The sequence below is a fragment of the Pantherophis guttatus genome, chromosome 4, assembly GCF_059756535.1.
Source record: "Pantherophis guttatus breed Tessera chromosome 4, ASM5975653v1, whole genome shotgun sequence".
Classification (NCBI taxonomy): domain Eukaryota; kingdom Metazoa; phylum Chordata; class Lepidosauria; order Squamata; family Colubridae; genus Pantherophis; species Pantherophis guttatus.
In genome coordinates, this window is record NC_142066.1 from 33,601,271 (window position 1) to 33,673,359 (window position 72,089).

Consider the following 72,089-nt stretch of genomic DNA (forward strand, 5'->3'; position numbering starts at 1 on the left):
TACTGTAAAATACATCTCTTCTGATGTATTTCAGAAGGTGACAGATTCTCTTGGAACCTGTGGAAGTCCTGTGGGATCCCAGATTTTTCTGATTTCAGCCAGCTAGTCAGTGTTTCTTTAGGTGTAATCAGAGGTGGTAGTCAGCAGGTTCTGACCAGTTCTGGAGAACCAATAGCAGAAATTTTGAGTAGTTTGGAGAACCAGTAAATACCACCTCTGACTGGCCCCTCCCCGTCTATTCTCTGCCTCCCGAGACCCATCTGATTGGGAGGAAATGGATTTTGCAGCAGAGGTGAAATCTAAAATTTTTTGCTACCGGTTCTGTGAGCGTGGCTTAATTAGTGGGCTGGGCTTGGTGGTAAGGTGACTGGGTAGGCGTGGCCAAGTCAATGTCACTTCTTTGCCCTTTTTTAACCTAAAAAACACAACACAACACAATTGGCTCACCCACAATGTAAAAGCAGCTGTGCTAGACCCAAAATGGCCCCTGCAACAAGCAGGAACCTCACACAGCCACAAGAAGCCCAAAAAACAACTTCCACACTTTACACACACAAAATTCCACATACAGCTTTGTGAGATTTTGTGTGTTTGTGTAGTTAGAGTGAAACACTACATAAACACACTAAATCTCAGAAAGCTGCACAAATATGCACAAATATCATTTTATTTTTATTTATTTTTATTTTTATATAAAAGCAGCTAAATTTAAAACTTCCTAAACTTTAAATGGCTAGGTCTAAAAAAAGAACAACTAAAAAAAACCCCAATTAACTATTTTTTTAAAGCTCCCAAAGGGGGAAAAACTTACCCAATAGAACAAGGGTCTCCAACCTTGGCAACTTTAAGACTTGTGGACTTCAATTCCCAGAATTCCTCAGCCAGCTTTGCTGGGAGTTGAAGTCCACAAGTCTTAAAGTTGCCAAGGTTGGAGACCCCTGCAATAGAAGGTACAAGGCAGGCAGGAAGGCGGGCAGGCAGATAGAGCTGCTCACCGATGAGCTTGATTGCAGGTAGGGAGATTCAGTTGCTTGCTGATGCAATGGATTGCAGGTATTACAGCAAGTGAAGCAAGGCAGGCGTTGCGACCAGCAGCTAAGGTAAGCAAGCTGGAGGCTGGGGGGGGGGGATTTTTGCTATCGGTTAGCAGGCAACTCCGCTGGGATCGTCAGAGCCATTTAAAAGCAAAAACTTTTTTTCTTTTAAATGGGACTGACAATCCAAGCTGAGTTGCCTGATTAGCAGGCAACTCAGCTGGGATCATCAGAGCTTGGCTTGTCAGAGCCATTTAAAAGAAAAAAAAAGGCTCTGATGATCGCGCGGCTCAGCTGGGCATGGGGGGTGGGGGCAGGGATTTTTGCTACTAGTTCTCTGAACTGCCCGCCGCCATCGCTACCTACTCGCCCGAGCTGGTCCAAACCGGGAGCATTTCACCCCTGATTTTGCAGTAACCTTCCCCTGGAGTGGGGAGGGAATTGATATTTTACAGTATCCTTCCCCTGCCATGCCCACCAAGCCGTGTCACACTCACCAAGTCATGCCCACAGAACCAGTAGTAAAAAAATTTGAATCCCACTACTGGGTGTAATGATTGTAAAGAAAAACCAGTGAGATTAGGTTCTGACATATACCTGAAAGGGGCTTTTAGAAAAGAACTGGGGGAAAAAACCAATGTAAATTTATTGCACATTATGGAGTTCAGGAACTCATGGTAACATTATGTATGTACAGGTAATCCTTGACTCAAAGCGGCTTATTTAGTGACCATTCAAAGTTACAACAATACTGGAAAATATGACTTATGACCATTTTTCAGCTTATGACCATTGCAGGATCCTCGTGGTCACATGATCAAAATTCATATGCTTGGTAACTGACTCATATTTATGATGTTTGCAGTATCCTGGAGTCATGTGATTACTTTTTATGACCTTCTGAGAAGCAAAGTCAATGGGGAAGCCAAATTCACTTAATAACCATGTTACTAATTTAACCACTGCAGTAATTCACTTAATAACTGCGTCAAGAAAGGTTGTAAAATGGGGTACTTAACAAATCTCACTTAGCAACAGAAATTTGGGGCTCAACTGTGGTCATAAGTGGAAGACTACCTGTATACATACACACACAAACACACAAAGCAGCAAGTAACAAGAACAGCATGACTGCAACCTTATGCAGTTCACTGGGAATAAACTCTAATGAATATATTGAATGGATTTGATTTGCAAAATACATTGTGCTTCAACAATTAAAATACACTTTGGGATTTTAATGTGAAGAAGAGGACTATTGTCTTATTCTCTGGAGATGTCAACTAGGTCCATAGTCCAGGAGAACAAAGTATCCAACTCTTGTTTGATTACCGGTAGTTTCTTCATTATTTGCTCTCTTAATCTGATACCCACATTAAAATCCTTGTTATGATTTAACTTGGAATGAGTAAATAATCCATCCAAAGGACTTGTGATGCTCCCCCAGTGCCAAGGAGTACATCCTCCAAATTTGGTATTATAATGGGTAAGTTTTGTCATTATTATTATTTTTATTCTTAATTTAAGAGGTAGGAATTGAAATGCATGTCCTTTGAGAAACAAAATACTCCCCTTCCCAATTTTAATAGAACATAATAGTGATTCCTGCTGGTATTTTTCTTCTTCTGGGGATTCTATGAAAACTATGTGTTTCCTCTCATATATGGGTACAAAGAAGCCCCGGTGCCTCTTTTAAGTCATCAGTTAATTGTACCAGCATTAGTATCTTTATTTGTATCTTTATCATGATTGACTTTAGAGTACGCAAAAGCACCATGCACTACCATTCTCTTAGGGGTATGCTTGGATGAGTTTTATAGGTGGGGACAGTCTGGATTATGTTATGCTAGTTTGTGATCACATTAGGCTCTTTCCTTCCAATCTCATGGCAATGTTTTCCAAGGCCCCGCTTTTCTGTCTCAATCTCAACCCCACCCTGCTACATGGCTGATATTTCCAGACAAACTCTGGGTTGGAGATCTGAATGAGTTTTGAGAGTTAATAACCTGCAGTACTGAAGCAAGAGAGAGTGAGAGTGAGAATGAGAGACAGTGAGAGAGAAGGGGGGAGGAAAGAAGAGGTGATTGCTTCCTCACAGTATAACAAGTTTAGTGATTTTCTGACATTAATTGATAACCAATGGTATTGATGTGAGTTTCTGGTGCCTCTCTTCTAGAGGAATGCTATACCAAGTCTTGTGACTTTTTTCTTGTGGAAATCCAGTGCAGTTTTTGACAAATAACTAAAGTTACTGCTATAGACATCTGTTAAAATCCTTCACTCGTCTCAGCCTACATAGAGAGAGTGATTTTCTACATAGAGAGGGTGTTTTTCTACTAATAATAACATTTGCTGAAAGCTGAAGAAATCAAAATCCGGTGAATCCATTGGACTCTGAAAATAAGGAAGCAACATTTGCTATCATTGTATATCTGTGAGATTGTGAATCACCAGTGGGAGCAACACATTTTATGCTGATATAGTTTTCTACTAGCTCTATTTAATGTGTCTGTGGGCAAGAACCCCAGGTTTTGAGCCATTACTAGGTCACACCCTTCTTCCACAGTAGACAGGAATTCTAATTTCAAGGCCATCATTTTTTATTTCACTGGAAGTCCCTCTTTGGGACTTCACAGAATACACTCAAATGTTCTGGCTCTGAATAATATTTTCTCCCATCTACAGTTAAAATTTAGCACATTTCCCAATATGATCCCACAAACACAGAGGCAGAGAAAGATGTGGAGGGAGCCTTCTTGCACATACGTGAGAATGGCATATAACAGCATTATGTTCATGCCAAGAGTCCTGGAAAACATCTAGCTCTTGGCTTGTTCTGTGTTTCCCCTCTTCTCTCCAATTTTTCATTTCCTGCCTTGCTTTTCTATAACACATTCTTGCCCCCCCTTCCCCTCCCAACCCTGTGACTTCTCTTTGGGCTATAAATCCAGGATTTACACATCATGTCTGTTCCTTGGCTTGGGGTATGTTAGTGGGCAGGCAGCAGTGTGGGTGGGAGGTGTATAGCTAAAGGCCTGCAAAGGAGACTGGAAGAAGCAGCTTCAAAAGAAAACAGAAAGTCCTATACAGAGAGCAACAGGAGTGATAGCTCAGGAACCACAGAACAACATGAAGGTACAGTAAGACAATGAAGAATCTGAAGGTTTGGAGCAACAGATATTTTTGGAGGGGAGGTGAATTAGGCTGTGAAATAAGGTTTGATTTTTTTTTTCAAGTTGGAACTTTGTATTCTCTCCTCACTCTCAATCAAATTAATGTTTGTAATGTTCTATTTCAATGTCATATGTGATGAATGGAATTTGCAGTTATAAGAAATGGTGAAAGCCAGCTTTTAGGTATGATGGCTGAATGTGGTAAACTGAGACCCAGCAAAGTGGAGTGGTTATGGTGTTTGACTAAGATTAAGACTTGAGAGATTCATGTCTATCTTCAGCCATCAAATCTCACTGGGTAACTTTTGGCCAGTCTCTTTCTCTTGGGCCAGTCTACCACACCAAGTTATAGCTTTGTGGATTAAATGGAGGAAGATCCTTCTGTGAGGTGCCCTGTATTGCTGGAAGGATATAAAATTAACACATCAATAAAGATATCCTCCCAAAACAATGTATGGTAGATGCGACAAAGATTTCGCTAAAAGATTCTTGAATAATTCTGTTCGGCCATTGTAGGGAAGTAAAATGCTAAATGAAATAGACTTTTCTTTTGATATGTCCTTGTCTTCTTAAATCCTGGCATTTGTTTTCCCTATCATGAAGTTGATTTTTTAAACAAAGGGATGTTTACTTTCTCTATCTGTAATACTATTAAGGGATTGCTTTCCAACAAAGACACCTTGAACCATGGACTGCTTAGCTATTTATATTTGTTCTGTAACAAAGGAGAGAAATGGTTTCCATTTCATATCCAAGATAGTGGAATTACAAGGGCTAATTGAGCAGGGTAAACCTTATCAATATTTAATGAGTACTTAATAGGATTCTATGAAGTGAACCATTTCATACAAAATGCTTTGCAAAATTATTGGGAGAGGAGGAGAGGAAAACTGCCCTGATTCCCTACATGTGAAAAGAGATAAGGGAATATTAATTTTCACAGAAAAAAATGATCAACAAGAAATGGGCAGAATGAGAAAGTGCAGGTTATTTTAAAAAATGAAGATGAGCCAAGATGATTGTATGAATTACAGTATGGATATCTCTATCATCTCTATCTCTATCTTTCTATCTCTATATTATTATAACTATATGTAGTCCCTTTAGATCCAACATCTATATTACATCTCTCTCTCTCTCATCTATCTATCTATGTATCTATGTATCTATCTATCTGAAGGTACATGAACAGAGACATACTAGAGATCAGCAAGGAGCACATCTGACTTAATTAGATCAATTAACCCTTGTAATTCCACTATCTTGGATATGAAGGAAAACAATTTGTTACAATACAGAAATCAAGCAGCTTTTATACACACACACACACACACACACACACACACAAAATGTTTTCCCGAAAATACAATCTACCCTGAAAACAAGCCGTAGCCTGATTTTCACACACCTAATATAAACCCTACCCCAAAAATAAGCCCTAGTTAAGCCCCACCCACCATATGGTTGTATGAGGTGGGGCGAGGTGCAGATGTAAAAATCAAGCCAGGGTGGGGATAGGTGGGATGGAGCTACCCCATGTGCCCAGCACCTGCTTACCTTAGGACCGCTGCAGCCAGGCCTCCCATGCCCAGACACTTGCTCGACTTCTGCAGCTGCTTGCAGCGGATGCTAGCTCGTGCTGACGCTCATGGCACAACATTACAAGACTCGTCGCACTAGTGCCACCACTCATGGCAGAATGCCACAATGCTTGTTGCGCTGGTGCCACCACTCACACATGCAATGCCACAACACATCATGTAGCCTCCTTCTACTCACGGAGGCACTGGCATGATAAGTGTCAAGGCACAGGAGGCGTGGCTGCAATGGTCCTAAGGTAAGTGGGTAAGACATCCCCTGAAAATAAAACCTGGTGCTTATTTTGGGGCCAAAATGGAAATAAGACCAGGTCTTTTGCTGGCCCATATTTTGCATGAGCCTCTGCATATTTTCATCAGGAATGGAGACTATCATCCCAGTTTCAAGTAGGATACTGTTTATTGCAGACAGCTTTCCTGTATCAAACTCAAGGTTAGCTACTTGCTTCCTAGTCAACATGTGATGCCCTAAACAAGAAATGCTTGGAGGGTTAGCTGGGGGACATGACGTGGAAACAGAAAGGACTTCTTCACATTTTTCATATACGTTGCTCTTTGCTTGTTTGCAAATGTCACTGCAGGTATTCTAGGGATGAGCTATGATTTCCACATAGTTTCTTTAACAGCTTGGCTGCAATCTTAAATACATTAATGAAAGAGTGAGCAACACTATGCAACAGTATTACCTACCCTTGGCAAATTAAAAATGTGTGGACTTCAATTGGCTGGGGAATTCTGAGAGTCTAAGTCTACACATCTTCAAGTTGCTAAGGTTGAGAAACACTGCTATATAGGTAGTCCTCAACTTACGACAGTTCACTTAATGACCATTGAAAGTTACAATGGCATTGAAAAAGTGACTTATGACCTTTTTTCACATCTATGATCGTTGCAGCATCCCCATGGTCACTTGATCTATATTTGGATGTTTGACAATTGACTCACATTTATGACAGTTGCAGTATCTGGAGGCCACATGATCCCCTTTTGTAACCTTATGACAAGCAGTCAATGGGAAAACCAGATTCACTTAACAACTATGTTACTAATTTAACAACTTCAGCGATTCACTTAAGAAACATGGCAAGAAAAGTCATAAAGCGGAGCAAAACTCACTTAACAAATTTCTCACTTAGCAACATAAATTGTGAGTTCAATTGTGGTCATAAGTTGAGAATTACCTGACCACTATAAGTCAGAGCTTCAAATAAAAGTATAAATGCAGTTTAACTATATGTAATTCTTCATTTTAATTTCCACTTTCTTCCTCATTGGTTCTTCATTCAGTAAGGATACAGTGTATATTCCCAGAAAAGCAGATATATACCTAGATGCAAATTCACAAGCTTTAAAACAAAACAGACAGTAATAACAACAGCAGCAAACCAGATTATATAAACATTTTATTTAAAAAGTAAGTAACTGGGACATGACCACGTTCAACAAATTGGCAAATCTAGTTAAAATGTTCCTGTGATGCATTTTTCCCCTCGATGTTAGGCCATAGGCCAAAAGAAAATTCTGAGGCCAAGAAAAACAACAGCGTACACTAAAGTTTCTATCTAAACGTGTGTCTGCCATGCGGATTGTTGATAGATTATCAAAATTAAGGAGAAAATGAATAATGGTAGATGAACTTTAGAGTTTTCGTTCTAATTCTCCCACTTTGGGAACTAACAAATATTAATTAATGTTGGATCATTTTCTTTTTTGTACACTGAGATTATATGCACCAAGACAAATTCCTTGTGTGTCCAATCATACTTGGCCAATAAAATATTCTATTCTATTCTATTCTATTCTATTCTATTCTATTCTATTCTATTCTATTCTATTCTATCAGACTGAAAAATATCTATTTGCCAGTTTCTGAATCTTAATAGTGCTTCTTGTGACCTGAACATTAGGCCAGTTATCATGAGCTAATGTCTCTAAATCATGTTCTCCACCAGCATCCACGTTTTTTGCTGCTTGCCTCACAATGACAAAAGCTGCATTCCAGCACCATACTGTAAGATCTTTCCCTGTGGAGCAAGCATGCAAAATTGCAAGACATTTACAAAAGGGGCAGGGTTTGTATTGCACCAAGGCAAGGCCACTTTCATTAACCTGATTCCTTTTGCTCCTTCTACAGGCACTGCTTTGACTAATACATATGTAGGCCACTTTTCAAGTTTCAACTACCAGGTTTATGTTGTGATATATTTCCAAATATTTTTCTATTTTCAATCAGTGAATCCATTTCTCTCTTTTTCTTCCTATCATATATTGCTATAAAATTTTGAGCACTAGAGTTCATATTATCATTAGCAAAGAAGTTTGTTAGGCCCTCAACAAGCTTCTGAGGCCAAGAAAATGTCCATTCACATTTTTCATTTGAGACAGCAAAGTCTGATTTTTATCTTTTGCCATTGTAATATTTAATGTGAAAATGACCAAAAGGAAAGTTCAATGTAAATAAACCTGGGCAAACTAAGTACACATGACAGACTTCTATTTTTATTTTTCTTGGTAGACAATGCCAAATGTATTAGGACAGTGTCTTTCCAAGCCAGAAGAAGTTGCTGGGAATTGGGCAGAATATACTCTATATTATAATTAGGTTGGCCACACAGTCAGACAGATATTTACATTATGTTTGGCATTTTTGTCCATCCATCAAGTCCTTCCCAAGAACCTGGGATAGTAATAATGAAGGTATTGTTGCAATATGGAACTTGTTCCAAGAAAAGCTGCCTTCTGCAATTAACTGATAGTGATTATGTCAATGCTGATAGTGTTCAAGTAATGTTCCAGATATTTTGGAATTGCATCCAAGTTTCCTATCTGTAATACCTTTGCTTTCCTTTGCCACATTCATTCTACTTCTATTTGCAGATCTTTATAGTACAATGATAATTATATTATTATTAATAATAAAATGCCTCTTTCCTCACTATGTACCATGGATGACAAGTCATGCCCTTTTTTTTTAGCTTTCTCAGGCCTCCTCATTTTTGCCCATCTCTTTGTTCCTACTTTTACTTCTTCAGCTGCCGACATTGCAAGGACAGGCCATCAACTCAGGTAAGTGTTCTTGAGACTAATTTATGGCACATATTCATCCTCTAAATGCTCATTCCATATTATGTCACCTGAAAGAAGGCATGACACCAGCTTTCGATAAAGTAATTTTAGTCATCTTTAAGATTGGACAAGAAAGAATTCTTATCTACCATGTTTTCCCGAAAATAAGACCCTGTCTTATATTTTTTTGAACCCCAAAATAAGTGCTTGGCCTTATTTTTGGGGAGGTCTTATTATTTTGGAGCACATTATTTTGCCGCCTTACCTGATTTCCAGCTCTGTGTTTAAATATTTTTGGGGAGGCCTTATTTTCCAGGGGGAAGCTTATTTTAGCACATGCATTCAAAAGCCCAATTGGGCTTATTATCAGGGGATGTCTTATTTTTGGGGAAACATGAAAATCTGCTTGTCAATATAGACAAATGCCTCTTCATACATTAACTTATTTTTTGTGCCTTCAAGACAATCTATATTAGTGACTGACTAGAAACTTCCATGAGTTCTCTTGGCAAGGTTTCAGAAATGTTTTACTTCCTAAGGCTAAGAGAAAATGATTGGCCCAAGGTCACCTTACTGGTTTTGTCCCTAAGGCAGGCTAGAACTCATGATCTCCTGGATTTTAACCTGATGCTTTAACCACTATACCAAACTGGATCTCCATTCTAATGTGACTCATCAGTTGAAGACTTCAGGATTTCATGTGTTCCAATGCTTGGGCTTTGCATTCACAAGTTTATGTCAAGGAGAAAGGGCAGCAGCTCAGGAGCTCTCCTGGGAGTGCAGTATTGCCAGAAAATTGTACCAGTACTTGGATGGGGTCTATGATAATTCATCATGTCCACCTTGCCAAGGCCAACTCACCACGTCAACTCGCCACTGCCAACTTGCCATGGCCAACTTGCCATGAGACTTGTGGAATAGAATAATTAACAAGGATGCAAAAGGAGGGATAGAATAAAATGTGAATGACAAAAATAAAAATCATTTTTAATTTATTTTAAATAATTAAATAGAATTGTTAAATTGTCCTGCAGCACGTTGTCCCATGGTGAGCTGTCCCGTAGTGAGTTGGCCATGGTGAGTTGGCCATGGCAAGTTGTTCCATTCCTTATTGGATATGGGTTGAAAAAATACTGATGACTCCTAGACAGCATCAACAATATAGAAACGTTTCTATCTCTTTCCTGCCATTTAGTGACTGAACTAGGAGTGCATGTTAAGTTTATGTATTGTCTGTCATGGAACCCCCAGCCATTATACATTCCTTTAGCAATAGCAGTAGCATTTAGACTTATATACCACTTCACAGTGCTTTACAGTCCTCTGTAAGTGGTTTAACAGAGTTCAGCATATTGCCCCCAACAATCTGGGTCCTCATTTTACCAACCTCAGAAGGATGGAAGGCTGTTGAACATTGATTCAGTGAGACTCAAATTGCCAAACTGCTGGCAGCTGGGAGTCAGCAGAAGTAGCCTGCAGTACTGCATTCTAACTAACACGGCTCTTATGGTTGTATATCAGCTGTACAACAACCAAGTTTATTTTCTAAAGTTTATAGGTTCAACTAAGAGTCTTAAAACTATGGCCATTTACACTGTCTCAAGTATATTAATGTCATTGGTAAAACTCAGTATAAAGCACCTTCCTCTACTATTAAGTAGATCATTTGTGCTAAAAACTAAAGAAATGCTCAAGTCAAGCTTAATTCTTGGTGATTCTGACTGTGAAGCTTTTTGGCAGCATTATGGAAGTTTGCTGTTTTTTGTGGTTTCTTTTATTTCCTAATCTAGCTAACAGACATGGCATTTCATAATCCTCCCGATCCAAATACTAATCAGGACTGACCCTACATGGCTTCTGAGATCAGCCAAGTCCATTTGTTAAAACATTTCTAGACAGATAAACTTTCACTGCCAGAGCTGCCCTTTGCATACATATTTTTTTTTCTAAAAAAAATCTGGGCCAGCATTAGGTTGCCGAGCAGACTGAGCCATTTAACAATAAATGAAGAACATCAAAACATAGTCCATGTTCAAGCAAGCACAAAAGACACAAACAAGCATTTAAATTATCTTTTCAGCTTCTGAACAGCTGTTTGCAATCAAATTGGACAGAAAAATATACTGCTTCCAGTTAGCCAGAAAGTCTCATGTTGGGAGGTCATTTGTGGCTTGCAACTAGCCCAACCTGGCTTATATTATAGCATTGTTTACTTTTTAATCATAAGATCATCTCACCATAGTTAAAGACAGTGTTCTGGAATATCCAAAATAGCAAGAGCACTTAGACTTATATACCACTGCATAGTGCTTTACAGCCCTCTCTAAGTGGTTTACAGAGTCAGCATATTTTCTCCAACAATCTGGATCCTCATTTTACTGACCTCGGGAGGATGGAAGGCTGAGTCAGCTGGTGTGAATCAAACTGCTGACAATCAGCAGAATTATCCTGCAACACTGCAATCTAACCACTGCACCACCACAGATATATACCACAATAATGTTTCTTGGATGGTATGTTTCTTTATTTTTACAATGCAGTATATAGAATCTTGAAATACACAAGAAGTGTCAGGTCTGTTGTCCATCTAGTCCAGAAATGGCTACTTTAAAAACTGTGTTCCAGGTTTCCAAGGGGAGACTTGGCTGATCATATGCTGCCTATTAACTGGAGAAATGTTGAAATGTTCCAACAGGACCTTTCTTCCATGCAATACAAATATTAATTGACTGAGCTGTGATTGTCCTGTCCCCTTACTTCCATATTAATCCTTTGCACAGTTTACTTTATATGTTACAATATAAATATCCTATCTTTATATCTGGAAGATTCCTAATCAATACTGCAGAACAATGTTAATTCATCAACTGAATAATTATTTCAAAAGAAACACACAAATCTATCTTGGGTTTGGAAAAAATTTTGGAAAAAAAAAACAAAAGATGAAGAGATTTAAGCTATGTGTTTGCATTTATCTGAAAGTCTTTTAGAAAATCCTGTTTCTGACCACTGAGTGGGCACTAATTATGGAGTCAGTGGCCTGCTTGAAGAGGACACTGGAGCATCTATCCTATGGTAGAAAAAGCTTTCTTGCTATTATTGCCTTCATACCTCAGATAGTGAAGGGACCATAAACATCGATCTGATTGCTCAGGTGATTTAATCTGCAAGAATGGAAAAATCCCATCTCTGGTGTAATGGGGTCAACCTTACCAAGTGGACCAGAGAGGAAACAAGACAGGATAAGCTACTTCTACTTTAGTGTAAAGCTATATTAACAGAAATCTGCAAGTACAATTCTCTTGCCATCTCCATTACAGCCTGATAACTTAGGAAGGATCCCTCGTCAGCCTCTTACACTTCCTATTATGGAACTGTAGGCTATGCTGTCTCTTATCTGACCATTCAGTAGGCAGAATCTTTTTTGCTTGGCCTCCTTGGCAATGGAGAGTGTCAGCCTTGAGCTATGAGCTATTAGCACAGAAGATGCACTGAAAATTTCTGTCATTACTATCCAAACTCACATCATCAGTAATGTATTGGGATAATAAATCAGAGTATCTTATCCCATATATACCATTGGAAGAAGAATATAATTTGAATGAAGTCAATAACATCTAGCCTTTGTGGCATTTTATCACACTCTTTCCTTTGTAACAAAATATTATAGGGTTACAACTGACCAGCCTGCTCTTTTAGGATATTGCTGTCCACTGTTTTCTTCTTTCCCAATAACCATTCTGTTAGTAATGTTATTGTTAGAGGATGAAATTACTATATGTTTGTGAGTCTCAAGTAATGTCAGATGATCCTACTATAATAGGCAGAATATTTCATAGAACATAGAATAATGGGGATCTTGGAAGTCTCTAGTGACTGTCCTACACCCTGCTTAAGCAGGAGACCCTGTATCATTCTGGACAAATGGCTGTCCAATCTCTTCTTGAAAATCTTCAGTGATGGAGCATCCACAACTTCCAGAGGTAAGCCATTCCATCAATTATTTGTTCTCACTGTCAGGAAATTTCTCCTTAGTTCTAGATTGGATGTCTCTTTAACGATTTTCTATCTGTTAGCTGATATCTTTTTTCCTCCACATATATTGTTTAAATTGTAGTGGAAGGCTGAACAAATAGCTTCCCATGTATGGAAGAATGTCTAGAAAAGCCTTAGTTAATGGCAGTTACTACAATTTAAAGATCATTGCTTGCTATCCCTAGCTGCTCTCTCAAGAGTGGCTTTTGACAGAGATAATAACTAAAACAATTCCTTAATAGGTCTCTTGGCTAGAAGGTGCTTATATGAATGTTGAGAGCTTTTCATGCTTGGTGTCTTTTAGTTACAGGCACATATGCACAATCCCCACAACCTATAAACACCTGTTTCAGAGGAATAAAGAGAAATAAGTATACATCTAAAAATTTATCCAGAAAGGAAAATTGTTATCCCTTATGCAGGTGCCTGGAGAAATGGGGTGACATTGAAACTCACCTGGTCAGGGTCTTCAGTGACTTAATCACTGTATGATTAGCATGAGAAATTCAGACTAACGGTTTGGGAAGTATTTAGGTAGGTTTGGAGCATATCATACAATCTTTGTTTGGAAAGATCTGGAAAATCTGGATGCCTACAATTCAGAAACTTTATAGATTCAAGCTATCTAAAAGTAATCATTAACTTCCCCTGAACAAATCTCAAGCAGATCACATACAAATTCATTCAGATCATTTCTGAATGACAAAACAATCTAATTTTATATAACAAACCTGCATTGCACATTTAAAGTTAACATGTCCAAAATTTCAGTTGCCCCCAAATCTCCAAAATCAATATACATATACTATATGTGACAGCAAAGACTGCATTGAAATGCATATATTTATTAAAGTAATATCCTCCCCAAAAAAATCAGTAATGAAAATTATAAAATCTATTTGCATTGGGTGAATGTCAAAAATGTGTCTAAATTTGGACAAATATTTACTGAAATATATATAAATTTTAATATGAAGTTTGAAGAAAAAAATCAAAATTTCGATTAACAAAATGTAGTATTTTTATTTATTTCTTAGCTTTTTAAGCTATTCTCAGAAATGTCACTTCGTCCAAAGAGAAGGTGATTTTGAACAAAAGAATCATGATATTTGTAAAATAATAACAGCAACAGATTTATAATTATTGACTTGGACAGCTCTGCTTTAAAGCAAAATGGTCAATCAGAAGCCAAAGTAATGTCATATGCTTGATTGGTTATTTAAATTTAAAGTAATATGTTTTTCTTCAAACTGGGACAGCTCAGCAATCTCAACCCTGTGGAGAAGATTCCTTTCCACTTGACTGTGAGGACATATATGATCAAGGTTCAGAAACAGATGGCGTGTACCTCATCTTTCCAGCAGGACCCAGTGTCCCTGTCCCCGTGTACTGTGACATGACCACTGATGATGGAAAGTGGACGGTAATGAAATCCCTGGGATGGATCCAATATGGGAAAGTGTATCCTATGGAAGCAAAAGAGATCCTAGAACTGGGTTAGATTAGTAGTGGCTGTTCCATGCTTGTTTGGTGGAAGTTCTTAAAACTTCCATTTCTTTGATCTTGGCCTGTTCTCTAGTTGTACTTTCAGTATCATTTATGGTGCTGATATTGCTCTATATAAAGCTTTAAGAAATTTGAAGTATTTATATTGCAAGCATTTTTTCCCCTGGGTGTTCAAGACAATAAATATGGAAGGGTGTGTCATTTTATTGCCACAGACTCCTGCCAAATAAATTGGACCAGAAGAGAGGAATTGGCAAAAATAATTCATTGAGCTCTAATGTCAAATGGTGTTACGACTCTGGATCTTTCCAATCCAGGTTCTACATTACTCTTTTTCATGAGGCCAAGGTATCTGTGTCTCATGTGAAACTTTTCACTCCTTAATTTGAACATCAGAACATTTAGGATTAACCAGGAACACACATTTTGTGTAGTGTCTTCCTGTTTATGGATGTAGGCCAGAAAAATCACAAAAGAACACCATCCTTCTACAGATATAACCAATTCAATACTTTTTCTTGTCTTGTTAGTCAATGTAGAAGTGAGATAGTGTCCAGCATGGAAAAGTGGATATAAGGACTAGAAGTCAAACAAGCAAATATGCATTTAAAATCGGAAGGGGACGAATTGTGTGTATGCTTAAACCAAGGCTGTTAAGAGTAAGGCTTAGCATAGTGTATGAATCATTTTGGCTTATACAATTAACCATGTTTTAGCATAATGTATAATGTCCTTGATTATTTCCTTTCCATGGTGTTGACAGGAATGAAGCTTCAGGGTAACTGTTGACAAATTGATGTTAATTTAACAATTGTCTTTCCTCAAAACTCTTATACTTTGCAGGTTTTCCAGAAACGCTTCAATGGGTCAATCAGTTTCTTTCGGGGATGGAATGACTACAAGTTTGGCTTTGGCAAAGCAGATGGTGAATATTGGCTGGGTAAGTATGAACGGATAAAGAAAATTTCTTCTTCTTCTTCTCCTCCTTTTTTTCTTTCTCCTTTTCCTCCTCCTCTCTGAGGAGCCTCTGCCAAAAGCCCTTGATTTTTCCCACCCTTTCCCTCACTGGCTTCTTCCCAGTCTCATAATTTTATGCATCTCTTGATCCAGACATCTCCTTTTGCCAGAAACGTTTGGAATGTAAAATGTTTGGGTTTCTCCCCTAAGCAGCTGAAACCTGGGCCAGAAAACTACATCATGAAGTGCAATTGCTCTGTTTATTATGAGTCTAGGCCAGCAAGCACAGCCAAGAATTGTCTTGCTTTTCTGTCTGGCCAGTACTTTTTTGTTAAGAGAATGGGGGTCATCCCCAAAGGGTAGGAAAATAAATGGAGGTGCTTTGGACTTCTTCCCAAGGCACCATAACGATGTGCCCACAAATGATTTTCTATTCCCACCTGGTCTAGGTCTGCAAAATATCCACCTTCTCACCCTGAAGCAGAAGTATGAGCTTCGTGTGGAGCTGGATGACTTTGATAATAATACCGCCTTTGCCAAATATGCTGACTTCTCCCTTTCCCCAAATGCAATCAGTGCAGAAGAGGATGGCTACACGCTCCATGTATCTGGGTTTACTGATGGAGGGGCAGGTAAGAGACAACAGGTCCTCAATCCCATTTGAGTACCAAATGGAGTAAGACTGAATCTCAAAATGAGGGTAGGAAACCCTATTTACAATATGATAGTTGTGACACATTTGCAGCTGTCTTTTTTTAAAAGATGGAAAGCATGGTCGTTTCAAACTTGGTAATCAGACATTTAGGTAGGATCAATTTGGATCTGTGTATTATCATGAATACTAAGATGGTATTTGTCCTCAGCCTAATATATAGATAGTAATTCTCAGTTTGCTGTCCTTCTGATCAATTGGGTCTATAATTTCCAAAACCCTTCTGAGCCAGAGGTGTCCAAATACTAACATAAACCCATATGTGACTTAACAAGATGTTTATAGCAGCCAGAAATTTTTCTTTCCCTAAGACAGATGTTTTACTCTGTATCTTGTTATATGGGATCAGAGTATATTATGGGGAAATTAGAAGTCATTTAAAAGATTTTTACAGCATGTTCCGTCCAATCTTGAAACATAAATTATGAGATGTGCATGAAAACATTCCAGTGCCAGCAATCCATGTCCAGTATACTTGGGCTCCAATGGATCTACTCTCAAATATACAAGCAAGGACACTACTCCTTATTCTTACCAGCTTCATGAAGTCTCATTTTTTACCATTATTTCACTTGATGTTTCCACCAGGTGATTCATTGTCATATCACAGTGGCCAGAAGTTCTCCACATTTGACCGTGACCAAGATCTCTATGTGCAGAACTGTGCAGGTCTGTCATCAGGTGCCTGGTGGTTCAAGAGCTGCCATTTTTCCAACCTCAATGGCTTCTACCTTGGTGGACCACATCTGTCTTATGCCAATGGCATTAACTGGTACCAGTGGAAAGGCTTCTACTATTCCCTCAAGAGAAGTGAGATGAAAATACGTCGTGTTTGAGATCCAGGGCAACTGGTGGCTTTTCCCATTCTTCTACCCTAGAGGCCACTTGAATCTTGATGTAGACTGAATTCCCAATTATTAATGTATTTCATTATTCTGTTTGCCTACCTTTAGCATGCAGCCTGCACCAAATTATTCCTCAGAGAACACAACTCTCAATAAAGATACCAATTTCTCAGGCCCTGCATTACTGAGATCCAACAGAACTAGATAATTGCCAATGCCCTATCCTACTAATCACCACAGTTATTGTAGCCACCAACATCTCTGCTCTTCCAGGAAACCTGATGTTGGTTTGTTTCACCAACATCAATATCACTTGTCATGGGTCCTATCTGCCATTTCAATGTCCCAAATCAAAAATTGCTTTGGGAACATACCAGAAATAAACCCCATCTCTTCTAGCTGACTGCTACTCTTCAGCAGCCCAGCAGGAAAGAAAAAATGAAGGAGGCTATAGAGGTTATAGCAGAATTCCAGGCTAATTTCCCTGCCTCAATTAAAAAAAATAAATAAAGTGTATTGGCAGAACTGGAAGAATGGTTTATCTAAGCCATGTTCCTGCTTTATCCATTTCCCAGGCCTAGATAACAAATCCAACAAAGGATTTGTAATATTCAAAACTATAGGGACCAGACAATTTAAGACAAAATGTAGAAAACATTTAAGAACGATCAGAGAAGACACATCCAGTTGGAAGTTTCTGGCAGATGGGAACAAGTATTGTAAGGTTCAGGGAAAAGTTGCCAAAGGTGATAGCAATTATCCTGCTTTTAAAAAAATAAATAAAATGAAAGTCTGCTCTCCAAATATGGACAATTGAGAGACCAGTAGAACTGTTAACAATATAAAGGCTTTTAAGGCCACCCTTTCTGAGCCAAATCCCACCCCCATACATCTACCCAATCATTAAACTGTTTCTACAGCATCTGTCTGGACAGTGATATGGTCCAAGTTCTAAAGTAAAAATCTGAAGATGAAAATCCTCCTTCTAGCCTGCTCTTGCATCTTGCCAAAAGACTTGTTTTGACTACAGCCTGTTCAACATCTGGATTCTGTTCTCAGCAATTAAGTTTATAGGACACCTGAGGCTATAGTACTGAAATGGGCAGAGATCCCAGAAAACCTGATGTTCTTTTGCATGTTCCAAAGAAATCAGTTTGGATCTTGCAAAAGCATGTTGTGGGAGAGAGTGATAAATTGGTGGTTAGACCTACAACAGTGAAAGTTTGGATCTGTAGTCTGTGAAAAGGGGATGTAGAAAATCCAAGATAAAAAGTTAAATTAATTAATTTCTGGAAAGATTATACAAGAGGTAAGAACAAGCCATTAGCAACCATGCAAATTAAGACAATGAATGTATTGGAGAAAACAGATGCATTTGAAATCTTAGAAAGGGATGCCTTCCTTTTTGCGTGGGCCACAATGAAATAGTTTGCTGAGAGTATAAAGGAAAGAAGACTTTTAGAATCCTTAGTACTCTCTGAGTTTGGTTGTTTGCTTGCAGATGTTTCATTACCCAACTAGATAATATCATCAGTAATAGCATATTGAAAAATCTATAGCAAATAACCAAGCTTGGAGAGCACAAATGACTCCACAATTCCACCCTGAGCTACATATATTCTATTTGAAGGTGAGCTTCATTGAGGATGAGATAAGGGGCTTTGATTTCCTAAGTCACCACAAATTTCTTCTGCTGCTGTTCAAACAGAATTGGGAACTGCATAGTTTATCCCATGTTCTGTAACTGAAAGACTTTAGGTAACTGACGAAAATCAGTTGTGGCATTTGAATTTTATTGACTATTTGAAAAAGGATGAAAAAAGGTACAGAGAGAGAGCTAGGAAAACCAAAGTCCACACTTTTGGAATCTTTCTGATTTCTTGATTTCATATTTCATCTCTTTTCCACAGGAGATAAAGGAGTTTCTTATAGTGTAGTTAAGATATGACAGCTATGCCCACTATGTACTGCTTTAGTTTTGCACTCAAAGCAATTCCAGAGTGGATTTCACATGGAAATACAATGGATGTGAGCAAGCAGTTCCATGGTTATGTTGAGTCTAGAAATGCCAAGGATGGCATTCCCCATTTCATCACCCCAGAGAGCCGCGGTGGTACAGTGGTTAGAGTGCAGTACTGCAGGCTACTTCCGCTGATCACCGGCTGCCAGCAGTTTGGCAGATCGAATCTCACCAAGTTCAAGGTTGACTCAGCTTTCCATCCTTCCGAGGTGGGTAAAATGAGGACCCAGATTGTTGGGGGCAATATGTTGACTCTGTAAACAGCTTAGAGAGGGCTGTAAAAGCACTGTGAAATGGTACATAAGTCTAAGTGCTATTGCTATTTCCCTCCATTTTGCTTATTATGTTAGGATAGCTGTTAGAACAAAGATACATGTAATGAAAAAGAATGGGCAATTCATCAAGGGTCTATCAAAGAAAGGAGGGAGAGATATAGTGAAAGTATTATGTCTTTCTTTACCAATAGAGAGCATGCTGCCCTAGTTTTTATCATTACCAGCAAATCAAAATGTTGATGCTGGCAAGTATGTCATTCTGTTGTTATTACTTAATGGTGGTATAATAAAGGATTGGCTTTTTTCATAGTTTTTAGGATAGAAAAATTCATGTGTAACTTATCCTTTGGGATATCCGTGGACAAAAAAGAGAACTAAAGCAGAAGAAGTTATAGACTTCAGATTTTTTCAACCCTTAAGATGTATACCATCTGAGAAAAAGATTCCCCCCCCTTCAACCTTGCAATATTCTTTAACCTCATTCTCAGCCTTCTGAGCCTGAGAATTTCCTAATGCTCACAGTAGCTCCCATTCTTTCTCCAACAGTGCAAAGGTGCTTGCACCTCCCATATTCCCAGTGGTAAATTACCAGTGCTTAGCAAAATGTCTTTAAAGAAAATGGTTTGGTAATGATGGATGTGTTTTTCAGAAAACCTTCAGCCTCATCTTGCAGTTGGGATTCCAATAATGAGGTGAAACTTGTCAGAATTGGCTCACCACCTTGAAGTGACTCATTGCATTCTTGGACTAGCTCCGGCTGCTTCTTCAGAAGGAGCTGAATCATAGGGATGGATGTTTCTCTTGGGTTCACAAACAGAGGATCCTTGGTGGAAGAGGAAAGAAGTGGAAGCAGTATTGAAGTGGCTGAGGAAGGGGGAAAGGGAGATGTTAATCAAGTTACAAGTCAACAATTTAAGCTCTTCCCCTTCCTCCTCCTCTTGTCCAGGGGTGAAATGCTACTGGTTTGGACTGGTTTGGGCGAATCAGTAGTAAAAAATGCTACCGGTTCGGGCAAACTGGTATTTCCAATGATCAGCTCGGAAACGATCAGATGTGACGCACAATTTATATTAGCTAGAATTGTCAGATTTCCTGCTTTCTAGCTAATCTAAATTGCATGGCACAGCGGATTCCTCCCCCCTTCGCTGTTCTACTTACATTTGCAGATTTGAAAGGTTTCAAAATGTTCCTTTTTTAGTGCTGTGAGGGCAGACTTACAGAACCGGTAGCAGACTTCAGAGGATTTCACCGCTGCTCTTGTCTTTCTTGTTCCTCCCAATTCCCATTTCAAGTTCACAATTACCATCTAAGATTGGTTGAAGTAAAAAAAAAAAATCCATACTCAGTTTGATGAGCTAAATTTTGGAGCTAACTGAAAATGTTAATCTAAATATATCTGGTGTAAAATTTCCGTTTCTAAATGTCACAGAACTTCAACTAACATTATTTCTGAAATATCCAATTTTTTTCCCCGGTTTGTAATCGTATCTCAGACAATATCAATCCAAAGTAATCTTCTTTTTTTCACCCATCTACATCCCACAAAACATATTTCTTAATACCCTTAGTTGAAAATTTTAATCAATATAAAGTCTATTTTAGCCATGCGGTTGTCTTCTTTTTGTCATTGTTCTCCTGTTTTCCATACATACCAAGTATGTTTCCTCAGCCACAAAAGCTTGCTTCTTCTTCATATATTCAGCATGATTCCTGTAAATGTATTTCCGGATCTCTATTCTAGGTACACAGAAATTTAAAATGTATTCTTTTAAATATGCATGTTTGAGAAGAAGAGATTAAATGCATGCTTATCTCCATTAAGGTAGCACTCACTTACCAATCACTTGTTCAAATTTAAAAGGGTACTAAAAAAGGAGACGAGCGGCCAGCCTTTGAAATTGTAGCAGTTACAGAATCCCTGCAGTCAGATGATTGTGTTTCCCTCTGATTTGACAATATCAGTCCCATAATCCCGCAAGTGTCCTTTAAAACCTCAATGATGACTGGAAGAAATTATTCAATTCCATTTGACAAATGCAGAATACCATGTATACGGAGATGCTGCACCGCCTGCTGGCCAGAATGGATAATGCAAGGATAGGAAAATGGGAATCTCTCAACCTAAAAAAAAATGTATTACAAATTTGGGATAGAAAAGCAAAGCAAAAATAAGTATAAATGTCCAGTCTTGTATGTTAATCTGTTCAGAATTAGTAGTTTCTGTAGTAATGAATATGCTCATAAAAGAATATGACATGATTTTCCACAAAATTTCAGAATTGGAGGTTTCTTTCAGTAAGACTTTTCAATAAAGAAAACAAAGAGTATGAAAAAGACAAAAAAGGGGGGGATTATTTCAATGTCATAAAGTTCTAGATAAAATATATAATCATATTTTAATTAATTAAATGAGATGGAAAATATAAAATTAATGGTTAAATCAGCAAAATAGGGTTAGCATCTTTGTTGCCCTGCAGAAACACGTTTTCTTTGCAGGTTTAGTTCAGTTCAGTTCAATTTAGTTTAGATAATTCTCTTCTCCCATATTAGCGCAATGGAGAACCAGTTTGGTCTAGTGGTTAAAGTTCCAGGCTAGAAACCAGGAGACTGTGAGTTCTAGTCCTGCCTTAGCCATGCAAGGCAGCTGCATACCTCAGTCCAACTTACCTCACAGGGCTGTTCTTGTGGGGAAAATAGGAGGAGGTTTTGTTGGATATGTTTGCCACCCTGAGTTATTATTATAAAATAATAAAAGCAAGATTAAAATAAATATGTACTGAATTCTTATTATTTCTTTTTCACTGGTCTGCAAAATGACTGCTACTGGTATTGTGAAAATAGTTTGAAAGAGGGTAATCAAGACATATTCATAGTTCTCTTGAAAGAATAAAATCAAATTAAAAACATGTTAAATCTTGACTGGAAAGAGTAAATATCACTGCTTATTTATAGTTTTACAAAAGTCTTCTATTTGTTATATTCTTTTTGGTGGGAACCCCTTGGGAAAATTAATTGCCCACCCATCTTGGGGGTTGGGAGGAGGAATTCTGTCCTCCTCAGTATCCATATGTGCCTGAGATGATCCAGTCACTTTCTGACCAACAGAGATAAGAGAAACTCCATTCCCACTGCTTTCCTCCCACTACAGACCCAAGCATGATAGCAACAAATTTATTCTCTGCTTGGTAGCTTCCAATACCACGTGTCAACTGAGGGATCTGACGCACCTTCTGCAAATCCTCCCAAAGGTAACCTAGAAACAAAACTGTGCATGTGGCATCAAAGATAAAGGGCTGATTATCCCAATAAAAAGATCCAAAGAAAAAGATGGCCTCCAGGACTGACACTGTAATCTTGAGCTGTTATGGAAAGTACATCTGGATTGTCTGGGAAGATCCTGGATAAAATAGAATTATAGAATCAAATTGTTGTATGAGAGCCTTTAGTCCAAGCCCCACTCACATCAGAAATCCTCACACCTCCTCAAACAAATACTGGTAGCTGTCCAAGCTTCCAATTTCAGATCACCCATGGATCTGCAAAGCAATTTTCCTCTTTCTTCAGGAGAGCTTCTTTTTCTTTTGTAGCCTGGCAGAGGGGGAGTAGTTATAAATGATTATTTTTCTTTTTTACTTCTACTAAAGCATTTAAGGGATCATCTGGATTAGGATGGTGATACTACAATGACAGCAGAAGCAGTGGGACGAAATTTCTTGGTGATCTTCATTTGGTGTTGAGAAACATGAGATGCCTTTAATATTCTGGGTGAACAGAGAAAATTTGTCATCCTGAACACAGATTATCATTGTTTTAAGAAAGATTCTGGGGGATTTGCTCTTTGAATAACCAGGAACTTGAAAATACATCAATTAAACCGTTCTGCAACAAACTACCTTGGTTTGCTTCTGGCATTTAGGCAAGCTAAGAGAAATTTTATTTAAGGCAATAGAACACAATAAAGGAAACTGGTAGGAACTGGGTTTCCTTTCCTTTCTGGGAAAAATTAAGTCCCTCTACTCATTCCCCCATCAAGTTTCCTATAACAATACAAATAACAAACCAAATCTTGTATTTGACTGGTATTCTTTGGAAATTAAAGTTCCGGTTAGAGACTTAGGATTTATTTATTAAATAAATTTATAGAGCTGTCCATCTAATGCAAAATGATCTGGGTGGTGTAGTATAATTATATGAAAACAATTCACATATAAAAACAAGCCTTTAAAATACAAACCATCAATGTTAAAAAAATTAGAAGTTTTTTTTATTATTCTGGTAATATCATAAGATTCAGTATATCATAAGGTCAGTAAGGAACTTTTTTGGTAAATGTGCAGCCAATATAGCCACAGTATTTATGTTATTGTAAAAAAAAAATGTTTAGTTTGTTATCCATCAGTCACCATCATTATCAACAATCTATTACAGTAGTACAACTTAAAAACATGGAACCACAAAGAACATCCTATGATCCTAGAACCCAGCATTTCATCTCTCTCCTAAATATCTTCCAAGAGTCTTTAAAATTCTCTGAAAATTTATTGGGAATGTATGTTTTGGGAAAGGTATTTGCAAAAGAGGTTGCTACCACTGAGAAAACTTAGGCATTGTTCTCTAGTCTTTCCAGGTTGGCAGTCCTGAGTGGGGGAGGTGGGGAGAGGAGGAAAAGAGGTGATGGTTTTATGGTAAAAGCAGGACCTGCGTGTGTGTGAGCACCCATTGCTCACATGAGGCTGCAAACCCCAACGCTCATGCAAGTAGGACAGTGCACGTTCGCACATGTGCATGCAACAGATCACTCATGCAGTCCCGTTGCGAATAGGCCGTGGACCAGTAACGGGCTGCGGCCTCAGATTAGGAACCCGAGTTTAGGAATGGGAACCATGAACATGATATTCTCTCAGTACAAGGACTTTTAACAGGCCTTGTCTCCCTGTTCTCACTGGACCATCAGTTGACTTGGTCTCGTCAATGTACTGCTTTTAAGGTGACCACCAGAATCTTGAATCATATTATATCATATAATATATCATATATATTACATGATATAATACATAATATATCATATAATATTTACAAATTGCCCATCTCTCTCGTGGAGGGATTCTGAGCAGGGTATAAGTAGATATAAAAACCATAAAAGCTATACATATTATAATAAAAAGAATTAAAAGCAGGAACAGAATAGTTAAAGTTCAAGATTAAAAAGGCAGGGAAAGGCTTTGGGGTGCCAGCTGGCCCCATGGCTGTGTGCTCATCTGTGGGGCCCAACTGGATAAACAGCCAGGTCTTCAAGCATTTATGAGAAGCCAGGAAAGTGGGGGCCTGCCTCACCTCTGGGGGAGAGAATGTCCAAAGAATGAGGACAATGGCAGAGGAAGCTCTCTTCCTTGAGCCCACCAGTCAAAATTATTTACCTAATGGGTTCTGCAGCATGCCTTCTTTGCCTGACCAGGTGGGGCAGATCAATATAATGGAATAAAGACAATTGCAGAATTGGACAGGTAATCTGGCCTTTTGCCATATAGAAATTTAAAGGTCATAATGAGCAGCTTGAATTGGATATGGAAACAAACCCATCACCCAATGCAGCTCACATAACTGAAGATTCTGAATAATTTTTAATGGTAGCCCCATGTGGAGTGCATTGCAATAATCCAGACAGGAGATGACTGGGGCATGAAAGATCAAGCGAAGGGCCTTCCCTTCAGGAAGTATTGTAACTGTAACACAACATAAATCACACATTTAACCTTTGATGCAGCTCCATCTTTCTGTGAAGGAATTGCCTCTAGTGATAAATTTTGAGATGACAACAAAGCCCACTTTAGTCTGTTTTAGATTTTGATCCAAAGCAGACCATTGCAGAATGGATATCCTTAAGTAGCTCCATGTCTACAGCTGATGCCCTGGATGTAATTTCCTTTTCTCCTTTATTCTATATCTCAGAATAGGTGCTAGAGCAGGAGAAACATGCTATTGGTAATTCACTGGAGCACTCCCCCTTCCCCCAGTGGGAGGGAGAGATACAGAGGAAATAATTATTCTTTTAATTGCTGCTATATGAAGCATTTGCTTTTGTCTTTTATTGTCACTTGCAAGTCCAAATTTTTGTGCTGGAACTATGCTATTTTATGGCTATCCCAGAATGGTCACAGAATAACTAATTCTCCATAGTTCTTGAGACAAAGGAGCGCACATGAGACTAGTCTCTTGGGATTTATGTCTTTATAGCAGGTATTTGTTCTTTAATGAAGGACGTGTGGGGCTTTAATTCTTAAGATGAACCTCATCAGTTAATAAGACTTTTCTCATCTGACACATTTTCCTCCTCCTGTTCTTCTTCTGTCTCATCATCATTATCATTCTTGTTATCATTGTCTTTAGAATCCCACATGCAGCTCCCCACACCAGCTCCCACTCCTCCCCCAATCAGTCCAAATGTGCTTGCCCCAGCCACAGTCCCAATTGCAAAAGTAGCACCAGTGCCCAGCACAATGGCTTCCCCTGCCAACAAGGCTGCTGCTATACCAGCTCCAACAGCTCCACCAGCTAACCCCACAGCACCCACCCCAATGGCTACTCCGGCTTTGATAGCAGAGGATTTGAAGCGGCGTCTATAATCTTCCAAGAAATCTTTAGCTTCACACTTCTGGTATGAGTCCAGGCAAGTTAAAAATTCTGTCTGATGTGGCTCATCACCCTGAAATGAGTCTCGGAACTGTTGGAGCAGTTTCTCTTGCTTCTCCTTTAAGCGCTTAGTCATCGAATTTGGGGACACACGTAGGCTTCCCAACATTGAACGTGAGATTTCATCCTAAGATTGAAGATGAAAGGGTAGTACAGAAATAGATGGAGAAAACTGAAAATATTAATCATCTCATGATTCATAACAATGCTGCTTCTTATTATCCCACTATTTATCATATACTTAATATGCCCTTATATCTAAGGCCCCCAGATTTTTTATATTTGCCATTTTATATTCCCAATAGTCTTTTCTGGTCAATTAAGCTGAAACTAACTAACTAACTAACTAACAAACAAACCCATACCTGTGTGATAAGCTTTTGAACTGCCAAAATATTTTAATTTGTTTTATGGGTCTAGGAATAGCAATAGCACTTAGACTTATATACTGCTTCATAGTGTTTTACAACACTCTCTGAGAGGTTTAGCATATTGCCCCCAACAATCTGGATCCTCTTTTTATTGACTTCAGAAAGGTGGAAGGCCGAGTCAAAACTTAAGCCCTGTCAGGATTGAACTCCAGGTTATGGGCAGAGTTAGCCTGCAATACTGTATCTAACCACTGCACCACCAGGGATCAATGGTTTATCTACTAAATTTTGCAAAACACAGTCCATCCTCAGACAATATCAATCAAAAATCATTTGATTTCCTTTTTCTGTATTTAAATACTTACTAACACCACTACAGGTAGTCCTCAATTTATGACTGTTCATTTAATGATAGTTTAGGGTTACGATAGCTTTGAAAAAAGTGACTTATAGCTTGTTCTTGAATTTAAGTGATGATTTGGAAGCTCAGCAACCAGCTTGCATTTACAATAGTTGCAGCATCCTGTTATCACAGGACTGCAATTTGTGATCTAGTTACCGTATTTTCCGGCGTATAAGACGACTGGGCATATAAGACGACCCCCAACTTTTCCTGTTAAAATATAGGGTTTGGGCTATACTTGCCATATAAGACTGCCCCTCTTCCAATGCACACCAAATAAAAATTAAAAAACATCAACTGGCTCACCCACAATGTAAAAGCAGCTGTGCTAGACCCAAAATGGCCCCTGCAACAAGCAGGAACCTCACACAGCCACAAAAAGTCCAAAAAACCAACTTTCACACTTTACACACACAAAATTCCACATGCAGCTTTGTGAGATTTTGTGTGTTTGTGTAGTTGGAGTGAAACACTACAGAAACACACTAAATCTCAGAAAGCTGCACAAATATTATTTTATTTTATTTTATTTTTATTTTTATATGAAAGCTAAATTTAAAACTTCCTAAACAGCTTCCTAAATGGCTAGGTCTAAAAAAGAACAACTAAAAAAACCCCAATTGACTATTTTTTTTAAAGCTCCCAAAGGGGAAAAAAACTTACCCAATAGAACAGGGGTCTCCAACCTTGGCAACTTTAAGACTTGTAGACTTCAACTCCCAGAATTCCTCAGCCAGCTTTGCTTTGCTGGCTGAGGAATTCTGGGAGTTGAAGTCCACAACTAACTCCTTGCTTGATTGCAGGCAGGGAGTTGCTTGCTTGCCTGAATAGATTCAAGCAAGCAAAGCAAGGCAAGCGTTGCGATTAGCAGCTGAGGTAAGCAAGCTGGAGGGGGAAAACTTTTTCCCTTTTACATGGCTCTGGCCATCCCAGCTGAGTTGCAGGGAACTCAGCTGGGATCGTCAGAGCTGGGATCCTCAGAGTAAAAGGGAAAAAACTTTTTCCCTTTTACGTGGTTTCTGGCGATCCCAGCTGAGTTGCAGGGAACTCAGCTGGGATCATCAGAGCTGGGATCGTCAGAGTAAAAGGGAAAAAACTTTTTCCCTTTTACGTGGTTTCTGGCGATCCCAGCTGAGTTGCAGGGAACTCAGCTGGGATCGTCAGAGCTGGGATCCTCCGAGTAAAAGGGAAAAAACTTTTTCCCTTTTACGTGGTTTCTGGCGATCCCAGCTGAGTTGCAGGGAACTCAGCTGGGATCGTCAGAGCTGGGATCCTCAGAGTAAAAGGGAAAAAACTTTTTCCCTTTTACGTGGTTTCTGGCGATCCCAGCTGAGTTGCAGGGAACTCAGCTGGGATCGTCAGAGCTGGGATCGCCAGAGCTGGGATCGCCAGAGCCATTTAAGGCTCGTCAGAGCCTTTCGGGCTGGTCTGCCTGGTTACAGGAGAACTACACCCGGCGTATAAGACGACCCCCGACTTTTGAGAAGATTTTCATGTGTTAAAAAGTCGTCTTATACGCCGGAAAATACGGTAGTTTTCAACAAAGTCAAATGGGGGAACCCAGATTCACTTAATGACCACATAATTCATTTAACAAGTCATTAGCTTAATTATGATATTTTGCCTAACAACTGTGGAAAAATGTTTGTAAAACAGGGATCTGATCACGGATGATTTCATACTTAATGACCACATCGTTTAGCAACCAAAATTCTGGTCCTTATCTGGACTTGAACTTTAAAAGCTCATCCCTCTGGTTTCTATTACATCTCTGATTCTAGTCTACCATACTGACTAAATGTCAATCCTTTCACCTTCACTACATGCCAATTTACAGTAGGCAAACCATAGAAATCTGTTCTCTCTCTAACATATTCCAAGTATTTGCATTTTCAGAATCATCATTTTTTGCCTTTTAAAAAATTAAAACTATAATAAAACTGGGCTTGTCCTACCTGCTTTTGGATGAACTTTTTAAATTTCATCTGGAACATTTTATTGTTGTTCTGGTTGAAGGTATAGATCATCTGAGAAGAAGGAAAAAGGAAATATTAGCAGATGTGGCTACAGAAAATTTTAATCTTTCCTTGAGTTCCCTCACATCCCAGAAGAGACAAGGAAAGGAATAAAGTTGGATTGTGTAGCAGGTCCATTCATGTCAGCTATTTAGCTTCATAACTGCTCCTTTTTAATGGAAATGGTTACAACTGCAGAATCCAATCAATCAGAATAGAGCTGGAAGGGATCTTGGAAGTCTTCTAGTCCAACCCCCTGCTCAAGCAGGAGACCCTATACAATTTGAGGCAAGTGGCTGTCCAGTCTCTTCTTAAAGGCCTCCAGTGGTGAAGCACCTCCAACTTCTGAAGTCAAGCTGTCCCACTGGTTAATCTATCACTATCAGAAATAGGATTTCCTGCTATGGACCTCCAAAGGCATATCTAACAAGTTATTTATGATGGCCTCATCCCATCTTCCACGGCTCTATAGAATTCAATAAATGGATGTTCTTCCATCCAAATGCTAACTAGGCCCAGTCCAATTTAGCTTTAGCAAAATTCCTTTGCTCTTCTTCATGCCCCATTATGTTTATCAGGCTCTTGTGATTCCTTGTTGGGAACCCACCCAACAATATTAGAATTGTAAGTTAGGCTAAGATTAAAGCAAAATGAAACAGAAAAGAGTGAAAGCAAATCATTTCTACATAGCTGCCCAGAAAACAACCTGGATGTGTTCATGGAATCAGCAATCACACTTGGCCAATAGAATTCTATTCAAATGTGGAATTTGATCTGAAGGATGTTTTTCTTTTTAAAAAGTGCAAACTAGTTATAAGTGTATACCGGGGAAAGATACAGAAAAAAAAATGGAGAACTCAGTACCTCTGTGGGTGAGGAAAAACCAGTGTGATATTGTTTCATGAGTTCTGACAAAGCCTGAAAGAATAAAAAACATGTAAAAATTGATTAACAAAAGACTTTCCTAGATGGCTATTCAGAATACTTCCAGATATGTAGAGAGTAAATTTATAACCTACCTGCACATGGACTATATGGATAGATCAATGCACAGTATTTTTCCCATATCATTTATTTATTTTATTTATTTATTAGAATTTGTCAAACAAACAAAACAAAAATGAGAACAAGAATAAAAGAAAAAAAAACAATGACAGGGACGATAGGCATGTGAGTGCACTTATGCACATCTACTCTACTGACCACTTAAGTATGAAGTAAGGTCCACGGAATTTACAACTGAAACTGTGAAAATTTGTAGCTGAGACAACTGGATTAGGTAGAGCATTCCAGACTTTGACAACTCTGTTACATAAATCATATTTTTTACAGTCAAATTTAGAACGATTTACATTGAGTTTAAGTGGTTGTTATTGTGCGTATTATTGAGATTAAAACAAAAAAAGTCGTTTACAGGTAAAACATTACTACGTATAATTTTGTATGCAATACCTAGGTCTGACCGCAAGCAACACAGTTCTAAGTTATCCAAACCAAGAATTTCGAGCCTAGTAGCATAGGAATTCTATTGTGCACGGAAGAGTGCAAGACTTTTCTTGTGAAATACTTCTGAAGCCACTCGATTGTACTGATGTCAGATATATGGTGGGGATTCCAAACAGTTGAACAATTGAATTGTTCTATCATAAGTTTTATAAGCTCTAATTAGCAATACAATGTTTCCAGAAAAAAACTTCGCAAAATTAAACTTAAAATGCTTAATGCTTTTTTAGCAACGCTGTTACAGTGAACTTTGGAATATAGGTCGTCAGAGATAAGTACACCTAGGTCCTTGACAAACTGAGGGTCATCTGCTGGATCAATGTCACCTAGCTTATACTTGATATTCTGATTATGCTTACCAATATGTAAGACAGAGCATTTATTAATCGAAATTTGAAGTTGCCAAATAGATGACCATTCAGATACATAGTCAAGATCACTTTGCAAAACAATAGAATTATCTGTAGTATTGAATAATTTGACATCATCGGCCAAAAGGACGCAATTGCTTTTAAGTTGATCACATAAGTCATTGATATAGAGCAAGAAAAGTAAAAAATGGAGCTCGGGAGCCTGTTTTCACTGGCAGAGCGCTTAGGCCACCATAGTAATGTTGTGCTGGCCATGCCCCCTGCCCCCCGCAAGGTCAAACATAACCCTGATGTGTCCCTCAATGAAATTGAGTTTGACACCCCTAGTCTATACTTACCTTGCAGGGGTTTTTTTTCAACACTTCATTGTATATTTTCATGTTTATATTTTACATATATAAAAATCTTGAATAAAATTATATATTACTACAAATAGGTAGAACTACTACTAGTGTTGTGACAGTAGACAAGGACCAGAAGACAATGGTGGCGATAGATGTAGTGGTGCCAAGTGATAGCAACATCAGGAAGAAGGAGTACGAGAAACTAGAGAAGTATTAAGCCCGATGGAGGAACTAAGGAGGATGTGAAAAGTAAAGGCTGAATTGCACCCTGTAGTGGTAACATGTGGGGCTGTGACTCCTAAGCTGGGAGAGGGCCTCCAACATAGCTCTCTGTCTAATCAAGTGCAATACTAGGATCAGCTAGGATCCTACTCAGAACCCTCAAACTTCAAGGGTCCTGGTAGAAGACCCAAGAGTGAGGAAGATGCATACCAACCATAGAGGTGAGAAGGATTTTTTTTTAACACACACAAACACACAAAAACTCATATATGGAACACATATGTCAACTGCTGAAAAGACTCACAGATGTGCCAAGGCAGGCTAGAGGGGCGCAGTATCATCATGCATAAAGATCTCATTAGGCTTGTATTAATTTTGGCCATGCTATGAGGGAACATCAATTGCATCAGTGCGCCAAGTCAAGCCAAAGCATATCATGATTTCTCCCATTAATAACCGGATAAAAGAAGGGAGGCAACCATGTTCCTTTCCTTCAGAGTCTGTAGTAACAAGGCTCAAACCAAACCAGACAACAACTGAATGTGTGACTAAAGCTCCCCGTAAGATTCAGAACAAACACCTTGATGTGGTAGATATCCACTGGCTACAAACAGAGCCAAGCAGCAGTGGAGTTAAATTACCCTTTGTGTAATGTATTCAAGTGGTACTTCAAGGATCATTTGCCTGGATGTTTTTAACTTCTTCTTCTTCTTGTGCCATGTCCGTCATCGGACGTTGGCGATCATGTTGGCAATCCTATTTTTGTCAACAGCCGTATGAAAAAGTGCTGCTGAGTTTTGTCCAAACCAGTCCCTTAGGTTTTGAAGCCAAGATGTTCTTCTTCTGCCTGGGCCTCATTTGCCTTAAATTTTTCCCTGGAGGATTAAGTGAAGGATGCCATATTTTTCTGGGTGTCGCATCACATGTCCAAAATACTCTAACTTTCGCTTTTTAATGGCTTTGATTATTTCCCTTTATTTTTTAACTGGATTTTTGAAATGAGCGCGGATTTTAACTCTGAGTTTCTGTGAAATCATGTTTTGAACAGGCAGTGCTGGACCTTTCCTGTTTGCCTGTCAATTCACACATACAATTTTAGTCCAAACTGCAGATTCTAGGGTCCCTCTCCATATAACCATTTTTCACCTATCCGGAATAGGGCATCTCACAAAGATTGAACTTGCTGGCTTCAGATCTCTGTGCGCCTTCCTTTCCCTCTCATTTAAACCTTTTGTCTACCATTAGAGTAGCAGAGTTAGATGCCAATAAAGCAGCAACCTTGCCATAGGTGTAATTGGGAAGATAGGAGATGTATGTTTTCTGCTGCCATTAGCAGCAAAAAGATAGAAGTTGTTCCTTTTGGAAGGAGTGGACAATGAAAACAAATGTACAGAAACAAAAAGGACAATTTAGAAAAGTGTAAGTGCTCCATCTGCTGGCTGTTAAAAGTGACAACACTTTTAATTCCCAGAAAGGCGGGGCGGGGGGGGGGGAATTGTCAGAATAGACTACAGGTAGTCCCTGATTTACAACAGTTCATTTAGTGACCGTTGAAAATTACAACACCATTGAAAAAAGTGACTTATGACAATTTTTCACACTTTCAACTGATGCAATATTCCCATGACGATCAAAATTCAGATTCTTGGCAATTTGACTCACATTTATGACGGTTGCTGTATCCTGGGGTCATGTGATCACCTTTTCCGACCCTCAGTCAAGCAAAAATCAATTGGGAAGCTAGATTCATTTAACAACCATGTTGCTAACTTAACAACTGCAGCAATTCACTTAACAATTGTGGCAAGAAACATCATAAAATGGGGTAAAATTCACTTTAACAGAGTTGGAAGGGACTTTACAGGTCATCTAATCCAACCCCCTGCCCAAGCAGGAGACCCTACATATGCCTCTACCTAGGATTGAACTCACAACCTCCTGATTATGAGGCAAGAGCTTCACCTCTAGACCACAGCTCTACCTAACAAACCTAACTTAATAAATGTCTCACTTAGCAACAGAAATTTTGGGCTCAGTTATGGATTACCTGTATATAAGAAGACATCAATGTTTGGTAGATAGTAATGGAGAAGTACTGTATGTTTTAGAGCACACCAATTAGGGAATTCTGCGAGTTGAAATCCTTGCTGAGGTTGAGTTATAGTGTTATACAGTACAGATTACAGCATAGATGTAATTGTAATAAATAATATTATATAAGTAATTTTATTAGAGAAGGAATAATTGCATTAGTGTTTTTCAAACTTGACAACTTTAAGATGTGTAGACTTCAACTCTCAGAATTCCTAGTCCAGGATCTCCAACCTTGGCAACTTTACGACTTGTGGACTTCAACTCCCAGAATTCTGAGAGTTGAAGTCCACAAGTCGTAAAGTTGCCAAGGTTGGAGACCCCTGCCCTAGCCAATACTTCTGGGCAGTGGTGAAATGTAAAATTTGTTACTACCGGTTCTGTGGGCGTGGCATGGTGTGTGTGTGGGAGGGTAATATGACTGAGTAGGCATGGCCAACTTTGTTTGTTCTTTTTACTTTTAAAACTATTTTTCTACAACCTCTTCGGCTGAAGATGTTGTAAAAAAATGCTTTTAAAGCCTCTGACGATCCCAGCTGACTTGCCTGATTGGCAGAGGCTTTTTTTCCTTTTAAAAACATTTTTTCTATAACCTCTTTGGCCGAAGAGGTTGTAGAAAAAATGCTTTTAAAAGCCTCTGGTGATGCCAGCTGAGCCGCGTGATCATCAGAGCCTTTTTTTTTTACTTTTAAAAGCATTTTTAAATGCTTCTACAAAGAGGTTGTAGAAAATATGCTTTTAAAAATAAAAAAAAAAAGCCTTCGATGATTGCGCGGCTCAGTTGGGCAATTGGGGGGGGCAGGGACTTTTGCTACCGGTTCTCTGAACCACCCGCCTCCATCGCTACCGGATCAGGAGATCCGGTTCGAACTGGGAGCATTTCACCCCTGCTTCTGGGACTTCTGGGAATTGAAGTCCATGCATCTTAAAATTCCTGAAGTTGAGAAACACCTCAAGAAACTGATATATTTTGGATGCAATAATAGAAATCTCTATATGCCAAACACTTATACAAAGGCATAGGTTGCTTACATCATTTGATTCCCATAACTCTCACCTTTATCTTATCAGCAAGTTCTATCCCGGTGAGAGGCTCGTTGTTCTGATTTCTCTGTACATGCATTCCAGCTGATCTGGCAATATGATTCCCATAATCCTTCAGGAATCCCCTAAAATCGTCATCCATATCTGCAAAAAACAATTCAGACTGTTCTGGCCAGCACAATTTTTTATTTTTATTTTTTTACTTTTTCTGGAGTTAATGGTTGAAAATATTTGAATGCAACCAGATTAAGCCCAAGACTCCAAAATGCAACAGAGTGTTGACTTGGCCTTAAAAGGGAGCTATCCTATCTGATAAATCTTTGCTTCAGTATGTATGCCTGTATATGCAGTGTGTTTGGGTGCTGGTGGTTGGAGAAATGAAATTGTTATTTTAGAATATTTTTAATATCTCCAAGACTCAGGCTTTGTGCACTTTTAGTAATCTTATAAGCTTTGGGGAAAATGAGTGCAGCAGAGGGCTTACAAAATTGATCTATCAACCGTGAGTAAGGGAGGGATGAGGAGCCCTTTCAGAAAAAGGCATATTTTGCTATTAGCCACAAATATCAAATAGTTTAAGTTTATTTATTTGTCAAGCATATATAAGATTACAAATAAAAAATATAAACATAATTTGAATACATGAAAAGAGTAAGTAAAAAGGAATATTAGGACAGGGATGGTAGGCACTCTGGTGCACTTATGCACGCCCTTTACAGACCTCTTAGGAACAGTGTGAGGTCAACAGTAAACAGTTTAAGGTTAAAGTTTTGGGGGTTTGGGGAAGAAACTACAGAGTCAGGTAGTGCATTCCAGGCATTGACCACTCTGTTACTGAAGTCATATTTTCTGCAATCGAGTTTGGAACGGTTTACCTTGAGTTTGTATAGAAACTCGAGGTAAATATAATAGAAAGTTGAAATATAATAGAAAATTGAAATTTAAAGAAAGAAACTTAACAAAGTTTCAGTGAATTTTGATCATACCAATTATTTGTAGAATAAGAATTTATTTCATAAAAAATAGTCTGGGAAAGTGGAAAATCTTGTTGGCTTCACCAGAGTCATTTTACATTGCCTTTTGGATTCAGAGCAATTTTTAAACGATGATAATATAAAAAAAAAAAACCCCTGTTCCATAGTTTGTTTCCCCCAGTTCCCCAGTTCCATTTCAAGCCAAAGAATGAATTGATTTAACTGTTTTTAAACTCCACCGTTAATCAGAAAGGATTTATGATATTAATGTTCCTCCTTGTGATAGAATGAAGTCATTGTGCTTATTCCTTCCTAAAATTCATGCAAATGCCAGATGAATAGACTTGTGGGAGGAACATGAAGAAAGTATAATGGAAAGAAAAAGATTCTTGCCTGCTATGGTGCCTTCAGTTCCCATCACCAACGCCTTGCCAGGGAAGGGCATCAGGTAACAAGAAGTGTTGGTGCTTTTGAATATTTCCAGGGATCGTGAATACCGATTGGGTTGACCCTCCAGCTTCTGAAGTTAAATGGACAAATAGAAGGGAGAAGATGCAACCATTGTAACACCACCTCACAATCACTCTGTTTCTTTTCTTTAGATGTACTCCTGATAATCTCTTCACTATCAACACAGGATATCTTTCTATAATTTCTATAATAGGTTTACCTGGATGATATCATGGAGATAAACTTGTCCACCCTGGAATCCATAGGTGGGAGGATAGAACCAGTCACGAACCAAGAGATCAAGATGCTGCAACAAAAAAGCAAGAGAATTTGACTTCCTTTCTTCCGATTCTGGTCCCACTACACGTCCACTGGATGCATGGAAGCAAGAAACCTACTCTACACTGTAGCAAAGATGAGTTAGAAAGCAGATTGTACATAGGGCTGCAAAGTTATGGGGATGATTCTACCATTACAAAGAACCACAGGAACTATTTTCAATCTTATCACCTTCTCTTGCCAAAGGATGCATTTGGCATATCCATCAATGCTGCCAAAACAGGGAGACAGATGAATAATGCATACTGCTGAGAAACTAGGATCCTTCCCTACTAAACAAAGCTGACTTTTAGGCCCTGGATGAAATATCTAGTCTTCAATTTACAACAGTTCATTTAGTGACCATTCAAAGTTACAATGGCACTGAAAAAAAGTGACTTATGACCGTTTTTCACACCTACAATCACTGCAGCATTCCCATAGTCACACTATCAAAATTCAGATGCTTGGCAACTGATACATATTTATGATGTTTCAGTGTCCCGGGGTTATGTGATCATTTCTTGGGACCTTTTGATAAGCAAAGTTAATGAGGAAGCCAGATTCAATTAATAACTGGGTTACTAACTTAACAAATGCAATGATTCACTTAACAACTATGGCAAGAAATGTTGTGAAATGGGGCAAACTCATTTAACAAATGTTTCACTTAGCAACATAAATTTTGGGCTCAATTGTGGTCATACCTCGAGGACTACCTGTAACTTCTAAGGGCTTTCCTACTTTATCAGATTCTTTCTTACTCTGCAAATCCCTCATCTTATTCACTCATCCATCCTTCTGGTCCCAGGCTATGCAGCCAATGGGGAGCAAAGCTGCCTCATCTCTTCACTTATAGAGGGCAGGAGAATAATAATGAAAACAATCTGTTCTCCTAGAGCTTTAGTTCTGACCTCTCTCTGAGGCCAGTCCTACTTTTAAAGATTGGTTTTCATTTTATTTATATCATTTACCAAGCATATCATAATTACAGTGAAAGTAAGACAACACTTTCCCTTATTTATATTGCTAAGTGAAACATTTGTTAAATAAGTGACATTCACATTGCAATTAGGCTACTCCTGTTTCTTTTTAACAACCTCCCCTTTTTCAGTTTCCAAAGATCACAACAGGTAGGGCTGATGATACTATGTGGTGGCACCGTGGTTAGAGTGCAATACTGCAGGCTACTTCTGCTGTCTGCTGATTGCCAGCAGTTTGTCAGTTCAAGTCCCAGTGGCTCAAGGTTTACTCAGCTTTCCTTCCTTCCTTCCAAGGTGGGTAAAATGAGGTCCCAGGTTGTAGGGGGCAATATGGTGACTCTGTAAACTGCTTAGAGAGGGCTGTAAAAGCACTGTGAAGCAGTATCTAAATCTAAGTGCTATTGCTATTGTCACCAAGGGAATCATAGCAACATTTGGGTTGCTTTTTTCTCATTTTGGATAGATATAACTTTTGGACTTTCAATGGCTTACAACATCTATTTTGGAAAAATTATAATTCTGAACAGAATTTCTTATTGCTGAAAAATGGAACTCGAAGCCTCAGGACCTGAGGTTGTTATCCATGCTTTTGATGAAAATCTCATTTTCTGTACTAACTTTATCACTGCCTGATTAGGTTCTGACATTCAAATCAAGCAGAGAAAACTTTCTTAAAGCAACAGCACAGTGAGGGAAGGAACGGGTGTGTGCTTTGGAAAAATAAGTTATCCTACTCAACCAGCCCTTATTTTATGAATATGGTGGAAATATTCCTGGTCTATCCAATTTTTGACTTTTTCTTTAAAAAAAAAAGCGTTATTCAGAGATTATTGTCCTTTCTCGAGATGAAAAATGAATACATTATAGAGATAAATAATGCATTTTCAATAGCAGTGCATAAAAAAAATTCATTGGTATTCACAATGAAAGAAAAGGAAAGAGAGATGCGTGTACCAGGCAGAAGAAAACAGAGATGAAGAGGCATTAGCTGTGAACAGGAATTCAGGAACAAAGAGCCTCTTTGACCATGTATAAGAGCAACAGTCCTGAGGGAATGGTGTCAGTGGAAGAGGGGGAGAAAATATACATTACATGTAAAAAGAAAGGAGGAAAAAGATGGGACTCCGTACCTGAACAGGCTTTAGCTTGAACTGATGGCCCACAGACTTCGCTATGTACAAAAACATCTGTGAGATAAAAGAAGTAGATGACTACTAAATTAGGTGATTGAATTTCACTGAAATTAATTGTCTATTCACTCAGTAGCAGAGATAAAGAACTGAAACGTGATTTAGGAAATAAATGATTTTGTGAGTTATTGTTTTTACTGTTGGCTACCTTGAGTTTCTGATAACAGGAAAGATAAAGAGACACATAAAAATTATATTTCTAGAAATGATATGATAATGATTCATTGCACAGCCATCCAGATGTTTAAATTGGATTTGGCATTTTTATCCACCTATTGAGTCCTTCCGCAAAACACAGGATAGGAAGATGTTGTCATTTGTTGTTGTTGTTGTTGTTGTTATTTTAAGACAACAATAATACCTATTTAAATTTACAAATTTGTCTTACGTCACATCTGTATTCTGACCTATTCCAGAGAATTCAGGACAGTATACTTAAATACAGTACTGTATTTAAGCTGATGGGGGTATATTTATTCACCCTTTAAAATGTAATACAGTAATCACCTTAAATTACTTAACCTATTGTTTTTAAACAAAGACAAAGCAATATTAGTTTTCCAGCTAATACTTTTAATGTTATTGAGACAACCAAATTATTCAGATCAGTTAAAGAATTATCAGTTGCATTTGTACAACATGCCAAATTGTAACACAGTGTTTTTGTGACACAGTGAATTGCATGAAACAAGCACCAGAGGTAAGTTAATGATTCAGTGGATGTGCAGATTCAGACAATGGGTTAATTTGGTATCTAAGATCAACATGCTGTGGGGATCCAAGCTTTGTTCAGTGATTGTATTCATGGCTGAGTCAACCATGTAAATTTGAAAATTTCCTGACTGGTTTCCCTGATCTATTTTGATGTCTTCATTGTGGAAACGGAAGAGCGAGTAGGTCACAAATGCACACACAGGAGCAACAGGGATCTGATAATAACTACTAGGTGCCCATGTTTTCCATTGGGACAAAGATTAATAAAGCTGTCTTGAAATCAGTTTGTTCTGGCAGGTCAATGTGCCTAATAGTGTCTAATAAATTAAATGGCTTTTTTTTGCAATCTGACTTGGTTGTTTAACATTCCTGTTAACATTTACTCCACAATGAGACTTGGCAATACTTTGGGAACACTTTGGAAAAGATTCTTTGAAGTATGATTGAAATACCCATCAAAACTCTTAAAATAGCCACATCTTTTCTAAGGTTAACTTGGTTTTTCTGTAGCTGCCAAATATCATAGTCATAATCATAAATTTATTTGCCAATCATATATAAGATATCCTGGAAAAAGATACACGTGCTTTAAAGGGTATTACATTTACCATTTTTCACCCTCCTCAGCATCTTCTGTAAATGGATCTGAAGTACCGCATAACCCTACTATTTATGGAGTCTTTTGCAAAGGCATTGATTGTCTATTTGTAGTATGCTGAAACTGATTCGAACTGCTTGGGTATCACAGCTGACAGATTCCTGCAATTCAGTCAAGAGAACCAAGTAAAATAATCTAGGATCTTTCCAATTTGGTTACCTGAATCAAAGGATACCAAGTCTGGGCTTTGGTTTAGGCCACCTTCTTTTAGCAATATTTTTTATATCGCCTCTACCTGATAATGTTGCACTGTCTCCCACCTCTCCCTTGGACAAGGACCTCACTTTTAATATTTAAAACCCAACTCACTTCCATGTATTCCAGGTCTGGATCCTTCAAGTTAAGGGATAAATTAAGAATCTAAAAGATAATTAAGAAACATAACAAAGGTATGGTAAGTATGTGGTATTTTTACAGCCTAGAGGGAAAAAAGGATGATTTGGTTTCTAGAACTCTACCTGATAGGAACTTAACAGCATGGTGAAAGCTGAAAGCTTGACACCATTGTCCTTGCTTCTCTCTATATCCATTGAGCCCTCCATGTCAATCAAAAACAAGGCTACCTGGAGATGAAACAGAGAAGAGAAATAAATGGACACGGACACATACACACACACACACACACACACACACACACACACACACACATATATATGCATATTCTTTCTAGCCAGGTTTTACCTACGTAAACTTAGTTGTTCTACAGCCCTAGATTCTGTGAAATCTCATTCACAAGTTTCTGGGCCTTTTTTCTGCTGACAAACTGCAACTCTGTGTTGCTCTCTGGGAGACTCAGATAGCTATTTCTGCCTTTTAAGGCGTCGTCAGTGAGCCACACCCACTTCTCAGATATCCTTCCTGTAAAGGTACAATGTATCTTTTTTCTTTTTCGTAGGCTTTTATGTGCATATTCTTTCTAGCCAGGTTTTACCTACGTAAACTTAGTTGTTCTACAGCCCTAGGTTCTGTGAAATCTCATTCACAAGTTTCTGGGCCTTTTTTCTGCTGACAAACTGCAAAAAGATACATTGTACCTTTACAGGAAGGATATCTGAGAAGTGGGTGTGGCTCACTGACGACGCCTTAAAAGGCAGAAATAGCTATCTGAGTCTCCCAGAGAGCAACACAGAGTTGCAGTTTGTCAGCAGAAAAAAGGCCCAGAAACTTGTGAATGAGATTTCACAGAACCTAGGGCTGTAGAACAACTAAGTTTACGTAGGTAAAACCTGGCTAGAAAGAATATGCACATAAAAGCCTACGAAAAAGAAAAAAGATACATTGTACCTTTACAGGAAGGATATCTGAGAAGTGGGTGTGGCTCACTGACGACGCCTTAAAAGGCAGAAATAGCTATCTGAGTCTCCCAGAGAGCAACACAGAGTTGCAGTTTGTCAGCAGAAAAAAGGTCCAGAAACTTGTGAATGAGATTTCACAGAACCTAGGGCTGTAGAACAACTAAGTTTACGTAGGTAAAACCTGGCTAGAAAGAATATGCACATAAAAGCCTACGAAGAAGAAAAAAGATACATTGTACCTTTACAGGAAGGATATCTGAGAAGTGGGTGTGGCTCACTGACGACGCCTTAAAAGGCAGAAATAGCTATCTGAGTCTCCCAGAGAGCAACACAGAGTTGCAGTTTGTCAGCAGAAAAAAGGCCCAGAAACTTGTGAATGAGATTTCACAGAACCTAGGGCTTTAGAACAACTAAGTTTACGTAGGTAAAACTTGGCTAGAAAGAATATGCACATAAAAGCCTACGAAAAACAATAAGTTGTGCAATGTGAATTATTTAATAACCATTTTAGGAATGTTGTGTGTACATAACCACAAAATTTATTTCTAAAGTATATTATATGCTTTTAGCAGAGATGGTAAATCTTTTAGAGTCTTGGTGGCGCAGCAGACTAAAATACTATTTATTTATTTATTAATCAAATTTCTATACCGCTCTACTCCCGAAGGACTCAGGGCGGTGAACAGCCAAGATAAAATACAAATAATACAAATATTAAAAAATCCCTTAAAATTATTAAATATTTTGGCTGAAACACGGATTAAAACACCCAATTTATAAAATCACAAATTAAAAATTTAAAAGAGGAGAGTTAGGCCAGGCCAGCTTAATTATTAAGTAGCACCAGCTGCCTGCAATTATTGCAAGTTCAAATCTCACCAGGCTCAAGGTTGACTCAGCCTTTCATCCTTTCAAGGTAGGTAAAATGAGGACCCGGATTGTGGGGGCAATAAGATGACTTTGTATAAAAAAGAACACCGCTTGGGGGGGGGGGCAAAAGCCCTACTAAGCAGGTATATACAAAAGTATGAAGGCTATTGCTTAATGCATTGTAAGCCCCCTGAGTCTCCGGAGAAGGGCGGCATATAGATCGAATCAATCAATCAATCAATCAATCAATCAATAAATTCTGTCCTGGTTAAACTACAACTCCCAGCATTTTTGACATTTTAAAAAAAATCAAAATGACGATAAACGGAATAAAAAATAGAGAGAGAAAACTACTGAAAACGGTCCAACCATCATAACAGAAGTACAGGAAATTAATCATTTTATAATGGAAAAGATAGGCTAGGGTCCAGTTTGCCCATTGAGTCATCTAAATTTCATAAGAGATGCAACCAAAACAAGACAAAAAGTAAAATAGTTAGGAAGTGGCAAAGATCACACAAAGCACAGCTGAATAGAGCAGATGTTAGGTGTGACATCAAAAGCAAGTTTCTATTTTCAAAATTCTCTTCCCTCTCTTCACATTGTGGTAAAGACACATTCTGTATTACTGGTAAATCTGTTACCTTTTAGAATCTGTTTTCTGTGTTGAACAGATTTTTTTTTTTTTTTTTTTTTGCAAAAACACAAGCTTCAGAATGCTGTACAGTGACCTAGTTTTCCATTGTGTTTTTGAAATTTGGTGCAGGAAGAAATTCCTGAAAGTACCATGGACAACAAGGAAAACAAATGGAACATAAAACAAATTAACCCAGGCTTCTCATTTGAAGCACAAATTATCACATACCACCTCATATATATTATATGAAACACTTAGTCTCTACAGAAGACTGTAGATAGGAAAAGTGGAAGGAAAGAGAAGAGGACACTCAACAAGGTGAATAGATACAATTACAACAATGATAGGTGCACATTGGAAGATCTGAAGGACCAGATTAGGGAGAGATCATTGTGAAGAAAACTGTCCATTTGGTTGCTAGAAGTCAACATTGACTTGATGGCATATCATCAACAAATCAATCAATCAACAAATCAATCATGCAGACATATCAATTAGATCAACCTCCAGCTCGGGCAAGCAACATTGTTCATGGCAAGATCTATGTTTTCTATCATACTATCAACCTTTTGCATAGCATTAATGAAATTTTATTTAGTTGGGAGACTGTTGTGATGTGTAGGAGGAGGGAAATGCATTAAATTCAGAAAATTGTTGAAAAACCTGGCATAGAGGATACAAAGAAGAAGACAAAAGGCAGAAAAAAGAGGGAAATTACTTCGTGGATTGAACTCAAATGTTTACCTTTCCATTTTCATCAGGGACCAAAAATGGCTGATTCCATATCCATATCCCTTTGGTGATGCTCTTAATTCCTGGATGCCATTCGAAACCTGTCAATGGCTCATCTTCTTGGCCCAGCCAAGAGTTATCTGTAACAGCCTAGGAAAAAAATAATTTAGATAAGAAATACGCAGCTATTGCAATAGCATGGTTAGTCAAATGACACATATTTCACAATATGTCAAAAATTACTTGGCCAAGCAATGTTCTCTATTTTGCTCCTTATTTCTGCAAAGTTCATCAATTTGCCTTTTGGTAAAATGGATGTTTTTCTTTTATTCTTCATTTTATTATTTATTTTTTAATTATCTTTTATGATTTATTTATGGCATAAATCTCTTGGGAAATTAGAAACCCCTTGAGAGTCATTTGTACTCTGCCAGTGAGATACTGATGAGATATGAGATACTGCTCTACCTTCAGTAATAATATAATATAATAATCAATATAATAATTGGTTGATTATTAAGCTGTTACATTTGTTTTTTCAGACAAGGAATGTATGCCTTATACATTTCCTCATATGCCTTATCCATTTCTCCTCATATTCTTTAGAAAGTTGAACGTGTGCAAAATGCAACCCATATAACTCATTCTGCATGCTTGATTTCTTGAATAAAATCTACATAACACTATAAGTTCATAGGAAGATTACCATCAATCAAAATCATTTTAAAACACTAAGAAAATAAACACTTATTCTCAGACTTACCAAGTTTTTAAGTCTCCGTAGGAGGAAATTTAACAAGAAAGATTTACCCTGTCGCTGTTCCCCAACTATGGAAATCAAGCAGATGGGAGTATCTTTCACCTCTTCCTGCTCTAAGCAACTACTCAGGGCCTCTGTATCCAAGTAGAGACTCCCATTTTCATCCAAACCTACTAGCTGTACTGGCTGCCCCAATTCCAATGAAGGTGTTGGCATCTTCTGAAAAGGGAAACAACCAGGTAAAAATAAATTGGGTACATCTTTTTTTTTTTATTGAAAAAGTTTTTCAAATACAGATTCCCTCCCACTTTTTTTCCCCTCCTCCCTAACCCCCCCACACCCTCCCCTCCCCCTGTGGCTTCTTCATAATAAAACCCAAATTCATAACAGATTATATAATACTTTACCATCCACTTACTCCATCCCCATATGCTGACCCTTTTTTAAAAAATAAAATTATCATATCCCCCTTGTACTATACTATACTATACATTTCAAAGTAACATTCTATTATAACATTATCTAATAGCTCCTAATTTAACATGATAATATTATTATACCTCCCAATTTAGCGATTTCTGCTCATAATCTACCCTTTTACTACCCCCCATACATATATCTCTTAAGTCAAATCTTTTATGTATGTTAATATAACATTTCAAAGCAACCTTCCACTATAAAACTATATAATAAATCCTAATTTAACATTTATTCAGTTCAGCTACCCATTTCCTTCCCCCCGTCGTTATATCTCTTAACTCAAATCTTTTACATATATTCACATCTAAACATAATATCCCTTTTCTTTAAACTAAACAGTCAATAACCTAACCTGTCTCCACCCACTTTCCTACAAAACTACCATACTTAATTGTTCTTAATATCTTTATTCTTTTGCCCACTCCACTAGAAAAATATTCCCTTATGTAAATAAAATCCTAAAAAGACTTTAAGCTTGTAATCCATATAATATCTTCTGTAATGTCTTTCAGCTGGATAATAAACTCCATCACTCATGTTAGGGTAACATCGCATCCTAATTCCAACAGTATTTTCGGTATCTTCAATTACCATCTGCCCCCATTGGTAACAAATATCTTCATATTAAAAAAAAAAAAACACCAACAACCATCCGAGTGACTTTATATTTATATTCCATATAATGTCTATAGAGGTGTCTTTTATCCAGATTATTAATTCCAACCACCATTATAGGGTAACAACCAGATCTTCTGCGTGCCCCAATCCAATAACTCTCTTGCCATGTAACTCAGCATAAACGTAATATATTTATCAAAAAATCCAAAAAACAAAAAAAGATATTTTCAATCCATTCAATTTAAGGCCCTTTTCACATCCCAAAAGTTCAGCACTGCAGAGGTCTGTCACTCTCCTCAGGATAAAATAAACCAATACTTTGCCCATTATCTTTTCATATATTCAATCATCTCTTAGATAACTGGCATTACACTGTTGTTTAGTTTAAAAGTTTTTGTTTTTGTGAGACCTGCTTCTTCTTTTCTTGACTTTTTGTGGGTTAGATCTCCATCCTGAATTCCTTTCTGTAAATTGTGTATCGACTATTTGGTTTTCATGCTGATCTATAACTTGATCTTGTTGGTTTTTCTTTTGTGGCTTAAATCTTTCTGGTTCTATAAATTGTATATCAACTGATTGATTTCCATGCTGGTTTGTGGCTTGATAAGTCATTACATTAGAATCCGGAACCGCCTCTCTTATATTAAATAGTCCAGCTGCGACCTTTGAGAGAGAATCCAAAAACGGCTCATCTGTGGAGACCTCTGTAACTTGTTGTTTCTTCATTACTTCCATCTCCTTCTGCTTTTCTTGAATTTCTATCTCTTGTTGATTTTGCTTTTTAAGGACCTTGTAGTAAAATTCTTCCGCTTTTTCAACAGTATTTAACTGATATCTTTCTCCTTGATATCTCAATATTATACCCACTGGAACATCCCACCTGAATAAAATATTTTGTTTTCTTAGCTCAGTCATCAAAAGTCCAAATTTCTTTCTATCTCTTAACATCTTAGGCGGCAATTCTTTATATATCCAAATTTTTCTCCCATGCAGTTGTGGAGTAGAATTAAAAGATTTTTGCACAATATCATTTCTTATTTCTTTATCTGTAAAGTAAATCACCACATCTCTAGGCAATTGCCTTTGCTTTGCAATCCAAGAATTTACTCTATAGGCCTTATCAATTTTACAAGATACCTCCTCAGGATGAACCTTTAAGATCCCAGCCAGAACTTGAGCAGATATTTTTCTTAGCTCATCACTGTTATTTTCCTGTAAGCCTCTCATTCTGATCGCAAATTCTGTAAGCCTGTATTGCATCATTACAACTTCTCTTTCAATCCCTTGCTTTATATCTTCTGCCTTATAAGTCTCGTGACCAGCTTCCTTTTTAGACTTTACTTCTAAACTATTGTCTTGAATATTTATTAAATCATTTTCAATTCTTTGTATTTTATTGTCCAAATTATAAATCTTATCATCAACTTCCTCCATTTTAGACTCTAGTAATTTGATATTTGTATCCAACTTTATAACAACTTCTGAAAAACCATTAATCACTGTTACAATCTTTCGTTGCAGATTATCATACTTTAATTGTATCATTTCTTTAATTTCCTGCCTTAATTTTTCAAATTTCTGGTTCACAGTCTCATAATATTTTGCAATTTCCTCCTGAAGAAATTCTTTTAAGTTAAAACCATTCTGCAAAGTCTGTAGGATCAGAGCTTGTTCAGACAATTGTGAATGGGGGAGCACCTCCCCACTGCTTGTCTGTCAGGCTTTATAAGTTTTAACGCCATCCTGCCAACAAACTCTTTTTTTTTAAAGGAAAACTTTTCCTCAAACAAGATCAAGTACAAATCTCCAAGAAGAAAGGAACTTAAAATAACTATATTTCTTCCAAATTGTAGCCAGCACTATATATTCCGCTACTTTGTAGCTGTTATGGAAGGACTCTCACTTTCGGCTTTCTTCTACTTCCCAAGCCTCAGTGGTCGCCATTTTAAAGTTTTTTTCTCCTTCACTCTAAAATGCTTATAAATTCATTAAGGATACTTGCAATTTAGGGTCCCAAGTCCAATTCTCATCTTTTTTAATTAATCCATCTGTTAGGTTCGTTGATTGATCTGGTTCCAGCGCCTAGCTCTGCAAAAAAAGGCAGAGTTCTCCCGAAGCCTGGAGCAGCGGCGAGCGGGAATAGGGAGCCTCAACCTGCTCGTCCCCAAGAATTAAAAAAAACTCTGGAGACTTCGCAGAGGGTTCTACCTGCCCTTGCCTGCTCTGACTCACATTTCCGTCAGGAAATGGAGTTTTTTGAGCTGCCTTTCAGGTGTAAAGGTGGCTCTTTACAGGCATCGGGGCTGGCGGTCTCAAAGGACCGTCTGGCGATAGCGGAAACCAGACCGGAAGCCAAATTGGGTACATCTTTTATGGTTACTCAGTTGGAGACAAGTTTCAGGTCTGAAGAGAGCCAAGATAGAAGAAACTCAACTCAATTGTGATGGCCATGCCAGATTGACAGGAGTGGTAAGGAACTTGCTATTTTTGAAAAGGGACTCTATAACTTTGAGTGGGAAATGAAGAAGTCAGTTCTCACTGACATATTGTCTTTCAATAATTCTTTTTCTTCCTAAAGGGTGGTTCTCAGCAGAGGAGGAGATGACAGCTCTGCTCAGAGACCTCTATTTCGTGGAGTAGCCCAGGTTATCTTCACATCTATGTGAAACCACTGGAAGTGTAATCTACCAGCACAGTCATGTATCAACAGTAATAATATTTCAACCCTACACCAAACAATTGAAGTGCTGTTCCATAACTCTATGGAAAATTATAGTTATTAGTTCAAAGTGGTCCACAGCTTGGGATCCTTCTTGACTTATAGCTCTTCTTCAGATAAGTGACAGCTGCGGCCAAATGGACTTTTGAAGTTAGATCTTGTGCACTAATGCAATCATTTTTGGATTGAGAAACTTTGCTCCCATTCATCCAGGCCCTAGTCATCTCTTGTCTTGATAACTATAACATGATCTACATTTGGCTGCACCTGTAAAGCACTTGGAAGCTAAAGCTAATACAAAATGTGGCAGCCCTGGACTATGATGAATGTTTCCAAGTGTAACAAGAAACAGGTATGTTTCCTGTTCTACTTGGGAGTCCACGGTTTTGGGATTTGAGCTGGCTGCACCTTGTCTTACATTTGCAATTGAAGGTTGTTTTGACATTTTTATGGTCCTGTGTGGCTCTGAATCTGGTCATCTGCAACGCTGCTTTTTCCTGTATTCACCTGCTTATTGAATAAGATCAATCTATCTTTGAATTAAACATCTATCTATCTATCTATCTATCTATCTATCTATCTATCTAACTATGTCTCATTCGTCATCTTCAGGCTGGTGTTTTCGGCTTTGTGCTTCTAGGAGCAATGTGTGATCGCAGCTGTTTCTTCCTTTTAACTGCCAGTGGGGGTGTAAACTGATTGGGTGGGAGCTTGGCTGTGTTCTGATTGGGTGGAGGTGTGTTCTGATTGGGGGTTTGGCTGTGCTCTGAATGGTTGGGGGGTTGGCTGTGCTCTGATTGGATGGGGGTGTGTTCTGTTTAAGTGGGGGCTTGGTTGTGCTCGGGTTAGTCTGAATTGCAGGGGGATTTGAGCTAGTGAGCTGCATTTCTGTTGTTTGGTTCACGTTCGTGGTCGTGCCACATCTTCATGGTGGGTGTCAGTTTGCTTCATGTATGGATTGGAGGGGTTTAAAGTGGCTAATGATGCAGCTGTGGTCTGGCTTCTGGTTTATGGTTGTGCCTCATTGATGTGGGTTTGCTTTTTGCGTGGATGTGTGGTGGTGACATCCTGTGTGGTTTTCGTGAGTGTGGGTTTGGTATCATTCTTTGTGTTAGGGACTCGTTTGTCAATGAGGGCGGGTTTTGAAATGGCTGGTAGGCGGGAGGTATTATCTCGTTTATTCATGCTGTGTGGCATTTTTCTATCTTGATGGCTTCTCTGATTATTCTGTTGTTAAAGTATTCAGTTTTGGTAATAGTTCTGGTCTTTTTAAAGTCAATATCATGTCCTGTGGCTTTAAGGTGTTGGACCAGGGAAGAAGTTTGTTCCTCTTTTCTGACTGAGTTCTTGTGTTCTTCAATGCGTGCACTTATTCTTCTGTTGGTTTGTCCGATGTATGTGGTGGGGCAGGCGGTGCATGGGATTTCATATACTCCTTGATTTTCTAACTCAATTTTGGCTTTGGGGTTTCTTAGGATAACGGATATTTTTCAGTTTGTGCAGAATGCTGTCTTGATGTTGTGTTTGTGGAGGATCTTGCTGATTCTGTCTGTGGTGCCTTTTATGTATGGGAGGAAGGCTTTGCCGTTTTCTTGTTCTCTGTCTTAGATATCTATCTATCTATCTATCTATCTATCTATCTATCTATCTATCATATCTATCATATCTATCATATCTATCTATCTATCTATCTATCATCTATCTATCTATCTATCTATCTATCTGTCTGTCTGTCTGTCTGTCTGTCTGTCTGTCTATCTATCTATCTATCTATCTATCTATCTCTGTCAAACTACCTACATGCAATGTAGGAGATGACCACATTGAGCCGAGGGAGGAACAAATGCATCATCAGTCTGGAATTGCTACATCCCCATAAAAGACCTAAGTCTCCCCTTAAAATCCATTGACCCTTATCTGGAACCAATTTGTCTTTACCATTAGTAGATCAGACACTTGTGTCTAGGTAGCATGAAGTAAACTTGTAGTGCTTTTGAACTCTATCCTTGCTCGTGATTTCTTGCACCTGACATGCAATGCAGTAAAAGCTTCCTAGTTCCATCTAGATGCAATCTCACCTTGTTGACCTCTTCCAGATGAGGAAACTGTGAAATTTTTTCCACCAAACTTTTCAGCCGGGCATCTGGCTTCATGTGTTGAGGGTAGCAGGTATGGCGGCATTCAGGGCAATTGTACTCAGACTGTGGAGAATTATTCAAGTGAGTAAACATACAGTCTTGACAGAAATTATGCCCACAATCTATGGAGACAGGGTTATTGAAGATTTCCAAACAGATGGAACATTTGATGTCTTCCTGAAGGTCCTGGATCATGCCTCCTACAGACTTTGATGTAGGGACTGTTGATGAAGTTGGTCTGAAAGAGGCAAAGAAAAAGAACTGAATCAAACCATGGGAGCCCAGGACACCCATCTATACCTCTAGTTTTGCTTCATGTGATATTGTAGGACCAAACTGCTGTTCAGAAATCCAGAAGCCCCATCTTGAAGGATAAGCATCATAACAGAAATGGAGAGAAGGCCAAACTATACCATTGTCTGCAGCCCAAGTGTATAGATAGTTCATAGGAATTAAATCTTAATCAGATTTAATTGTTATTTACCCAGGTCAGAAGCTCGCAATATGCAAGGAGGAGGAGGAAGAAGAGAAGGAGGAGGAGGAGGAAGTGGAGGAGGAAAGATTAAAAACCAGAGAAAAGGTAATGTTAAGTGAAGAGAAAAAGGAGATATTAAATAAAGAAAATCAATGACTTCATTTCCTCCTAAAATCCATTTCCAATGAGCGTTATTCTCATAGAACAAAAAATGGGCTGCCTTTATCCTGGCCTGTGATCTCTGTTTGTCTCCAAACAGAGACAAAGTGAAAAGTGAAAGTGAAAAGACTGCATTCCTCAGTCCAAAACAATTACACCAATAATACATAGTATTTTGGCTATTTTTGTATTTGTCATATTCCTTTGTGGCAACCTTTTTTTTATGGTGGGAAAGTCAACTTTGCAACATTATGTTTTATGATTTATGTGGGAAAACGAAATCTAGATGATATGATTGCCTTTCCTTTATTTCTTCTTGAGAAAGTGACTCATCAAAAGTAAACAAATAAAATGCTTAGTGTTTGAAAAGCGAACTGATAATCAGGATTAACTGATAAATAAATCATAGGTGGATTTAGATACCACTGATTTCTGTTTCTGGTTTTTCTTTTAGCTGATTTGAATTCTTAAAACTGTCATTTCTTCAGTCTAGAAAGGGCTTTAAAGTGTTTAGACTACATCAATTTTCCACAGAATTCCAAATTGATCACAAGAATAATTAAAAATGCAATAATAATAAATAATCTGCAGAAAAATACAAAAGTTGCAATGGATTCTGAAATGACTGAAATTGTTTTAATAAAAATAAATAAATAAAATAAAAAATTCACAGAAATAGCATAATTGCTGTCAATAAATAAATAAATAAATAAATAAATAGCAACCTCTCACAGAATCTTAATTTCTTGTTACTCAATCATTTTTTAAACATGTATGATTCTTTGTTGCTAGAAAGTTACAATTTTTACCGATATTCCAATAAATTGAAGTGGAGGTGGTCATGCTGAAGATGATGAGAACACAGAAGTTAGATCAAGTTATTACATTAATTCTTTCAGCATTATTTCCCCAAATATTTTTCTTTGGAAAATAAAGAACCAACTCACGGTTTAGCACTATTTTTATTTCCCATTCTGTAGTGACCAGGATGCTATGGGATTCCAAACTCCTCCTTTCTAGAATAGAGAAGATCACATTGCTAAGGTCATTTCTCTTTTTCCTTATCATTTATTTGTTTATTTATTTGTCTGTTTATCTCCTTTTATTATTTTATAAATAAATCAAGGCAATAAACATATCCAACATAACTTCTGTCTCCTATTTTCCTCACAACAACAATCCTGCTGGAATTGAATTCACAGACTCCTGCATTCTGGCTTGGTGCCTTAACAACTTTTCCTAATCCTATGTTATCCAGAATTTGAGAAATAAAGATGGGGTACAGAAAGAAGAAAATAGAAAATGGATCATGAAAGACCAGTCTTTTGACTTTATTTTGGATGGAAGAAATAAAAAGAACCATTTGTGAAAAAGAATGCAAAAATTAATGGCGCTAGTCCGATCATTATACACGAACAGCACAAGCCTATTCAAAACGGTTCAAAACAAAGGTTTCTGTTTTTCTTTTTTTGTATTCTTAATAATGATTTTAAATCAACTGTATGATAAGCAAAATATTAAGCAATGGGAACAAAAAGGAAAAAAAAACACAAAGAGAAACAAAACTGGGTATGTTGGGGACTGTAATCCAAGATATTAGGAATCAGTTAAATTGGGAAATGCCAAAACAGCAGCTTCAAACTTTTTTTTTTTGAAGCTTTGTAACAGTGAGATGGCATAAATATATAAGGGACCTTGTAGGAAATCCTAGAAGGTTTTATTATGGAGTACAGTAGGAGTAAAGGCAGCATACAGTACCTTGGAATTTTCCTCTTAAGGATTTTTTTTTTAATATTTGAAAGTATCCTCTGTCCACTCCCCACCATCCAGGAAAGATTTGGAACATAAGCTCACTGAAAAGAATTTACTGTTCTGATCATGTGTAAAGATTTATTCTAGAAACTCGATTAATAGAAGGAAAGGAACAGGATATTCTCATTAAAGTCTCATTAAAGTTGTCGTGCATATTTGTTCACTGATAAAGGTGAAAACTTGATTTCTGGTGATGTTATGGCACATCTATGTTACATCTATGAAAAGGAAATAATACAAAAACAATTTATGATTGCCTTTAGTAATTTGTTGCTGTAGTTGTTCAATTTTCCAGTCTAACATTTAGACTTGGGGTTTCCTTGTGGTCTCCTATCTGAGTACAAACTGAGTACAAATTCTGCTTAAATTGTCAAAGTCAGGCAAAGAAGGTTAGGGTTAGTTACATGGCTGTGTGCAGCAAAAAAACACTTCTTTTAATTTTAGTCAACCTGTTTAATTAAAAGAAATCTTATGTGTTTATTTTATTTATTTATTTGTATTCCACCTTTATTGTATATATGAAGGCAGCTAACATATCCAACACATCTTCCTCCTTCTATTTTCCCCACAACAATAACTCTGCGAGGTAGATTGGAATGAGAGAGAGTGACTTAATTTTAAGTTTAGAGTATTGTAATGGGTTAAATGGGCTATAGATGGAGCAGCATGGTGGCCTAGAGGTGAAGCTCTCTCCTCCCAATCAGGAGGCTGTGAGTTTGCTCCTAGGTAGTGGCAGATGTTTCTCTATCTAGCCGCAATGAGTAGCTGTCTGCTGTGAACTTTGCACAGGCATCAGGAAGGGCAACTGGTCAATAAATACTCAAGCTCTGTTCAGTCATCCAACTTCACCCTGATGCAAGTCATTACAGGTTCATTAAAACAAAAATGGGCTGTAGATAACAGAAGTTATAGTACAAAATACCTAGGTGATATCAAGCTAAGAAAGGCTGATGGAATGTATTAATGTGGTCACAGTAAACTTGCACAGTAAACTTGCAAGAGAGATTTAGTATTATGAATATTATTTCTGCAGGAAGCTTATCTCAGTTTATATGGTTTTAACCATTAGCTTAGAGTGAGTTGCCATTGTTCATCCCTGCCATTTTATCTACTTCATAACAAAGAAAGAAATGCCTGTTCTTGATGGTTGGATTTGAGGTAAGAAATGCAAAGTCTTCATAGCACAAAGTCTTTTTGTAAGGAAGTTCTCCAAATATTATATATTTTTATTTCAGTCTTTTTCAGAAGCTTCTTAAATGCAATCTTTCTAATACTTAAGTAAACTCGAAAACAAGTTGAGCTAAAGAGCAAATGTTAAATTATATTGCCTTTTGTTTTTAGAACACTGTAGCTTTCAGTACCATGCAAATTAGAGAGAGAAGAAAATGGATTCTTCCACTCTTCTGAACATCTGCCCTTGTTTCCTACTGCTAGAGACAAAGAGTTTTGTAATAAGTTTCATCTTCTATTTCTGTAACATCATTGACCCACTATTTCAGGGCTGGCTGAACTCAACCATACCCATAGTTTCTGATTCTGTTCCTGAATGTCTTAACATTAGGTACTTTTCTTTTCTTTTCTTTTTCTTTTTCTTTTTTTTTAATTTTAAAAATAAAACTTTATTAAACATATAAAAAGTAAAATATTATACCATGTATATACAAGGTACATATATATTAATACAGTCGACAATACATAAAAAGAAAAAGTATCTTTGGTCACACATCCATTATCGTATTAACGGTGCATATTTGTTAATTATTATTATCATACAGAATTTTACTTTTACTCTCATTTCTACAACTTATTCAATCATACCACCTTTTCTTTTTTTTAAAAATGCATTGTATTTAAGTGTGATTAGCAAGGGTGGGGACATAAGAAAAGCCAGCCAAGCAGGAAAAGCCTGCCAGGAAATAATACGACTTTCACATGTTCCTCTTCACATTTTCGTTCTGAAGTCCCCATTGAAGCATGTGACATCAAACCATATTACTTTAGTTCAATGAACTCATAAAAACCTGCACACTATTAAGTGTTGAGGCAAAAGCAGTTAGTTAACAATGGTATATTAATTATAAGTTACGTTATGTTATGTTTGTTGTGTTGTGATGATACATGATATATCCCTATCCCTATTTTTAGTTGATGCTTAAAAAAAAGTGTGTGTGTGTGGGGGGGGGGAATTCATGGTTGAGTACTATATCTGGCTGTTTTTAGTGGATAGGTACCTCCAGATAGCAAAGATTAGAACAAAGAATAGAAGACTTTTTTGTCCTTTTGTGATAAAGCAGAATATGAATAATACAATTGCTATTAGGAAGACTTGGTTCCCTCCAGTGAGACTTTCTTACATTATCTTCTTGTTCTTGCAGGCAATTTTTGATTGCTAATCCAGTAGTGGTACTTACTTATAATTAGTAACAATTCTAGGCTAACAAACCTACACTTTTAGGGTAGATCAAGCTAGGTGAAAGCATCTAAATGACCTTGGCTGATCTTCAAACATTTAAACAAAAGTTTTGCCTGTTAAGTACTTGGATGAGACACCACCAGGAAATAAAGGAGCCATAGGCTAGACAGGGAAGTTGAAAAAAAATCCGAAAAGAGGTGTAGAAAACTATGAGATTGTAAAAATTAAGACCTGATTTTAAGAAATGCCAAGACTTGAACTTGATCCATGCGAGTTAAGAGATGGGCAATTTCAAGAAGAATTCTCCAGAATGAAGAATTAATCAAATTAATCTAAGGTCTTACACCAAGGAAGACAACCATACAACTTGCAATCTCACTTCAAAGTAGCTTTCTTAAACCTGGTACCACTATTGGACTTCGTGTGTCAGAATTCGCAGCCATTTTACTGATTGAAAATTTTAGGATTTTGAAGCCCAACAATTTGGAGAACACTCTCCTGAGAAAGACTGCTTTGGAGTTGACAAAATGATGAATTTATTAATAACTAATGACACTTTGGCCACCTAATGAGAAGGAAGGATTTACTGGAGAAGAGCCTGGGAACGATTGAGGACAAAAGAAGAAGACAGCAGAGAATGAGGTGGCTGGATAGAGCCACTGAAGCAGTTGGCGTGAGCGTAAATGGACTCCGGGGATGGTACAGGACAGGAAGGCCTGGAGGAACGTTGTCCAGGGGGTCGCGATGGGTTGGACACAACTTTGTGACTAACAGCAACAACAACGACACTGCTGAAGAAATTATTGGGTAGACTACTTGCTATTTATTTATTTAATCAAATTTATATGGTGCTCATCTTATGGCATTTCTGTTCCTTTGGGAAGAAGTTGGCTATGCTACAATAACCAGTAAACTGGAATACCAATTTGTCCAACAGATTTTCTGTAGGTCTAATCCAGCCTGCCTAGCCCTTATTACTAATTCTGACACGTGCAGGATTTGAAAACAAGCTTTGCTCCAATCTCTATGTTTATTTGAAGCTGTAAAGCACCTTATCTGCCGCTCCTTAAGTCCATGTTCTATTTTAATCATCCTTCTTTATCTTTGTTCTGGAGGGCAATTTGTAGGAAAAATAAAAAAATAAAATAATCTTGGTTCCCACCCCTTTCACCTTTTATAAATAATCTTGGTTCCCACCCCTTTCACCTTTTATTAAGCAAAAACCATCAGATCCTGTAGTTCCAGTAAGACAATGGGATTCTTCTCTGAAATCTTTCCTTTTCACTGTTATTGTTGTTTGGTGAAACAGCAGAGGAAACTATTTGAAAACGACGCCTGATAGGTATCCCACCGCCCACTTCTCGCCCGCTGCCACTTTTTCTCTGATCCTTCATTGGCAGAATCAAAATACTCTCTAGCGAGCAGAAAAGCGAGACGTCGTTTTCTTTCCCCTCCCAACTTCTCCGAGTTCTCTCCTTGTCGAAGTGAAGCTCGGAAAGGCGAACTGATCGCGAATGCCACACATATCGCCAAATGATATTTCATGAAGCAAAAATCTCGACGCGCTACCCTTTTTTCTCGGCCAGCTGAGCTTAAAGCACACCTTAAGCCGGATCAGGCAGACAGAAGGGACAGGGGAAAAAAAAGTCCTTAAAAGAAGTCGACCCCACCCTTTGCAATCTTACCTGTACCGGGCCAGGCTCTGTAAAGCTTGGGACAAAGGAGTCAAAAGCGAAAGTAAAAAGAAGCATGTTGGAGGCAGAAGGCATCACTACTTCCCTTTGCTGGAGGGAGATGAAGAAGGTGGCGCGGATTGGTCCATCAAAGTCTCAAGATTGATGGAAAGACGACGCGTGTGAGAAGAGTAAAGAGCCGTTTATGGGAGAAGAAGAAGAATCCGACCGTACTAAAAAGGTGGACGCATTTCTGAGGAGGAATTCTGTTCCCACCCTGAAGTTGGCATAGTTTTTTCCTGGCTGTGCACCACCCTGAGTCCACTAGGAGAAGGGCGGTATACAAATTGAATTAAATAGATAGATAGATAGATAGATAGATAGATAGATAGATAGATAGATAGATAAATTTTCGTCCCTTCTCTGCAAACAGGGATGCTGGAATACACACACATGGAATTGAACTGAGTTCAAAAGAAAAGTTTTCTTTTCTTTCTTTTTTTTACCAGTTTCTTAATCTCAAATTCCTGCAAAGTGGGTATAATTAGTAAATTGAATAGTCCACCTAATAATGTTTGAACTTGGAGTTGCAAGTTGACAGACAGAAGTGGAAGAAAATAGGGAGGCTGAAAACACACTGCAAGCCCCTTTATAAAAAATCAAACAAGCGAAGAGAGGGGATTGCATCTCCTTGGGGTGGGGGGTGGGGTGGGGAGTGCAGCATGCAGAAATTTTGATAATCTGGACAACGCTGAAGGAGATGCCAGAGTAATTAATTGAATTACTTAGAGCAGCCATTAAGGTCTTCGAAAAGATATTTAAATATTGTGATGTGTTTATATTGTGCCTAAAAGATCAGAATTGGACAAGCTATGGAATTCTCTGTGAGACCCTATGGCAGGGGTCTCCAACCGTGGCAACTTTATGACTTGTAGACTTCAACTCCCAGAATTCCTCTTTATTCCCAGAATTCCTCAGCCAGTATAGCTTTCCTGGAAGTTGAAGAGGAATTCTGGGAATTGAAGTCCACAAGCTGCAAAGTTGCCAAGGTTGGAGACCCCTGCAGATCAGCGAAAGTCCTCATAGCAGGCCCAGCATATTTTAGTTCCAAAAATATAGTTACCACTGGATACCAAGAAGGTATAAAAAATAACTCTCTACTTCCATCTAAGGGTTGTCCAGATTTTTACACCCTACATAGGACTGCCTAGCACTTTTCCAGTTTTTCTGTAAAGTTTATTTTACAATACTTAGGACCTGGAACTACTAAGTTATACTGTATATGAATTTCCATGTTCTTATATCTATCATTCCAATCTCCCATTATGAAGCTTTGACTAGACTTAATATGCATATTAAAAGACAAAAAAAAAGTAAGACACAAGACTTTTAAAATAGGGCTATCTTATCTGCTCTGTTAAAAGCCAGCTTGATATCAGCCAACATTTTTTAAAAATGCAAAAACCTCTATAGCTGTGCTCCATTATAGCCCAAATATGATTTTCTTCACATGCAGTTGCAATTGCTCTTCTTCAACATGCTAAGTTTTGTTAAATATTGAATTACAGTTAAGTGGGTGTTAGTACACGTCTTATTTATGTTAGGCAAAATTTTGCCTGTTTTATTAATTTAAAGCTGAACATAATGTGGGAACTTTCAAAAAATATTAACTGGGTACCCATCTTAAATGTATTGTTGGGACTAAAATTTCTTGAAAAAGTTAATATGATGTAATATGGAATATAAGTCTGAATATGCAATTTAGTCTACAATGTGCATATTATTTTGAAAAGCAAAAGCTGGACCATAAGAGAACCCAAAAGACGTTCAAAAAGATATATAGGAATTATATATTAAGAAAAACATATCATAATGTCTATAGATTTCTCACTTCAAAATGGCAGGAAACTGTGGTGTCATTTTTCATCACTGTCAAATGATATTCTGTGAACTAAGAGAAGCATTCATCATTAAGCAGCAAATGATTGTGCATAAACAACAATAGTGTTTCCCACATCCACTAAGGTAAGATCACATAAATGAAATGATGGTTAATATGTGTGAAATCCTGTACTGTTAGATAAGAAGTCATGTTCTTTTTAATCCACAAGAAACTGTATTATATTTAATAAACATGTAACTCAGCTATTTCCCTATTAACTTGGCTTCTGTAATTTTTTTTAACAAGATCAATGATGACAAGGAGTTTAAACATGCTAAACCGTGGTTTCTTTTAGGCCAAAGTTTCTCAAATAAGTCCCAATAATTAAATCCACATATAACAAAGGTCTTAAATCTTGTATTGAAGAACTGTGTGGATTTCAAACAGAAATTTAATTAAAAGGCAGTTCAAAAAAGGCACAAAATCAAGCCAACTTTAAAATAGAATGAAAAATTCCAGCTGCTTGTGAAATTAAATGCTAAACATTTTTCCTCCCCAAATCAATTCTGAACATTGAAAAGATCTGACTTTCCAAATCAAATTGGAACAGTTGATTCAGAGCAATTCAACAGTCCAAATTAAATCCATGACATGATTCAAATGATATCCCTGACTCAATCACCCTTATGATTTCACAAAGTATAAAACCTAGATTTATGTAACCTCTTATGAAGCAAGCCATGATTTAGCACAATAAATGAAATGAGCCAAGTGAACTGCAGAGTTTAAATATGTTCCCATTATTCACATGATGGTGGTTTATAACATTTTTGCTGGAAAACCAACATTTACTTCCTGTTTCTGGAGAAAAAACACCCTACAATGAACAATGGGTTCACTTTACGACCATCACATTCACTTAACAACCAGCTCCTGTCACATGGTGATCATTTTACAACCATTTTGATTTACGACCATAAGTGCCAGACTCCATTATTGTCGCAAATTGAGGATTATTTGTGTATAATAATACATACATAACATACAAAAAACTCAGTTTGATGTAAGACAAATACAAAATTGGGAAAATTGCCTTACCATAAATTATTGGAAGTCAGAGTTGGTATCTTGAATAGAAGTAGTCTGCCTTATGTTTAAAAATTATTATTATTTTATAAACTAAACTTATTGGAAAGTTTACTGTACCTTTAATTTGTTATTCAACACAAGTAGATGAAGAGAAAATTTACATACTAGCTATAAGTTTATGCATGTGTGAGAAAATGAAAACATTGTGTTAACATTGCCACCTGGTGGTCACTACACTCCTTTTTATAGATTTTCCTATGGGTTGTACTCCCCCCCCCTTCCCTATCTTTATATGTGATTTTTTTATTTTTTATTTTGGTGTTCAGGAACTGCAAAACATTTAATTCTTAATGTATTTTTGCTTGATGAGAGGGAGAGGGAGGGAGACACACACAGAGAGAGATAAGAGAGATAAGAGAGACAGAGAGGAAGAAAGAGAAAGAGGGAAGAGAGAAAGAGACAGGGAGGGAGAGAGAGAGAGAGAGAAATAAATGAATAAAAGTGCATCAGATTAGGATTGCCAGGTCTGCTTCCAAAAAATAGCGGACAAGCGGGGTGTGGTGGTGGTGGTTAAGTAGTAAAAAAATAAAAAAAAATTACAATTAAATTATATATTTTCTTACAAACATTTTAACACGTATTAAATAATCACTTCAAAACTTTACTTAAAATTCAAAACATCAAATATATTATAATAATATGTAAAATATTAAATTACATTTTAATTTTATCATAAAGTTTTGAATAAAAAAAATGTCCACTATTTTGTGAAAAAAAATAGTGAACATAATGTGAAAAAAGTGGACTGTCCGCTCAAATAGTGGACACCTGGCAACACTACATCAGATGTATTTTAGAAGAGAATATTCATACCTGGGCAACTTTATTCTATTTCTCTCTGGTGCATAAACTTTCAGTATACAACAAAGTAATGTAATCATAAGATACCAGTAGGAGAATGTAGTAGAAAATGTGACAATAAATAATAAAAAATATAGCTTTTTAAAAGAGATTTCTTTATTTTCTCTGAATTTGCTTACATCAGTTCTAGAGGATGGGAAATAGTGTTTGTTTGTTTATCTAATTTATCTAATCACTATAAAGGTAGATTGGCTTTGAGGGATGGGGGGAAAGGTATGCCTTTGAGTCAATGTTAATTCCTGGAGCTGCGTGAACTAATCTCTGGAGTTTTCTCGACAAGACTTTGGAAACAGGATGTCTTTGCCTTCTTCCTAGGGCTGCAGTAACCTTCCCTTGGAGTGGGGTGGGAATGGAGATTTTACAGTATCCTTCCCCTGCCATGCCCACCAAGCCACATCTACCAAGCATGCCACGCCCACCAAGCCACCCCCACAGAACCGGTAGTAAAAAAAATTGAAACCCATCACTGATTTCAGTGTATGCTCCATGTTATCTTCTTAGACAGATAAAAAGAACTTCACAGTTTCTTTGGCACAAAGAACTTTACTGAGGCAGAACCAAGTCGCCGGGCCTACAGTGGGTCCATTGCTGGTGACACCATCTCAAATATGATGTTATTGTAAGTTTGCTTTTCCAAGAACAGTCATGTGATATTTCACAGATGTGGTGCCCTCCACAATCATTAGACTATATCCAGAAGCTCTAATCCAGTGGTTCTCAACCTGTGGGTCGGGACCCCTTTGGGGGTCGAACGACCCTTTCCCAGGGGTCACCTAAGACCATCGGAAAACACATATTTTCAATGGTTTTAGGAATAATTTTATGGTTTGGGGTCACCACAACATGAGGAACTGTATTAAAGGGTCGTGGTATTAGGAAGGTTGAGAACCACTGCTAATCAGTGGGTGCTGTAGGACATGGACAGTCCTAGAAATTTGTAAAGAAAACTTAAATGCACGCACTATGTCCAAGTACAATATTCTTTGAAAAGATAGCCACTCTGGAATGAACAGTCACATAACACAGTTGTCCTTGTGTACTCCTTCTAAGCTCTTGGTAAATACCTGATTGGTCTTTGATCTATCTGGGTTCTTATAATCTTACCCCTTTCTTTGACTAATACAATTAAAAAGGCTCCACCCTACCTTGGGAAGGAGTAAAGTGTTAGCTCTCAGTCCACTTGGAGAAGTCAATATCAAATACATTACTTAAACAAAAACAACAAACTTCCTTTAAGATGCTAGGAGGAGTTATATACGGAGCATAAAGTTTATAAAAGGAGGTCAGAGTACAGTGACAGTTATTTATATTCTTTTAGGCTTCATCTACCTGTTAACTTTTTCCTTCTTTTATTACTTGACTTAAATCAAGATAGATTCATAAACAAAGATGGTGAGATTTCTTGGGATTAAAAATCTGGCCCTCCTCTCTCTTCTGATGGGTAAGAGAATATTTTTTCTTTAAGGCACTTTTTTTTTTTTCAAAACAGGTGGGTGTATAAAATGCAAAGAAGTTCATTCTTCCTCTCTCATTTACTAGGCACCCAATTTTTTTTATTTTGAAAAATTAAACACAAACATCAAAAGATGATGAGAGAACCCCCCCCCTTTTTTTTTTTCAAAAGGTAAACTTTAGAATTTAATCCAGGGCAGGTTACTAATTTTATTTTACTTGTTTTGATTTTAGAAATAATCTCTACTTTAAATTAATGCAATTGGCTAAGACTCTGGATCTGATAGTAGAATGGTATGAAAATATATTATGTATTTCTCTCCTATTTTAATTGAAACAATTTTTTAAAAAAAAATCTTTTCTTTTATTTTTAAGAAGAGAAATTTCTGAAGGCAGGAAAGAATCTACATGCATTTCTTTGATAAATGTGGATAACAAGGATATAATAGTTACTTTGAGTCATCGATTCCAGGGCATTCTTCCAACTCTTGTATATCTAGCTGAGACTGGCTTTATACAGGTTGTTAAACAGCAGATTTTTAATTAATGTTTCTTTTGTTTACTAAAAATAATTTGAATTTATTATTTGGATTCTGAGAAAAGGTTTGTTTTGTTTTATTGGAAACTTTAGAAATATGTTTGGATTTAATATAGTTTTCCCAATGTTTGGATTGGTAGGATTTATTCAGCTGTGATTATTCTTGAATCATACTTTTGTTAATGTAATATTTCCTGAGTTTTACACTACAGAAGCCTTATTTCTCTTTTTTTAAAAATGTATTTATTATTTATTTATTTAGAAAATGTATATTGCCACTTATTTTCACATGGCAACTTAATGCGGCTTACAGGACATAAAAGCACAATATAAAAGAAATAAAAAAATAAATAATTAACATAATAAAATAATAACCCCCCTACACCCAGGTGGCAACACACATTCATACCAGTCTTTAATGGGCTACAACCTGCTCTGGGTTCCCCAGGCCCGCTGGCAGAACCACATTATCAGGACTTTCCAAAAGAGTGAAGGCCAGTCTAATTTCTGGAGGAATGATGTTCCAGAGGGAGGGAGCCACCATAGAGAAGTATGTATCTTCTTGGGGACAGGACCCACAACATTCCTTGCCTCCCTACCAGTAGTGGGTTTCAAATCCCGGCGCTACCGGTTCGCTATCTTTGTGAACATGCAATGCTTCTGCACATGCACAGAAACTTCTGCGCATGCACAGAGTATTTTTGATGATGTCTGGGAGGGCAGGTGGAGCATCCAGCCACCGCCGCTACCAGTTTACCCGAACTGGATCGAACCGGTAGAAACCCACCTTTGCTCCCCACTCTAGTGAGTCAGGTAGATTTGATTGGCAAAGAGATGGTCCATCAGATAACCTGGTCCCAAGCCATGAGAGGCTTTAAAGATGACAACCAGCACCTTGAATTGCCCCTGGAAATGAATTGGCAACCAATGCAGCTCCTACAGGAGAGGTGATATATGTGCACATCAAGGTCTACACAAAACCATGTTCCAGTTGCACCAACTGAGGTTTCCAGATGCTTTTCATGGGCAACTCCATATAGAACGCATTGCAATAGTCAAGACAGGAGGTGATTAGGGCCTGAGTGACCATGAGTAGGATTTGTTGGTCCAGGAAAGGGCATAACTGGCACACAATCCACAGTTATGCAAAGGCCTTCCTGGCCATAATGGCCACCTGCTCTTTGAGTCCAGGAAAACTCCCAGATTATGCACAGGATCTGTTTGAGGCAGTACCACTTCATCCAAGACCAAAGGTGGCTATTCTTTATGGGTCAAAGAACTCCAAACCCAGAGCCACTCAGTCTTGCCAGGGTTCAGTTTCAACTTGTTGCTCCCCATCCAGCTCCTAGCAGCTCTCCAGGCACTGCAAGAGGAAGGTCATGGTATCGTTTAACTCACCACAGGCTGAGACATACAGCTGAGTTAAATTTACCTTTAGGACTAAGTGTTTTCCAGATTAATCTAAATAAATATTAGATAAATATTAAAAATGATTTACATCAGGAGAAGGCAACCCAATGCACTTCTGGACTCCAATCCACATGGTTCAGAACTATAGGAAGTACAGTCAAAAATTATATATCGGCTGTCTCTAATATTAGAAGGTATAATTGGAAAGATTGTTTTCATTTGCTTCCTGCCATTTCAAAAATGCCTTTTCCATTGAATGCAATTATTTATTACATTTGTAATGTCAGAATCAGTATGGTATGTATGATAATATAGTATATAAGTAAGAGAGTAGAAACTGTACATTCATGTAGAAACGTTTAAAGGTGGAAATGCTTAATTGTAAATTCGGAAATATGTAACAAAAGAGGGAAATTCAAATCTTCTGTTTATCTGTTGATTGATTTGACTACCGTACTGTAATTATAGTGGATCCAAGATCAGACACTGATTTTCATAACAACGTGTACCATATTTTGGCTGCAAAAATGTGGAAGATCACTAGATAGTAGCAAAAAGATATAAAGACTCTGCTTCTTTGTTGTTGTCTAGAATTATTCTTGATACTTCAATTTGTGGTGTTCTTACACAGTGTAAATTGGGCACTCTAAACCTTACCATATATGGGCTGTCATCTGTTGGTAAAGCTAATTTATCATTCCACTGCAAAGTTTCTTCACTTAGAGAGAGGATATGGCATTGGATCTTGTAACATTCAGATATGGACCAAGTATGTATAAGGAATGATCATTTGGGCTATACTAAAAATGGGACAACATTATTTTCTATCTTGCCACAGAAGCTTTCTTTTATAGTTTGAAGGACAGAAAGGAACTGATTCACCACCTGGGAAAATAACTGGTTTACCTGTATTCTTTTGAGGAAAATTAGTAGAGATGTGCTATCTGTTGCCATTTAATGTTAAACTCAGTAATCTAATTCTCATGCTCTTTTAACTCTGTCTCTTACAAAGAAATAAATAAAATGTTGACTTTGGACTGAGAAATCTAGATTCAAATGTTTTTCTTTGCTCTCTCTCTCCCTCCCTCTCTCTCTCTCTCTCTCTCTCTCTCTCTTTCTCTCTCTCTCACTCTCTCTCTCTCTCTCTCTCTCTCACACACACACACACACAAACACACACACACACACACACACCCCTACCTTTTACATTCTGTGGGCCAGGCCTGCGTTACTTTTGAAACTTTTTCTTCCTTCATGCTATTTCTGTCTTACACATGCAAACACACACACACACACACACACACACACACACACACGTGTATATGTGTGTGTGTGTGTGTGTGTGTGTGTGCTAAGACAGTATTCAGACCCTCTTCACTTTTGTCAATTTTGTTATGCTGCAGCCTGATTCTACATTTGTTAAAACTCATTTTTTTCCTCATTAATCTACACTGATAGATTATAGTATCCCATAATGACAAAGTGAAAACAGAATTTTATAAGTATCACATCCACTTTATTTTATTTTGGAATTAAAGTAATCTTTCAATTTGATTTTAAAAAGAGAGAGGACAGTAAGGTATAGAGGCAATGTTAACAAAAGTGCTGAGGATGTCTCACTCCTTTTATCTCATACAAATCCTCCCAAGTTCTGAAACTCTTTGGATGGTGTTGGGTCAAAAGTTCCTTCAGATCTGTATTTTTACCAGAGATAAGTGAAGCAATGATCATGATGTACTGAAAATTATCATTTTTGAATGACACAGCACATTTTAAAAGTTCCAAGTCACATATGTTAATTAATTATTCATTAATTAATGAATAATTAATTCAAAAATGTATCTTTCATGTCATGATAGATATTGTAGATCTAAAAGTGATTTTAGTGTAGTATATAATTTTTAGATTATTTATAAATATAATTATAAATATATTTATATATTTATATAAATATATTTATAAATATATAAATATATGCCCTCTTTTGTTTTATCTTTAGCTACTCTGTTTGGTCCATTCAGTCTCTTGATATTCCTCTTCTTGTCTTCACAGGCATTACAGAGGCCCAGCCACCTCCAGGTGAGTAAAAATTTCCATGGATTTCAGCTGCAGGGAACTCAAACCCAGACACTAATCTGCCTATCTTGTTCTCCCCACAGCTTGTGGTCGATTTATCCCCTCTTCCCGAATAGTAGGAGGTTCAGATGCTGAGGTGGGTTCATGGCCATGGCAGGCCAGCATACAGATTTTAGATTCACATCACTGTGGGGGAACCCTCATTGCCTCACGCTGGGTTCTAACAGCAGCACATTGCTTTGTCAGGTGAGATCAGTTTCCAAACTTCACTCCCTTCATACAAAGCCTCACAAGATTGATTCTCAGACTTCTGAAACTAATTTATAAAACTTCATTCCCTTTACCAAGACATCTGTCATCCTGGTGATAAGTTTCTACCATTCTTCCATGGAGAAACCATACATTCAATCTATTAGCTACTGTTGGCCACTCATGACTCATGTTCTCCCATTCCTAAGGAAGTGAGTTTTCAGTTACACTTTGTCCAGTAGATTCTATCATGTTTTTTGAGGGGTCTTTTTTTGGGGGGGGAGGGGGATAAAGCCCAATCTCCTCACAAGATTTATTTTCCTGTTTCCCAACCACAGTTAAAATACCTCTTCAACTTTCTCTTAACTGCCTAATTTCAACCTCCTCCTCTTCGTAGCTGAATTTTTATACAATATATCTGTTTTCATTCCCATATTCCTGTTTATGTTTTATTGGCCAATTTCTCTGTCTACAGTCTCTCAGATCCCTCTCTATTTGCCATTCTTTTGGGATCCTACAATCTCTCCAATCCTGGACCAGAGTCGGTACTAGTAAATGTGAAGCAAATTATCATGCACTCCAACTACACTTCGCTCATAAACGGCAATGATATTGCATTAATAGAACTCGAAAGCCCTGTGAATTTCACCCAGCGTATCCAGCCTGCCTGTTTACCAGGATCCTCCATTGTCTTCCCTCCCAGATTGGGTTGTTGGGTTGCAGGCTGGGGGAACATTAAACCACAAGGTGAGGCTATCAGATATATTTCTATATTATGTGTGATCAGTGGTGAGATCCAAATTTTTTAACGACCGGGGATGTGTGTGTGCCGGAGGGGGGGATGTCATGTGACTGAGTGGCTGTGGCCAACTCTATGTCACTTGTGTGCGTGGTACCTCTATGGGACAGGCAGGGTTGGGGAGGGAATCCAGGAGTCTCTAGTGGGGGGTGGGGGAAGGAGTTTGTTTGTGTGTGTGTTCTTTTTTCTGTGTGTGTGTGTGTGTGTGTGTGTGTGTGTGTGTGTGTGAGAGAGAGAGAGAGAGAGAGAGAGAGAGAGAGAGAGAGAGAGAGAGAGAGAGAGAGAGAGAGAGAGAGAGAGAGAGGGATGCTGCATCAAGCTAGACTGAGAAAACTTGCTGTGAGAGGAAGAGAAGCTGGGTAAGCTGGACACAGACACTTCCCAGGTCCCCTCATTCCAGAAGCAGCAACCTCACACTCTCCCTTCTCTGCTAGCCCGCTTCTTCACATGGGATCTCCCAGAAGCAGAGACAAAGAGGGAGAAGATGGCAGCGGTGGCTGCTAGCATTGAAGGAAAGTGCCACACAGAAACAGGAGCACACAGAAATGCCACCCCTTTCTCCCTCTCTGTCTCTGTTTCTGGGTGATCCCATGTGAAGAAGGGGGCTAACAGAGAAGGAAGAATGTGAGGTTTCTGCTTCTGGGACGAGGGGACCCAGGACACTTCTCTTTCTCTCACAGCAAGATTTTTCAGGCTGTTTTCAGGCCTTTTCTCAGGGCGTTTTCAGGCTGATTTTTGGGCTGATTTTGGCCAGAAAAACAGCCTGAAAATGGCCTGAAAAATGGGTGGAGGTGGGGGTAGGCGGTGGTCCGATTTGCCAGTTCTCCAAACCATGCAGAATCAGTTTGGGCAAACTGGTCCCTCTCCCCCTCCTGTATCCATCTATCCACCTACCCTGTTTCTCCCAAAATAAGACATCCCCTGATAATAAACCCAATTGGGCTTTTGAGCACATGGCAATAAGGCCAAGCGCTTATTTCAGGGTTCAAAAAATATAAGACAGGATCTTATCTTCGGGGAAACACGGTATCTAATCCCTATCTATCTATCTATCTATCTATCTATCTATCTATCTATCTTTTTTTTTTTTTTTTTAAATATACTTTATTGAGTTTTCCAATATTTAAAAAGACAAAATACAATCTCAATCTTGATCCGGGGTACGGTGTTTACACATTTCATAAGTCAAATATTGGATGGATTCCATCCATAACTATCACTATACATTATATTATACAATACTATATAATCGTCTACATTTCTATACCATTGAGTCCATTTCTGGTGTTTAAGCAACTATAGCCTATTATCGTACTTTTATCCTATTCTTTAACCAATTATACCAAATTCCCCATACTTCATAGTGCTTAGAATTTTCTTCATTTTTTAGCTCGTTTGTCAGTTTAGCCATCTCTGCGCACTCTAGGATTTTATTTATTAATGTTTCCTCAGAGGGGGTAGATTTAGATTTCCAAAGTTTCGCAAAGGCTATTCTAGCCGCAGTAATAATTTGAATTGCCAAATGGGTTTTATTATTGTTGAGACCATCTTCCGTCATACCTAAGAGAAAGAATTCCGGGGCCAGGACTATCTCCTGTCCCATTATTTCAGAGAGCCAGAGTCGGATCTTTAACCAAAACTTTTTGGTCTCAGGACAAGTCCACCAAAGATGATAAAAGGTGCCGACCGTTTTTCCACATTTCCAGCATAAAGCAGAAGAGTTTGGGAATATTTTAGCCAGCCTGTCCGGGGCTAGGTACCACCTATGCAACATTTTGTAGTGGTTTTCCCTGAATGTTGACGATTTTGTTATTTTGAGGTTCCTATTCCAAGCTGTCTCCCAGTCATTGAAATTAAGGCCATATCCTAAGTTTTTCTCCCAAATGCTTAACTGTTTTTTAGCTATCATCTCCGCTCTATCCTCATCTAATATAAAGTTATAAATTTTGGATAACATTTTCTTATCTGGACCCCAAATGATTTTATCAAAATATCCATATTTCATTTCAATACCCCTTCTATCTCTATCTTCTTGAAATCTAGACTTAATTTGGAGATAGTTCCACCAGTCCAGATTGAACCCCTGGTCCCTCAATGCTTCCAAAGGTTTGAGCTTCCCTTCTTCGTCCAAGATATCCTTATATGTGCCCATTTTATAGTTTCCTCTCCTATTTGGGACCACTAGAGCTTCCATAATCGACAACCAGCTAGGAACCTTGGTATATATCTTCTGTCTAATTTCCCGCCACGTACAAATCAATGTCTCTCTTATTTTATGTTTATGAAAATACGTTTTCCTCCTATCCTTTATATCCCAGAGGTAAGCATGCCATCCTTCATGGAGGTCATGTCCTTCTAGTGTCAGAGTTCTCCCTTCTTTTAATTTAATCCACTCCTTTATCCAAATTATTTTTGCCGCCTTTTGGTATAATTCCCAATCAGGGAGCCCAAACCCTCCCAAATTTCTTTTCCCTTGAAGTGTCTTAAGAGATATCCTTGATTTCTTACCCTCCCACAAGAAATTCCTAATATATTTATTCAAATCCAGGAAGAATTTTTTATCCAGAGATACCGGTATGTTTTGAAATAAAAATAGAAATTTCGGTAGAATATTCATTTTGATCGCCGCAATTTTCCCAGTCAGGGACAATTTAAGTCTCCTCCACCTATCGAGGTCTTGATTGATTTTCTGCAATAAGGGAATATAGTTATCATCTTTTAATGAAGATAGTCTTGCGGTAATCCATATTCCCAGATATTTTGTTTTCTTAACTACCTGGAGGCCTAGTAGATCTTCTAATTCTTTCGTTTGTAGTTTTGTCATATTTTTCACGATTATTTTAGTTTTGTTCTTATTAAGTTTAAGGCCCGCGACTTCTCCATAGTTCTGAACTTCCTGCATTAATTTTGAGCCGGTGTCTAATGGGTCTTCAATTATAAAGGCGACGTCATCCGCAAAAGCCTGGGTTTTAAATGTTTCCTTCCTAATCTTTAAGCCTTTGATATCTTCATTTGCTCTAATCTTTCTAAGTAGGACCTCTAGTGCTAGAATGTAAAGTAAGGGGGATAGGGGACATCCCTGCCTGACTCCTCTTTGGATCTGAAATGTCCGAGTTCTGTCTCCATTCACTAGTATGTTTGCCCTTTGATTATGATAGATATTCTCTATCATCCTCCTAAAGTTAGTCCCGAATCCCATTAGATCTATTTGATTTATCATGAAGGTCCAATTTAAATTGTCGAATGCCTTTTGGGCATCAACAAACATTAAAGCCATCTGCTTTTCAGGGTGTTGTTCATAGTATTCAATAGTATTTAAGACTGTTCTCAAGTTGTCTCTAATCTGTCTCCCAGGGAGAAAACCATTTTGATCCTTGTGTATCCATCGGTTTAGAATTTTCTTAAATCTCTCCGCAATTATAGTCATAAATAATTTATAATCTGCGTTAAGCAGTGAGATGGGTCTATAGTTGGAAATCTGTTTCGGGTCGGCACCTTCTTTCAGAATGATCGTCAGGTAGGCTTCCCTCCAGGAGTCTGGGATTGTTATACCAGCAATAACATCATTTAAAATTTCTAGCAGTTCCAATTTCAGGGCATCATCAAATTTTTGATATAGTTCCCCAGGGAGACCATCAGGGCCTGGGGTTTTATTCTTCTTTATTTTAGATAAGGCAGATCTTAACTCCTCTATGGTGATCTTTTCATTTAACATTTCCTTTTCTTCTTCCGAAATTTGAGGGAGGTTGGCTTCCAACAAATACTGTTCTACCTTATTTAACTCAATTCCTTCGTTTTTGTAAAGACACTCATAAAATTTTCTTATACTTTCTAATTTATCTTCTTCCTTTGTCAACAAGATGCCCTGCGGGTCTTCTAAAGCTAATATTTGGTTTTTTTCCTTCTCTTTTTTTAATTTATACGCCAACCATCTCCCCGACTTGTTAGCATTCTCGAAACAATAATGCTTAGATCTTCTTATTTTTTGAGCCATCTCCTCCTGGTCCAATAAATTCAATCGGTGTCTCAACATCAACCACTGTTGTTTCGTCTCCTCGTCTCCCGGTCGTTGCTGTAATTCGGCCTCAGTTTGTATTAATTTTTGAGTAAGTTCTTCTCTACTCTTTCTTTTTTCCTTATTTTTAAAGGCAGTATATGAAATAGCTATTCCCCTGACATACGCCTTCATAGTGTCCCACACAATTTCTTTGGCTGTCTCTCGATTCCCATTTTCTAAGAAGAAGCGTTTGATTTCTTCATTCAATTTTAGTGTAAACTCTTTTTCGTTTAAGAGATTGGTCCTTAAACTCCATCTCTGTTGTATTTTCTTCATATCGTGGGACCAACTAATTTCTAGGAGCTTATGATCTGCCCAAGTATTAGAGTCCATATTAACTTTCTTTATTTCTAACGCCAATTTTCTGGTAGCCCAAACCATATCGATTCGGGACCAGGAGTTCTGTGGGATGGAATAAAATGTAAATTGTCTGTCCTGGGGATGTAAGGTACGCCACATGTCAATTAAATTTATCTCATCTACTAAGTCAAAGAAGGTCTTTGGTAGGGGAGATCTTTTATTCTTTTTTGTTATATCACTCTTATAATCAAGCTTTGGATCCACAATTCCATTAAAGTCCCCTAGCATACAAATTTCAAGATGTGCCCAATTTGCCAACTGTTCCTGCAATTTCCTGTAGAATTTCCCTTGTTTTTTATTCGGTGCATAGACCCCTACCAATAACAGCCTAGCATTGCCTCTCGTTATTTCAACTATAAGTATTCTCCCTTTTCCATCTTTATATTTGCATTCTGCCATTATTCCTTTCTTAACGTAGATGGCGACCCCCCTTTTCCTTTTCTCTGCTAATGAGGAGAATACTTTACCAAATTTACAATAATTTAGATAATCAGCCTCATCTTTTTTTATATGAACTTCTTGGATGCAGATAATATCGGGGTTTTGTTTCGCCAATTTTGACAATATTATCCTTCTTTTTTTGTAATCATTTAAACCGTTCGCGTTTACCGATATGATCTTAGTATCGTTCATTTCTAAAATTAGTTTCTAGTCTCTTGTTCTTACTTGCCTTTTAAAGTTACGGCTCTCACTGGTCTTGATTTTTTCCCTCTTTCCTCAGTATCCTCCTTTTTCTTCTCCTCTTCTATATCTTCTCTAGTAATTTGCTCTTGGGATATCTCTTCTTCCGTATTTACTATCTCGTTATCCTCCTTACTAGTTTGCTCCTCCTCTCCTCCCCTTAGTTGTTCTAAAAAGTCCTGAGCATCACTTAGACAGTCAATTCTTATTTTCCTCCCTTGCCAGGAAATTT

General features: G+C 37.8%; 3 protein-coding genes across 5 annotated transcripts in view; 2 read left to right on the forward strand and 1 right to left on the reverse strand.

Annotated features, from left to right (window-relative positions):
- Positions 1 to 3,733: 3,733 nt before the first annotated feature.
- MFAP4 (microfibril associated protein 4) lies at positions 3,734 to 21,991 on the forward strand. The gene is made up of 6 exons (XM_034423436.3): positions 3,734 to 4,169; positions 8,781 to 8,871; positions 14,166 to 14,329; positions 15,256 to 15,352; positions 15,819 to 16,001; positions 16,670 to 21,991. Exons 1-6 carry the CDS (start codon positions 4,164 to 4,166, stop codon positions 16,915 to 16,917), a joined length of 789 nt encoding a protein of 262 aa, XP_034279327.1. The 5' UTR covers positions 3,734 to 4,163; the 3' UTR covers positions 16,918 to 21,991.
- A 1,472-nt stretch (positions 21,992 to 23,463) lies between these two features.
- On the reverse strand, positions 23,464 to 56,603 carry LOC132712168 (RING finger protein 112-like). Of its 3 annotated transcripts, XM_060692730.2 has the most exons (14): positions 56,356 to 56,603; positions 51,393 to 51,461; positions 49,752 to 50,049; positions 43,860 to 44,075; positions 43,109 to 43,246; positions 40,021 to 40,125; positions 39,872 to 39,922; positions 38,131 to 38,187; positions 35,920 to 36,006; positions 35,643 to 35,769; positions 34,289 to 34,419; positions 29,565 to 29,618; positions 28,641 to 28,712; positions 23,464 to 26,038 (listed from the first exon to the last, which is right to left on the reverse strand). In XM_060692730.2, exons 2-14 carry the CDS (start codon positions 51,416 to 51,418, stop codon positions 25,514 to 25,516), a joined length of 1,887 nt encoding a protein of 628 aa, XP_060548713.2. In that variant the 5' UTR covers positions 51,419 to 51,461; positions 56,356 to 56,603; the 3' UTR covers positions 23,464 to 25,513. The 3 variants fall into 3 exon arrangements, with proteins under 3 accessions (XP_060548713.2, XP_087748046.1, XP_087748047.1); XM_087891920.1 differs by lacking the exon at positions 51,393 to 51,461; XM_087891921.1 differs by lacking the exons at positions 49,752 to 50,049; positions 56,356 to 56,603 and having other exon boundaries at positions 51,393 to 51,416.
- A 7,764-nt stretch (positions 56,604 to 64,367) lies between these two features.
- LOC117656404 (serine protease 27-like) overlaps positions 64,368 to 72,089 on the forward strand; it is a 17,540-nt gene continuing 9,818 nt past the window's right edge. Inside the window, exons 1-4 of the mRNA XM_087893568.1 lie at positions 64,368 to 64,404; positions 65,688 to 65,714; positions 65,774 to 65,957; positions 66,436 to 66,707. Of these exons, the coding sequence (XP_087749694.1) occupies positions 64,368 to 64,404; positions 65,688 to 65,714; positions 65,774 to 65,957; positions 66,436 to 66,707 (520 nt within the window). The remainder of the gene's footprint in view (positions 64,405 to 65,687; positions 65,715 to 65,773; positions 65,958 to 66,435; positions 66,708 to 72,089) is intronic.

Excerpts from the sequence above, each read along its gene's own strand:
- MFAP4 (XM_034423436.3), top strand. Across the intron at positions 14,330-15,255 it reads CTGATGATGGAAAGTGGACG|GTTTTCCAGAAACGCTTCAA; the intron begins GTAATGAAATCC and ends TATACTTTGCAG. Across the intron at positions 16,002-16,669 it reads GTTTACTGATGGAGGGGCAG|GTGATTCATTGTCATATCAC; the intron begins GTAAGAGACAAC and ends TGTTTCCACCAG.
- LOC132712168 (XM_060692730.2), bottom strand. The coding sequence starts at position 51,418 with ATGGGAAATAAAAATAGTGCTAAACC. Across the intron at positions 40,126-43,108 it reads TCCCTGATGAAAATGGAAAG|GTAGCCTTGTTTTTGATTGA; the intron begins GTAAACATTTGA and ends TTTCATCTCCAG. Across the intron at positions 26,039-28,640 it reads AAAAGTTCATCCAAAAGCAG|GATGAAATCTCACGTTCAAT; the intron begins GTAGGACAAGCC and ends CTTCAATCTTAG.